At 41.2% G+C, this 69,213-nt stretch overlaps 1 protein-coding gene across 1 annotated transcript; it reads left to right on the forward strand.

Annotated features, from left to right (window-relative positions):
* Positions 1–21,002: 21,002 nt before the first annotated feature.
* Positions 21,003–60,109, forward strand: pxmp2 (peroxisomal membrane protein 2). The gene is made up of 6 exons (XM_076270598.1): positions 21,003–21,370; positions 21,828–22,000; positions 22,345–22,467; positions 56,197–56,359; positions 59,486–59,605; positions 59,689–60,109. The coding sequence occupies exons 2-6, from the start codon at positions 21,891–21,893 to the stop codon at positions 59,755–59,757; spliced, it is 585 nt and encodes a 194-aa protein (XP_076126713.1). The 5' UTR covers positions 21,003–21,370; positions 21,828–21,890; the 3' UTR covers positions 59,758–60,109.
* The last annotated feature ends 9,104 nt before the right edge of the window (positions 60,110–69,213 follow it).

Genomic DNA, 69,213 nt, shown 5'->3' on the forward strand with positions numbered 1-69,213 from the left:
CCCTTGCAAAATCCTTCATGGGCTATCTGTCGCGGTTCTAGTGCTGAAATTCTGCAATTTCACAAATATATACTGTATTTTCAGAGGGGCAAAAAAGGGCATTTTCTACCATAGAATTTCACAAGTGGGGTGTCATTGGAAAGGGGAGGAGGTGTAGTTTCAGAATGTGGTGATAGATCGATCCCTTGCAAAATCCTTCATGGGACATCAGTCGCTGTTCTAGTGTTGAAATTCTGCAATTTCACAAAATATATACTGTATTTTCAGAGGGGCAAAAAAGGGCATTTTCTACAATAGAATTTCACAAGTGGGGTGTCATTGGAAAGGGGAGGAGGTGTAGTTTCAGAATGTCGTGATAGATCCCTTGCAAAATCCTTCAAGGGCTATCTGTCCCTGTTCTAGTGTTGAAATTCTGCAATTTCACAAATATATACTGTATATTCAGAGGGGCAAAAAAGGGCATTTTCTACCATAGAATTTCACAAGTGGGGTGTCATTGAAAGGGGAGGAGGTGTAGTTTCAGAATGTGGTGAAAGATCCCTTGCAAAATCCTTCATGGGACATCAGTCGCTGTTCTAGTGTTGAAATTCTGCAATTTCACAAAATATATATTGTATTTTCAGAGGGGCAAAAAAGGGCATTTTCAACCATAGAATTTCACAAGTGGGGTGTCATTGGAAAGGGGAGGAAGTGTAGATATAGAATGTGGTGAAATATCCCTTGCAAAATCCTTCATGGGCTATCTGTCGCGGTTCTAGTGCTGAAATTCTGCAATTTCACAAATATATACTGTATTTTCAGAGGGGCAAAAAAGGGCATTTTCTACCATAGAATTTCACAAGTGGGGTGTCATTGGAAAGGGGAGGAGGTGTAGTTTCAGAATGTCGTGATAGATCCCTTGCAAAATCCTTCAAGGGCTATCTGTCCCTGTTCTAGTGTTGAAATTCTGCAATTTCAACAATATATACTGTATTTTCAGAGGGGCAAAAAAGGGCATTTTTCACCATAGAATTTCACAAGTGGGGTGTCATTGGAAAGGGGAGGAAGTGTAGATATAGAATGTGGTGAAATATCCCTTGCAAAATCCTTCATGGGCTATCTGTCGCGGTCCTAGTGCTGAAATTCTGCAATTTCACAAATATATACTGTATTTTCAGAGGGGCAAAAAAGGGCATTTTCTACCATAGAATTTCACAAGTGGGGTGTCATTGGAAAGGGGAGGAGGTGTAGTTTCAGAATGTCGTGATAGATCCCTTGCAAAATCCTTCAAGGGCTATCTGTCCCTGTTCTAGTGTTGAAATTCTGCAATTTCACAAATATATACTGTATATTCAGAGGGGCAAAAAAGGGCATTTTCTACCATAGAATTTCACAAGTGGGGTGTCATTGAAAGGGGAGGAGGTGTAGTTTCAGAATGTGGTGAAAGATCCCTTGCAAAATCCTTCATGGGACATCAGTCGCTGTTCTAGTGTTGAAATTCTGCAATTTCACAAAATATATATTGTATTTTCAGAGGGGCAAAAAAGGGCATTTTCAACCATAGAATTTCACAAGTGGGGTGTCATTGGAAAGGGGAGGAAGTGTAGATATAGAATGTGGTGAAATATCCCTTGCAAAATCCTTCATGGGCTATCTGTCGCGGTTCTAGTGCTGAAATTCTGCAATTTCACAAATATATACTGTATTTTCAGAGGGGCAAAAAAGGGCATTTTCTACCATAGAATTTCACAAGTGGGGTGTCATTGGAAAGGGGAGGAGGTGTAGTTTCAGAATGTCGTGATAGATCCCTTGCAAAATCCTTCAAGGGCTATCTGTCCCTGTTCTAGTGTTGAAATTCTGCAATTTCACAAATATATACTGTATTTTCAGAGGGGCAAAAAAGGGCATTTTCTACCATAGAATTTCACAAGTGGGGTGTCATTGGAAAGGGGAGGAGGTGTAGTTTCAGAATGTGGTGAAAGATCCCTTGCAAAATCCTTCATGGGACATCAGTCGCTGTTCTAGTGTTGAAATTCTGCAATTTCACAAAATATATACTGTATTTTCAGAGGGGCAAAAAAGGGCATTTTCAACCATAGAATTTCACAAGTGGGGTGTCATTGGAAAGGGGAGGAAGTGTAGATATAGAATGTGGTGAAACATCCCTTGCAAAATCCTTCATGGGCTATCTGTCCCTGTTATAGTGTTGAAATTCTGCAATTTCACCAATATATACTGTATTTTTAGAGGGGCAAAAAAGGGCATTTTTCACCATAGAATTTCACAAGTGGGGTGTCATTGGAAAGGGGAGGAGGTGTAGTTTCAGAATGTGGTGAAACATCCCTTGCAAAATCCTTCATGGGCTATCTGTCCCTGTTCTAGTGTTGAAATTCTGCAATTTCACAAATACATATTATATTTTCAGAGGGGCAAAAAAGGGCATTTTCAACCATAGAATTTCACAAGTGGGGTGTCATTGGAAAGGGGAGGAGGTGTAGTTTCAGAATGTGGTGAAAGATCCCTTGCAAAATCCTTCATGGGACATCAGTCGCTGTTCTAGTGTTGAAATTCTGCAATTTCACAAAATATATACTGTTTTTAGAGGGGCTAAATATCCAATTTTCCACCATAGAATTTCACAAGTGGGGTGTCATTGGAAAGGGGAGGAAGTGTAGATATAGAATGTGGTGAAACATCCCTTGCAAAATCCTTCATGGGCTATCTGTCCCTGTTCTAGTGTTGAAATTCTGCAATTTCACAAATATATACTGTATTTTCAGAGGGGCAAAAAGGGGCATTTTCTACCATAGAATTTCACAAGTGGGGTGTCATTGGAAAGGGGAGGAAGTGTAGTTATAGAATGTGGTGAAATATCCCTTGCAAAATCCTTCATGGGCTATCTGTCCCTGTTCAAGTGCTGAAATTCTGCAATTTCACAAATACATATTATATTTTCAGAGGGGCTAAATATCCAATTGTCCACCATAGAATTTGACAAGTGGGGTGTCATTGGAAAGGGGAGGAGGTGTAGTTTCAGAATATGGTAAAAGATCCCTTGCAAAATCCTTCATGGGACATCAGTCGCTGTTCTAGTGTTGAAATTCTGCAATTTCACAAAATATATACTGTATTTTCAGAGGGGCAAAAAAGGGCATTTTCTACAATAGAATTTCACAAGTGGGGTGTCATTGGAAAGGGGAGGAGGTGTAGTTTCAGAATGTTGTGATAGATCCCTTGCAAAATCCTTCAAGGGCTATCTGTCCCTGTTCTAGTGTTGAAATTCTGCAATTTCACAAATATATACTGTATATTCAGAGGGGCAAAAAAGGGCATTTTCTACCATAGAATTTCACAAGTGGGGTGTCATTGAAAGGGGAGGAGGTGTAGTTTCAGAATGTGGTGAAAGATCGATCCCTTGCAAAATCCTTCATGGGACATCAGTCGCTGTTCTAGTGTTGAAATTCTGCAATTTCACAAAATATATATTGTATTTTCAGAGGGGCAAAAAAGGGCATTTTCAACCATAGAATTTCACAAGTGGGGTGTCATTGGAAAGGGGAGGAAGTGTAGATATAGAATGTGGTGAAATATCCCTTGCAAAATCCTTCATGGGCTATCTGTCGCGGTTCTAGTGCTGAAATTCTGCAATTTCACAAATATATACTGTATTTTCAGAGGGGCAAAAAAGGGCATTTTCTACCATAGAATTTCACAAGTGGGGTGTCATTGGAAAGGGGAGGAGGTGTAGTTTCAGAATGTCGTGATAGATCCCTTGCAAAATCCTTCAAGGGCTATCTGTCCCTGTTCTAGTGTTGAAATTCTGCAATTTCACAAATATATACTGTATTTTCAGAGGGGCAAAAAAGGGCATTTTCTACCATAGAATTTCACAAGTGGGGTGTCATTGGAAAGGGGAGGAGGTGTAGTTTCAGAATGTGGTGAAAGATCCCTTGCAAAATCCTTCATGGGACATCAGTCGCTGTTCTAGTGTTGAAATTCTGCAATTTCACAAAATATATACTGTATTTTCAGAGGGGCAAAAAAGGGCATTTTCAACCATAGAATTTCACAAGTGGGGTGTCATTGGAAAGGGGAGGAAGTGTAGATATAGAATGTGGTGAAACATCCCTTGCAAAATCCTTCATGGGCTATCTGTCCCTGTTATAGTGTTGAAATTCTGCAATTTCACCAATATATACTGTATTTTTAGAGGGGCAAAAAAGGGCATTTTTCACCATAGAATTTCACAAGTGGGGTGTCATTGGAAAGGGGAGGAGGTGTAGTTTCAGAATGTGGTGAAACATCCCTTGCAAAATCCTTCATGGGCTATCTGTCCCTGTTCTAGTGTTGAAATTCTGCAATTTCACAAATACATATTATATTTTCAGAGGGGCAAAAAAGGGCATTTTCAACCATAGAATTTCACAAGTGGGGTGTCATTGGAAAGGGGAGGAGGTGTAGTTTCAGAATGTGGTGAAAGATCCCTTGCAAAATCCTTCATGGGACATCAGTCGCTGTTCTAGTGTTGAAATTCTGCAATTTCACAAAATATATACTGTTTTTAGAGGGGCTAAATATCCAATTTTCCACCATAGAATTTCACAAGTGGGGTGTCATTGGAAAGGGGAGGAAGTGTAGATATAGAATGTGGTGAAACATCCCTTGCAAAATCCTTCATGGGCTATCTGTCCCTGTTCTAGTGTTGAAATTCTGCAATTTCACAAATATATACTGTATTTTCAGAGGGGCAAAAAAGGGCATTTTCTACCATAGAATTTCACAAGTGGGGTGTCATTGAAAGGGGAGGAGGTGTAGTTTCAGAATGTGGTGAAAGATCCCTTGCAAAATCCTTCATGGGACATCAGTCGCTGTTCTAGTGTTGAAATTCTGCAATTTCACAAAATATATATTGTATTTTCAGAGGGGCAAAAAAGGGCATTTTCAACCATAGAATTTCACAAGTGGGGTGTCATTGGAAAGGGGAGGAAGTGTAGATATAGAATGTGGTGAAATATCCCTTGCAAAATCCTTCATGGGCTATCTGTCGCGGTTCTAGTGCTGAAATTCTGCAATTTCACAAATATATACTGTATTTTCAGAGGGGCAAAAAAGGGCATTTTCTACCATAGAATTTCACAAGTGGGGTGTCATTGGAAAGGGGAGGAGGTGTAGTTTCAGAATGTCGTGATAGATCCCTTGCAAAATCCTTCAAGGGCTATCTGTCCCTGTTCTAGTGTTGAAATTCTGCAATTTCACAAATATATACTGTATTTTCAGAGGGGCAAAAAAGGGCATTTTCTACCATAGAATTTCACAAGTGGGGTGTCATTGGAAAGGGGAGGAGGTGTAGTTTCAGAATGTGGTGAAAGATCCCTTGCAAAATCCTTCATGGGACATCAGTCGCTGTTCTAGTGTTGAAATTCTGCAATTTCACAAAATATATACTGTATTTTCAGAGGGGCAAAAAAGGGCATTTTCAACCATAGAATTTCACAAGTGGGGTGTCATTGGAAAGGGGAGGAAGTGTAGATATAGAATGTGGTGAAACATCCCTTGCAAAATCCTTCATGGGCTATCTGTCCCTGTTATAGTGTTGAAATTCTGCAATTTCACCAATATATACTGTATTTTTAGAGGGGCAAAAAAGGGCATTTTTCACCATAGAATTTCACAAGTGGGGTGTCATTGGAAAGGGGAGGAGGTGTAGTTTCAGAATGTGGTGAAACATCCCTTGCAAAATCCTTCATGGGCTATCTGTCCCTGTTCTAGTGTTGAAATTCTGCAATTTCACAAATACATATTATATTTTCAGAGGGGCAAAAAAGGGCATTTTCAACCATAGAATTTCACAAGTGGGGTGTCATTGGAAAGGGGAGGAGGTGTAGTTTCAGAATGTGGTGAAAGATCCCTTGCAAAATCCTTCATGGGACATCAGTCGCTGTTCTAGTGTTGAAATTCTGCAATTTCACAAAATATATACTGTTTTTAGAGGGGCTAAATATCCAATTTTCCACCATAGAATTTCACAAGTGGGGTGTCATTGGAAAGGGGAGGAAGTGTAGATATAGAATGTGGTGAAACATCCCTTGCAAAATCCTTCATGGGCTATCTGTCCCTGTTCTAGTGTTGAAATTCTGCAATTTCACAAATATATACTGTATTTTCAGAGGGGCAAAAAGGGGCATTTTCTACCATAGAATTTCACAAGTGGGGTGTCATTGGAAAGGGGAGGAAGTGTAGTTATAGAATGTGGTGAAATATCCCTTGCAAAATCCTTCATGGGCTATCTGTCCCTGTTCAAGTGCTGAAATTCTGCAATTTCACAAATACATATTATATTTTCAGAGGGGCTAAATATCCAATTGTCCACCATAGAATTTGACAAGTGGGGTGTCATTGGAAAGGGGAGGAGGTGTAGTTTCAGAATGTGGTAAAAGATCCCTTGCAAAATCCTTCATGGGACATCAGTCGCTGTTCTAGTGTTGAAATTCTGCAATTTCACAAAATATATACTGTATTTTCAGAGGGGCAAAAAAGGGCATTTTCTACAATAGAATTTCACAAGTGGGGTGTCATTGGAAAGGGGAGGAGGTGTAGTTTCAGAATGTTGTGATAGATCCCTTGCAAAATCCTTCAAGGGCTATCTGTCCCTGTTCTAGTGTTGAAATTCTGCAATTTCACAAATATATACTGTATATTCAGAGGGGCAAAAAAGGGCATTTTCTACCATAGAATTTCACAAGTGGGGTGTCATTGAAAGGGGAGGAGGTGTAGTTTCAGAATGTGGTGAAAGATCCCTTGCAAAATCCTTCATGGGACATCAGTCGCTGTTCTAGTGTTGAAATTCTGCAATTTCACAAAATATATATTGTATTTTCAGAGGGGCAAAAAAGGGCATTTTCAACCATAGAATTTCACAAGTGGGGTGTCATTGGAAAGGGGAGGAAGTGTAGATATAGAATGTGGTGAAATATCCCTTGCAAAATCCTTCATGGGCTATCTGTCGCGGTTCTAGTGCTGAAATTCTGCAATTTCACAAATATATACTGTATTTTCAGAGGGGCAAAAAAGGGCATTTTCTACCATAGAATTTCACAAGTGGGGTGTCATTGGAAAGGGGAGGAGGTGTAGTTTCAGAATGTCGTGATAGATCCCTTGCAAAATCCTTCAAGGGCTATCTGTCCCTGTTCTAGTGTTGAAATTCTGCAATTTCACAAATATATACTGTATTTTCAGAGGGGCAAAAAAGGGCATTTTCTACCATAGAATTTCACAAGTGGGGTGTCATTGGAAAGGGGAGGAGGTGTAGTTTCAGAATGTGGTGAAAGATCCCTTGCAAAATCCTTCATGGGACATCAGTCGCTGTTCTAGTGTTGAAATTCTGCAATTTCACAAAATATATACTGTATTTTCAGAGGGGCAAAAAAGGGCATTTTCAACCATAGAATTTCACAAGTGGGGTGTCATTGGAAAGGGGAGGAAGTGTAGATATAGAATGTGGTGAAACATCCCTTGCAAAATCCTTCATGGGCTATCTGTCCCTGTTATAGTGTTGAAATTCTGCAATTTCACCAATATATACTGTATTTTTAGAGGGGCAAAAAAGGGCATTTTACACCATAGAATTTCACAAGTGGGGTGTCATTGGAAAGGGGAGGAGGTGTAGTTTCAGAATGTGGTGAAACATCCCTTGCAAAATCCTTCATGGGCTATCTGTCCCTGTTCTAGTGTTGAAATTCTGCAATTTCACAAATACATATTATATTTTCAGAGGGGCAAAAAAGGGCATTTTCAACCATAGAATTTCACAAGTGGGGTGTCATTGGAAAGGGGAGGAGGTGTAGTTTCAGAATGTGGTGAAAGATCCCTTGCAAAATCCTTCATGGGACATCAGTCGCTGTTCTAGTGTTGAAATTCTGCAATTTCACAAAATATATACTGTTTTTAGAGGGGCTAAATATCCAATTTTCCACCATAGAATTTCACAAGTGGGGTGTCATTGGAAAGGGGAGGAAGTGTAGATATAGAATGTGGTGAAACATCCCTTGCAAAATCCTTCATGGGCTATCTGTCCCTGTTCTAGTGTTGAAATTCTGCAATTTCACAAATATATACTGTATTTTCAGAGGGGCAAAAAGGGGCATTTTCTACCATAGAATTTCACAAGTGGGGTGTCATTGGAAAGGGGAGGAAGTGTAGTTATAGAATGTGGTGAAATATCCCTTGCAAAATCCTTCATGGGCTATCTGTCCCTGTTCAAGTGCTGAAATTCTGCAATTTCACAAATACATATTATATTTTCAGAGGGGCTAAATATCCAATTGTCCACCATAGAATTTGACAAGTGGGGTGTCATTGGAAAGGGGAGGAGGTGTAGTTTCAGAATGTGGTAAAAGATCCCTTGCAAAATCCTTCATGGGACATCAGTCGCTGTTCTAGTGTTGAAATTCTGCAATTTCACAAAATATATACTGTATTTTCAGAGGGGCAAAAAAGGGCATTTTCTACAATAGAATTTCACAAGTGGGGTGTCATTGGAAAGGGGAGGAGGTGTAGTTTCAGAATGTTGTGATAGATCCCTTGCAAAATCCTTCAAGGGCTATCTGTCCCTGTTCTAGTGTTGAAATTCTGCAATTTCACAAATATATACTGTATATTCAGAGGGGCAAAAAAGGGCATTTTCTACCATAGAATTTCACAAGTGGGGTGTCATTGAAAGGGGAGGAGGTGTAGTTTCAGAATGTGGTGAAAGATCCCTTGCAAAATCCTTCATGGGACATCAGTCGCTGTTCTAGTGTTGAAATTCTGCAATTTCACAAAATATATATTGTATTTTCAGAGGGGCAAAAAAGGGCATTTTCAACCATAGAATTTCACAAGTGGGGTGTCATTGGAAAGGGGAGGAAGTGTAGATATAGAATGTGGTGAAATATCCCTTGCAAAATCCTTCATGGGCTATCTGTCGCGGTTCTAGTGCTGAAATTCTGCAATTTCACAAATATATACTGTATTTTCAGAGGGGCAAAAAAGGGCATTTTCTACCATAGAATTTCACAAGTGGGGTGTCATTGGAAAGGGGAGGAGGTGTAGTTTCAGAATGTCGTGATAGATCCCTTGCAAAATCCTTCAAGGGCTATCTGTCCCTGTTCTAGTGTTGAAATTCTGCAATTTCACAAATATATACTGTATTTTCAGAGGGGCAAAAAAGGGCATTTTCTACCATAGAATTTCACAAGTGGGGTGTCATTGGAAAGGGGAGGAGGTGTAGTTTCAGAATGTGGTGAAAGATCCCTTGCAAAATCCTTCATGGGACATCAGTCGCTGTTCTAGTGTTGAAATTCTGCAATTTCACAAAATATATACTGTATTTTCAGAGGGGCAAAAAAGGGCATTTTCAACCATAGAATTTCACAAGTGGGGTGTCATTGGAAAGGGGAGGAAGTGTAGATATAGAATGTGGTGAAACATCCCTTGCAAAATCCTTCATGGGCTATCTGTCCCTGTTATAGTGTTGAAATTCTGCAATTTCACCAATATATACTGTATTTTTAGAGGGGCAAAAAAGGGCATTTTACACCATAGAATTTCACAAGTGGGGTGTCATTGGAAAGGGGAGGAGGTGTAGTTTCAGAATGTGGTGAAACATCCCTTGCAAAATCCTTCATGGGCTATCTGTCCCTGTTCTAGTGTTGAAATTCTGCAATTTCACAAATACATATTATATTTTCAGAGGGGCAAAAAAGGGCATTTTCAACCATAGAATTTCACAAGTGGGGTGTCATTGGAAAGGGGAGGAGGTGTAGTTTCAGAATGTGGTGAAAGATCCCTTGCAAAATCCTTCATGGGACATCAGTCGCTGTTCTAGTGTTGAAATTCTGCAATTTCACAAAATATATACTGTTTTTAGAGGGGCTAAATATCCAATTTTCCACCATAGAATTTCACAAGTGGGGTGTCATTGGAAAGGGGAGGAAGTGTAGATATAGAATGTGGTGAAACATCCCTTGCAAAATCCTTCATGGGCTATCTGTCCCTGTTCTAGTGTTGAAATTCTGCAATTTCACAAATATATACTGTATTTTCAGAGGGGCAAAAAGGGGCATTTTCTACCATAGAATTTCACAAGTGGGGTGTCATTGGAAAGGGGAGGAAGTGTAGTTATAGAATGTGGTGAAATATCCCTTGCAAAATCCTTCATGGGCTATCTGTCCCTGTTCAAGTGCTGAAATTCTGCAATTTCACAAATACATATTATATTTTCAGAGGGGCTAAATATCCAATTGTCCACCATAGAATTTGACAAGTGGGGTGTCATTGGAAAGGGGAGGAGGTGTAGTTTCAGAATGTGGTAAAAGATCCCTTGCAAAATCCTTCATGGGACATCAGTCGCTGTTCTAGTGTTGAAATTCTGCAATTTCACAAAATATATACTGTTTTTAGAGGGGCTAAATATCCAATTTTCCACCATAGAATTTCACAAGTGGGGTGTCATTGGAAAGGGGAGGAAGTGTAGATATAGAATGTGGTGAAACATCCCTTGCAAAATCCTTCATGGGCTATCTGTCCCTGTTCTAGTGTTGAAATTCTGCAATTTCACAAATATATACTGTATTTTCAGAGGGGCAAAAAGGGGCATTTTCTACCATAGAATTTCACAAGTGGGGTGTCATTGGAAAGGGGAGGAAGTGTAGTTATAGAATGTGGTGAAATATCCCTTGCAAAATCCTTCATGGGCTATCTGTCCCTGTTCAAGTGCTGAAATTCTGCAATTTCACAAATACATATTATATTTTCAGGGGCTAAATATCCAATTGTCCACCATAGAATTTGACAAGTGGGGTGTCATTGGAAAGGGGAGGAGGTGTAGTTTCAGAATGTGGTGAAACATCCCTTGCAAAATCCTTCATGGGCTATCTGTCCCTGTTCAAGTGTTGAAATTCTGCAATTTCACAAAACATATACTGTATTTTCAGAGGGGCTAAATATGCAATTTTTCACCATAGAATTTCACAAGTGGGGTGTCATTGGAAAGGGGAGGAGGTGTAGTTTCAGAATGTGGTGAAAGATCCCTTGCAAAATCCTTCATGGGACATCAGTCACTGTTAAAGTGTTGAAATTCTGCAATTTCACAAATATATACTGTTTTTAGAGGGGCTAAATATCCAATTTTCCACCATAGAATTTCACAAGTGGGGTGTCATTGGAAAGGGGAGGAGGTGTAGTTTCAGAATGTGGTGAAAGATCCCTTGCAAAATCCTTCATGGGACATCAGTCGCTGTTAAAGTGTTGAAATTCTGCAATTTCACAAATATATACTGTTTTTAGAGGGGCTAAATATCCAATTTTCCACCATAGAATTTCACAAGTGGGGTGTCATTGGAAAGGGGAGGAGGTGTAGTTTCAGAATGTGGTGAAACATCCCTTGCAAAATCCTTCATGGGCTATCTGTCGCGGTTCTAGTGCTCAAAATCTGCAATTTCACAAATATATACTGTATTTTCAGAGGGGCAAAAAAGGGCATTTTCTACCATAGAATTTCACAAGTGGGGTGTCATTGGAAAGGGGAGGAAGTGTAGTTATAGAATGTGGTGAAATATCCCTTGCAAAATCCTTCATAGGCTATCTGTCCCTGTTCAAGTGCTGAAATTCTGCAATTTCACAAAATATATACTGTTTTTAGAGGGGCTAAATATCCAATTTTCCACCATAGAATTTCACAAGTGGGGTGTCATTGGAAAGGGGAGGAAGTGTAGATATAGAATGTGGTGAAACATCCCTTGCAAAATCCTTCATGGGCTATCTGTCCCTGTTCTAGTGTTGAAATTCTGCAATTTCACAAATATATACTGTATTTTCAGAGGGGCAAAAAGGGGCATTTTCTACCATAGAATTTCACAAGTGGGGTGTCATTGGAAAGGGGAGGAAGTGTAGTTATAGAATGTGGTGAAATATCCCTTGCAAAATCCTTCATGGGCTATCTGTCCCTGTTCAAGTGCTGAAATTCTGCAATTTCACAAATACATATTATATTTTCAGAGGGGCTAAATATCCAATTGTCCACCATAGAATTTGACAAGTGGGGTGTCATTGGAAAGGGGAGGAGGTGTAGTTTCAGAATGTGGTAAAAGATCCCTTGCAAAATCCTTCATGGGACATCAGTCGCTGTTCTAGTGTTGAAATTCTGCAATTTCACAAAATATATACTGTATTTTCAGAGGGGCAAAAAAGGGCATTTTCTACAATAGAATTTCACAAGTGGGGTGTCATTGGAAAGGGGAGGAGGTGTAGTTTCAGAATGTTGTGATAGATCCCTTGCAAAATCCTTCAAGGGCTATCTGTCCCTGTTCTAGTGTTGAAATTCTGCAATTTCACAAATATATACTGTATATTCAGAGGGGCAAAAAAGGGCATTTTCTACCATAGAATTTCACAAGTGGGGTGTCATTGAAAGGGGAGGAGGTGTAGTTTCAGAATGTGGTGAAAGATCCCTTGCAAAATCCTTCATGGGACATCAGTCGCTGTTCTAGTGTTGAAATTCTGCAATTTCACAAAATATATATTGTATTTTCAGAGGGGCAAAAAAGGGCATTTTCAACCATAGAATTTCACAAGTGGGGTGTCATTGGAAAGGGGAGGAAGTGTAGATATAGAATGTGGTGAAATATCCCTTGCAAAATCCTTCATGGGCTATCTGTCGCGGTTCTAGTGCTGAAATTCTGCAATTTCACAAATATATACTGTATTTTCAGAGGGGCAAAAAAGGGCATTTTCTACCATAGAATTTCACAAGTGGGGTGTCATTGGAAAGGGGAGGAGGTGTAGTTTCAGAATGTCGTGATAGATCCCTTGCAAAATCCTTCAAGGGCTATCTGTCCCTGTTCTAGTGTTGAAATTCTGCAATTTCACAAATATATACTGTATTTTCAGAGGGGCAAAAAAGGGCATTTTCTACCATAGAATTTCACAAGTGGGGTGTCATTGGAAAGGGGAGGAGGTGTAGTTTCAGAATGTGGTGAAAGATCCCTTGCAAAATCCTTCATGGGACATCAGTCGCTGTTCTAGTGTTGAAATTCTGCAATTTCACAAAATATATACTGTATTTTCAGAGGGGCAAAAAAGGGCATTTTCAACCATAGAATTTCACAAGTGGGGTGTCATTGGAAAGGGGAGGAAGTGTAGATATAGAATGTGGTGAAACATCCCTTGCAAAATCCTTCATGGGCTATCTGTCCCTGTTATAGTGTTGAAATTCTGCAATTTCACCAATATATACTGTATTTTTAGAGGGGCAAAAAAGGGCATTTTACACCATAGAATTTCACAAGTGGGGTGTCATTGGAAAGGGGAGGAGGTGTAGTTTCAGAATGTGGTGAAACATCCCTTGCAAAATCCTTCATGGGCTATCTGTCCCTGTTCTAGTGTTGAAATTCTGCAATTTCACAAATACATATTATATTTTCAGAGGGGCAAAAAAGGGCATTTTCAACCATAGAATTTCACAAGTGGGGTGTCATTGGAAAGGGGAGGAGGTGTAGTTTCAGAATGTGGTGAAAGATCCCTTGCAAAATCCTTCATGGGACATCAGTCGCTGTTCTAGTGTTGAAATTCTGCAATTTCACAAAATATATACTGTTTTTAGAGGGGCTAAATATCCAATTTTCCACCATAGAATTTCACAAGTGGGGTGTCATTGGAAAGGGGAGGAAGTGTAGATATAGAATGTGGTGAAACATCCCTTGCAAAATCCTTCATGGGCTATCTGTCCCTGTTCTAGTGTTGAAATTCTGCAATTTCACAAATATATACTGTATTTTCAGAGGGGCAAAAAGGGGCATTTTCTACCATAGAATTTCACAAGTGGGGTGTCATTGGAAAGGGGAGGAAGTGTAGTTATAGAATGTGGTGAAATATCCCTTGCAAAATCCTTCATGGGCTATCTGTCCCTGTTCAAGTGCTGAAATTCTGCAATTTCACAAATACATATTATATTTTCAGAGGGGCTAAATATCCAATTGTCCACCATAGAATTTGACAAGTGGGGTGTCATTGGAAAGGGGAGGAGGTGTAGTTTCAGAATGTGGTAAAAGATCCCTTGCAAAATCCTTCATGGGACATCAGTCGCTGTTCTAGTGTTGAAATTCTGCAATTTCACAAAATATATACTGTTTTTAGAGGGGCTAAATATCCAATTTTCCACCATAGAATTTCACAAGTGGGGTGTCATTGGAAAGGGGAGGAAGTGTAGATATAGAATGTGGTGAAACATCCCTTGCAAAATCCTTCATGGGCTATCTGTCCCTGTTCTAGTGTTGAAATTCTGCAATTTCACAAATATATACTGTATTTTCAGAGGGGCAAAAAGGGGCATTTTCTACCATAGAATTTCACAAGTGGGGTGTCATTGGAAAGGGGAGGAAGTGTAGTTATAGAATGTGGTGAAATATCCCTTGCAAAATCCTTCATGGGCTATCTGTCCCTGTTCAAGTGCTGAAATTCTGCAATTTCACAAATACATATTATATTTTCAGGGGCTAAATATCCAATTGTCCACCATAGAATTTGACAAGTGGGGTGTCATTGGAAAGGGGAGGAGGTGTAGTTTCAGAATGTGGTGAAACATCCCTTGCAAAATCCTTCATGGGCTATCTGTCCCTGTTCAAGTGTTGAAATTCTGCAATTTCACAAAACATATACTGTATTTTCAGAGGGGCTAAATATGCAATTTTTCACCATAGAATTTCACAAGTGGGGTGTCATTGGAAAGGGGAGGAGGTGTAGTTTCAGAATGTGGTGAAAGATCCCTTGCAAAATCCTTCATGGGACATCAGTCACTGTTAAAGTGTTGAAATTCTGCAATTTCACAAATATATACTGTTTTTAGAGGGGCTAAATATCCAATTTTCCACCATAGAATTTCACAAGTGGGGTGTCATTGGAAAGGGGAGGAGGTGTAGTTTCAGAATGTGGTGAAAGATCCCTTGCAAAATCCTTCATGGGACATCAGTCGCTGTTAAAGTGTTGAAATTCTGCAATTTCACAAATATATACTGTTTTTAGAGGGGCTAAATATCCAATTTTCCACCATAGAATTTCACAAGTGGGGTGTCATTGGAAAGGGGAGGAGGTGTAGTTTCAGAATGTGGTGAAACATCCCTTGCAAAATCCTTCATGGGCTATCTGTCGCGGTTCTAGTGCTCAAAATCTGCAATTTCACAAATATATACTGTATTTTCAGAGGGGCAAAAAAGGGCATTTTCTACCATAGAATTTCACAAGTGGGGTGTCATTGGAAAGGGGAGGAAGTGTAGTTATAGAATGTGGTGAAATATCCCTTGCAAAATCCTTCATAGGCTATCTGTCCCTGTTCAAGTGCTGAAATTCTGCAATTTCACAAAATATATACTGTTTTTAGAGGGGCTAAATATCCAATTTTCCACCATAGAATTTCACAAGTGGGGTGTCATTGGAAAGGGGAGGAAGTGTAGATATAGAATGTGGTGAAACATCCCTTGCAAAATCCTTCATGGGCTATCTGTCCCTGTTCTAGTGTTGAAATTCTGCAATTTCACAAATATATACTGTATTTTCAGAGGGGCAAAAAGGGGCATTTTCTACCATAGAATTTCACAAGTGGGGTGTCATTGGAAAGGGGAGGAAGTGTAGTTATAGAATGTGGTGAAATATCCCTTGCAAAATCCTTCATGGGCTATCTGTCCCTGTTCAAGTGCTGAAATTCTGCAATTTCACAAATACATATTATATTTTCAGAGGGGCTAAATATCCAATTGTCCACCATAGAATTTGACAAGTGGGGTGTCATTGGAAAGGGGAGGAGGTGTAGTTTCAGAATGTGGTAAAAGATCCCTTGCAAAATCCTTCATGGGACATCAGTCGCTGTTCTAGTGTTGAAATTCTGCAATTTCACAAAATATATACTGTATTTTCAGAGGGGCAAAAAAGGGCATTTTCTACAATAGAATTTCACAAGTGGGGTGTCATTGGAAAGGGGAGGAGGTGTAGTTTCAGAATGTTGTGATAGATCCCTTGCAAAATCCTTCAAGGGCTATCTGTCCCTGTTCTAGTGTTGAAATTCTGCAATTTCACAAATATATACTGTATATTCAGAGGGGCAAAAAAGGGCATTTTCTACCATAGAATTTCACAAGTGGGGTGTCATTGAAAGGGGAGGAGGTGTAGTTTCAGAATGTGGTGAAAGATCCCTTGCAAAATCCTTCATGGGACATCAGTCGCTGTTCTAGTGTTGAAATTCTGCAATTTCACAAAATATATATTGTATTTTCAGAGGGGCAAAAAAGGGCATTTTCAACCATAGAATTTCACAAGTGGGGTGTCATTGGAAAGGGGAGGAAGTGTAGATATAGAATGTGGTGAAATATCCCTTGCAAAATCCTTCATGGGCTATCTGTCGCGGTTCTAGTGCTGAAATTCTGCAATTTCACAAATATATACTGTATTTTCAGAGGGGCAAAAAAGGGCATTTTCTACCATAGAATTTCACAAGTGGGGTGTCATTGGAAAGGGGAGGAGGTGTAGTTTCAGAATGTCGTGATAGATCCCTTGCAAAATCCTTCAAGGGCTATCTGTCCCTGTTCTAGTGTTGAAATTCTGCAATTTCACAAATATATACTGTATTTTCAGAGGGGCAAAAAAGGGCATTTTCTACCATAGAATTTCACAAGTGGGGTGTCATTGGAAAGGGGAGGAGGTGTAGTTTCAGAATGTGGTGAAAGATCCCTTGCAAAATCCTTCATGGGACATCAGTCGCTGTTCTAGTGTTGAAATTCTGCAATTTCACAAAATATATACTGTATTTTCAGAGGGGCAAAAAAGGGCATTTTCAACCATAGAATTTCACAAGTGGGGTGTCATTGGAAAGGGGAGGAAGTGTAGATATAGAATGTGGTGAAACATCCCTTGCAAAATCCTTCATGGGCTATCTGTCCCTGTTATAGTGTTGAAATTCTGCAATTTCACCAATATATACTGTATTTTTAGAGGGGCAAAAAAGGGCATTTTACACCATAGAATTTCACAAGTGGGGTGTCATTGGAAAGGGGAGGAGGTGTAGTTTCAGAATGTGGTGAAACATCCCTTGCAAAATCCTTCATGGGCTATCTGTCCCTGTTCTAGTGTTGAAATTCTGCAATTTCACAAATACATATTATATTTTCAGAGGGGCAAAAAAGGGCATTTTCAACCATAGAATTTCACAAGTGGGGTGTCATTGGAAAGGGGAGGAGGTGTAGTTTCAGAATGTGGTGAAAGATCCCTTGCAAAATCCTTCATGGGACATCAGTCGCTGTTCTAGTGTTGAAATTCTGCAATTTCACAAAATATATACTGTTTTTAGAGGGGCTAAATATCCAATTTTCCACCATAGAATTTCACAAGTGGGGTGTCATTGGAAAGGGGAGGAAGTGTAGATATAGAATGTGGTGAAACATCCCTTGCAAAATCCTTCATGGGCTATCTGTCCCTGTTCTAGTGTTGAAATTCTGCAATTTCACAAATATATACTGTATTTTCAGAGGGGCAAAAAGGGGCATTTTCTACCATAGAATTTCACAAGTGGGGTGTCATTGGAAAGGGGAGGAAGTGTAGTTATAGAATGTGGTGAAATATCCCTTGCAAAATCCTTCATGGGCTATCTGTCCCTGTTCAAGTGCTGAAATTCTGCAATTTCACAAATACATATTATATTTTCAGAGGGGCTAAATATCCAATTGTCCACCATAGAATTTGACAAGTGGGGTGTCATTGGAAAGGGGAGGAGGTGTAGTTTCAGAATGTGGTAAAAGATCCCTTGCAAAATCCTTCATGGGACATCAGTCGCTGTTCTAGTGTTGAAATTCTGCAATTTCACAAAATATATACTGTTTTTAGAGGGGCTAAATATCCAATTTTCCACCATAGAATTTCACAAGTGGGGTGTCATTGGAAAGGGGAGGAAGTGTAGATATAGAATGTGGTGAAACATCCCTTGCAAAATCCTTCATGGGCTATCTGTCCCTGTTCTAGTGTTGAAATTCTGCAATTTCACAAATATATACTGTATTTTCAGAGGGGCAAAAAGGGGCATTTTCTACCATAGAATTTCACAAGTGGGGTGTCATTGGAAAGGGGAGGAAGTGTAGTTATAGAATGTGGTGAAATATCCCTTGCAAAATCCTTCATGGGCTATCTGTCCCTGTTCAAGTGCTGAAATTCTGCAATTTCACAAATACATATTATATTTTCAGGGGCTAAATATCCAATTGTCCACCATAGAATTTGACAAGTGGGGTGTCATTGGAAAGGGGAGGAGGTGTAGTTTCAGAATGTGGTGAAACATCCCTTGCAAAATCCTTCATGGGCTATCTGTCCCTGTTCAAGTGTTGAAATTCTGCAATTTCACAAAACATATACTGTATTTTCAGAGGGGCTAAATATGCAATTTTTCACCATAGAATTTCACAAGTGGGGTGTCATTGGAAAGGGGAGGAGGTGTAGTTTCAGAATGTGGTGAAAGATCCCTTGCAAAATCCTTCATGGGACATCAGTCGCTGTTAAAGTGTTGAAATTCTGCAATTTCACAAATATATACTGTTTTTAGAGGGGCTAAATATCCAATTTTCCACCATAGAATTTCACAAGTGGGGTGTCATTGGAAAGGGGAGGAGGTGTAGTTTCAGAATGTGGTGAAACATCCCTTGCAAAATCCTTCATGGGCTATCTGTCGCGGTTCTAGTGCTCAAAATCTGCAATTTCACAAATATATACTGTATTTTCAGAGGGGCAAAAAAGGGCATTTTCTACCATAGAATTTCACAAGTGGGGTGTCATTGGAAAGGGGAGGAAGTGTAGTTATAGAATGTGGTGAAATATCCCTTGCAAAATCCTTCATAGGCTATCTGTCCCTGTTCAAGTGCTGAAATTCTGCAATTTCACAAAATATATACTGTTTTTAGAGGGGCTAAATATCCAATTTTCCACCATAGAATTTCACAAGTGGGGTGTCATTGGAAAGGGGAGGAGGTGTAGTTTCAGAATGTGGTGAAAGATCCCTTGCAAAATCCTTCATGGGCTATGTGTCCCTGTTCAAGTGTTGAAATTCTGCAATTTCACAAAATATATACTGTATTTTCAGAGGGGCAAAAAAGGGCATTTTCTACCATAGAATTTCACAAGTGGGGTGTCATTGGAAAGGGGAGGAAGTGTATAGAATGTGGTGAAATATCCCTTGCAAAATCCTTCATGGGACATCAGTCGCTGTTCTAGTGTTGAAATTCTGCAATTTCACAAAATATATACTGTATTTTCAGAGGGGCAAAAAAGGGCATTTTCAACCATAGAATTTCACAAGTGGGGTGTCATTGGAAAGGGGAGGAAGTGTAGATATAGAATGGGGTGAAATATCCCTTGCAAAATCCTTCATGGGACATCAGTCGCTGTTCTAGTGTTGAAATTCTGCAATTTCACAAAATATATACTGTATTTTCAGAGGGGCAAAAAAGGGCATTTTCTACAATAGAATTTCACAAGTGGGGTGTCATTGGAAAGGGGAGGAGGTGTAGTTTCAGAATGTCGTGATAGATCCCTTGCAAAATCCTTCAAGGGCTATCTGTCCCTGTTCTAGTGTTGAAATTCTGCAATTTCACAAATATATACTGTATATTCAGAGGGGCAAAAAAGGGCATTTTCTACCATAGAATTTCACAAGTGGGGTGTCATTGAAAGGGGAGGAGGTGTAGTTTCAGAATGTGGTGAAAGATCCCTTGCAAAATCCTTCATGGGACATCAGTCGCTGTTCTAGTGTTGAAATTCTGCAATTTCACAAAATATATATTGTATTTTCAGAGGGGCAAAAAAGGGCATTTTCAACCATAGAATTTCACAAGTGGGGTGTCATTGGAAAGGGGAGGAAGTGTAGATATAGAATGTGGTGAAAGATCCCTTGCAAAATCCTTCATGGGCTATCTGTCACGGTTCTAGTGCTGAAATTCTGCAATTTCACAAATATATACTGTATTTTCAGAGGGGCAAAAAAGGGCATTTTCTACCATAGAATTTCACAAGTGGGGTGTCATTGGAAAGGGGAGGAGGTGTAGTTTCAGAATGTCGTGATAGATCCCTTGCAAAATCCTTCAAGGGCTATCTGTCCCTGTTATAGTGTTGAAATTCTGCAATTTCACCAATATATACTGTATTTTTAGAGGGGCAAAAAAGGGCATTTTTCACCATAGAATTTCACAAGTGGGGTGTCATTGGAAAGGGGAGGAGGTGTAGTTTCAGAATGTGGTGAAACATCCCTTGCAAAATCCTTCATGGGCTATCTGTCTCTGTTCTAGTGTTGAAATTCTGCAATTTCAACAATATATACTGTATTTTCAGAGGGGCAAAAAAGGGCATTTTTCACCATAGAATTTCACAAGTGGGGTGTCATTGGAAAGGGGAGGAAGTGTAGATATAGAATGTGGTGAAATATCCCTTGCAAAATCCTTCATGGGCTATCTGTCCCTGTTCTAGTGTTGAGATTCTGCAATTTCACAAATACATATTATATTTTCAGAGGGGCAAAAAAGGGCATTTTCAACCATAGAATTTCACAAGTGGGGTGTCATTGGAAAGAGGAGAGAGTGTAGTTTCAGAATGTGTTGAAAAGTCCGATGCAAAATGACATGTAGGCCGTAGGGAATACATTTACTGTAGAAAAACTTCAAAATCTGCTACCAACTACATACCCCCCCCCCCCCCAGTGTAAAATGAACAAAATTGTTTAATAGAAAAAAACATAACACAACATGTATCAAAAGATCCAGCACAGAAAATAAAGAAAAAACTACATAATCTGCCACCCCCCCCCCCCCCCCCCTCTAAATTACCAAATTATTTAATAGAACACAAAAGACAACATTTCTCAAAACATTCGGCAGTGGAGTTAACAGAAAAAAGATATACAGGCTTTTGAACGTCTGTGAACAATGCCTGTTCATCTGCAACAGGCACATTCCTGTGTTATCGCGGATTTGCGGTCAACACTGGCCCCTTGTGGACGAGGTAGAAAATTGCATTATTTAAGGTGGAACGGAAACTTAACTCCCCCGCGATCTGAAAGTGGTCTTCCCCCGCGGAAATGAAAGTGGTGCCAACTTCAGCCTCGTGCTAAAACCCTAGTCGTTGTTTAATATTAACCGTATAGGTCTAGGCTATATCGAAATCATGGTTTAACCCAATTTCTATCACTCTGGAAAGCCATGCTCTCAGCCAGATTTGCTTGTGCAGTCAAGACTTAATGTGAACGAAAAATATTATTGCTTAACACCGCTGTGAATTATCATCCCTGAACTTCAAGCCCATTTCGTGCGGTGCAGACATCGTTACTCACTCTAAAGTAAAGTGACTTTTCTTCTTCCTATTACATTGAGCACATTACGCACTTTTATTTTGTGTTCAATGTGGTTGATTAAGATTTGCTGCTTAAATAAAATGATAATATGCAATTATTAGTAAGATGGCCCACTTCGAGATATGACATTTGGCCGTTGGAAGTCTGCTCTCTCTAATGCTTTTTTCAGCATATCAAAATTAAGGTGTGAGAGTGCCGTGCTCATGCATTTGCACTCATGTTGGGTAGCCAAATTGTAGCAGTGTTGGCTACAAGCAAACGTGCGCGGCTTCATAGGCGTACACCTGTTTTTGTGTGTGTGTGCTCATAGTTTACATATTCGTGTGTAGGCCAAGGCTACGCAAGTAAACCTCTTTCGCAAGTCATGTGCACCCTGCCAATCGAAGGCTGCAGCTTGGCTATAATTGGTTGCAGTGTGAACTGGCTGCATTGTCTCCAGCAGCCACTGGTCTAGAGTTGGGCTGTGCATAAAACCCACTTCAATCACACGGGAGAATTGTCGAAGATGCCTAACCAAAGTTTTCCGGTCGCCAGAACAGCTTTTCCAACACGACTGTTGCAGCAGTACGCAAATTTACTGAGGCTGTACCCAGTCATCACCAAGTCTGTGACGAGGTCTGTAGACACCTCTTTGTAAATATTTCGTTAGCTATGATTTTTTGAAATTTAAATAATAGCTTAATCTATCTTAATTTAGCTCCCCTACAGATTATTGAGGGTGTTTTTAAACGAGATGAGTGTATTTCGATATTGATTGGTCTGCAAGCACCCACATTAAGGAAAGTGACCTTTGCACCCTTTAGTCAATTCTTGTATTTGTTAACATCTGTCCTGTCAATCATTCCCTGTCCTTGAAATAGCCTATTAACACTGATCAATTTCTGTTGTTCGCTAGTTTTGAATGTGTTTTGTCATCATCTGTTTATTGTTATTTAATGTTTTGGTATTATCATTTGCAGTGGCATATTGTCAGCCTTTGGCAACCTATTGTCACAAGGCCTGGAGGCAAGAAAAAAGTCCAAAGAAGGTGTTCCAGTCAGGGTCCTAAATCGTGGTGGACTATTTCATTATGCTCTTTATGGGTATGTAGTTTCAATTTGAAGTTGTTAAACCTACCGAAATAGGAAACAGTGTTGTAATTGGTGTAGGCTATTTACTATAATCTTTCACAGAATAACAAACTGGTAATGATATTTTCAATTGATGGCACCCTACTTTGTGTTCAGTTTAAAAAAAAAATTAACCAGCAATTTCATTCAAAACTATATATTTCCTGAAGGAAATACCAGTGCATGCAAAATGTTGGTTGTCCATGGTGGTTGCTAGGTAGTCATCAGTGGTGGCTGGCATGGGCGTAGATTTAGGGTGGGACGCTAAGGACTAGTCCTAATCAATATTTTAAGATGACAAAATTGTCCCCACCAATATTTTAGCGAACTTATTTGTGCTGCTGATCATTCCGACAGCTAGCACAACAGTACAAAAAACGTCGTCATATGATTTGCTGAAAAACAGAGGGGGAGGGGGAAGGGTTATCTGACATGCACGCTACAGTTGGCCTACACCAGTGTTTTTCAATCACTGTGCCGGGGCACACTAGTGTGCCGTGAGAGATCATCAGGTGTGCCGCAGAAAATTACCCAAATGTCACTCACTGGTCCAGAAAAGCAACTGTTGCATCAAAGAATTTATAACCACATGCTCTCATTGATTGTATAATTTCACTATTTGTGGTATTCTGCCGCAACATCCGGAACCTGTCTCCAACGCACTTTTCCTCTGTGGTTGCCTCCGGTCTACCTCCACTCAACACCTTCTCCTCTCTGGAGGTTAATAAGGCCACAGACTCGCTCTGCTCCACACTGAGCTCGTGTCTAGACGAGTTGTGCCCTCTTACCACAAGGCCAGCTCGATCCAAACACTCTCATCCATGGCTAAATGATACCCTCCGATCGCAGCGCACCAAACTCAGAGCCGCGGAGAGGAAATGGCACAAATCCAAACTAACTGATGACCTCAAAAACTACCAGACACTCCTGACCTCCTTCTCAGCCAGCATCACTGCTGCTAAGACGGCTTTCTACAATGACAAAATCAACAGCGCTACAGACACTCGAAAGCTTTTTTCAACCTTCAAATCGCTACTCAACCCTCAGATGCCTCCTCCTCCATCCAGCCTTACTGCAGATACCCTCGCCTCATTTTTTACAAACAAAGTGGCGGCAATCAGCAGTCAATTCTCTACATGCCCACTCAACGCATCTGACTCAGATACCGCACTCCTACAACCTCTAGGGACTGCTAGATCATCTTTTTCAGCATTCACGCCTCTCTCCGAGAATGAAGTATCTAGACTCCTGACATGCAGCCATCCTACCACATGCTCGCTGGACCCTATACCTACGAGCCTACTTCAGTCCATCAGCCCGACCATCGCACCAGCTATCACACACGTGATCAATGCCTCGCTAACCTCCGGCACATTTCCAACAGCGTTCAAAATGGCCCGGGTAACACCGTTACTTAAGAAAGCTTCTCTCAACCCTGCTCAAGTCGAGAACTACCGCCCTGTCTCACTCCTGCCTTTCCTATCCAAAGGCATTGAACGAGCAGTCTCCAAACAGGTCTCTGACTTCCTTTCACAGAACAACCTTCTGGATCCAAATCAGTCTGGGTTCAAAAGCGGCCACTCTACCGAAACGGCTCTGCTGTCTGTAACAGAAGCCTTAAAAGAAGCCAGGGCGACCGCTCGGTCATCAGTACTCATTCTGTTTGACTTATTGGCTGCCTTTGACACGGTTAATCACCGCATCCTTCTCTCTATACTTCTCTCTATACTAACATGGGAATCTCCGGTTCTGCTCTCTCCTGGTTTGAATCCTACCTCACAGGACGCTCGTTTAACGTATCATGGCTTGGTCAGCTATCTGCACCTCACCATCTCACCACAGGGGTCCCCCAGGGCTCAGTACTGGGCCCCCTTCTCTTTGCTATCTACACCACCTCCTTGGGACAGATTATCCGTTCGCATGGCTTCTCATACCACTGCTATGCAGATGACACACAGCTCTATCTGTCCTTTCCACCTGATGACCCCTTGGTTTCAGCACGGATCTCAGATTGCCTCTCAGACATAGCTACATGGATAAAGGCACACCACCTCCAGCTGAACCTCTCAAAGACTGAACTGCTGGTCCTCCCAGCTAAACCTACCATACACCACGACATCAACATCAAATTTGACTCCCTGTCTGTTTCACCTACCAGGACTGCAAGAAATCTAGGAGTTGTTCTCGACAACCAACTAAACTTCTCAGATCATGTTGCCTCAGTCGCCCGGTCATGCCGTTTCGCACTCTACAATATACGGAAAATCAGGACTTACTTAACTCAAGATGCCACCCAACTTCTGGTTCAGGCAATAGTCATCTCACGACTCGACTACTGCAACGCCCTCCTGACAGGTCTCCCAGCCTGCGCAGTGAAACCACTTCAGATGATCCAGAACGCGGCGGCGCGCCTGGTCTACAACCAACCCAAGAGGGCACATGTTACCCCGCTACTCATCCAGCTACATTGGCTACCTATGGCGGCCCGCATCAAATTCAAGGCTCTAACGCTTGCCTACAAAGTAGTCTCCGGTTCTGCTCCCACCTACTTGAATGCCTTCATACAGACATACGCTACCTCCAGACCGCTGCGCTCCTCAGACGAACGACGTCTAGCTCTACCTCCGGTACGCTCAGGCCAATCCAAACTTTTCTCATCTGTTGTTCCTCGTTGGTGGAACACACTGCCAGTTCCTACAAGGGCAGGGACATCCCTCTCCCAGCTCTTTAGAGAACATCTCCTCTCATAGCAACACTCACAACAAGTCTTGCTGATCCTAGCACTCACCAGCCGTCTTAAACTGACACGTAATTGTTAAAAACAGCACTCACTGATGCACTTATTCTTACTGTACTCTAATGTTTTTTTAAATTGTCCTAATATTGTTGAGAATTGCTCTAAAACTTAAACTGTTTACCATGTTGTTAGTCACTTTGGTTAAAAATGCGTCAGCCAAATGTAATGTAATGTAATGTAATGTAATGTATGCAGGCATTGTACAACGGGGGCCCCATATCCAGTATTCACAGAATCATCACATATCCAGTTCATAACAACAATTAAATTAGATATAGTCACCTACAAATGAAACAGAGGGAGCTTGTTTTATTGAGCAGGTCTTGCATAAAAGCCATAATAAGGCCGTATTATTTGAAATTTTAGGCTATGGTATGTTTATTTTTTCTTCACACAGGATGTTAGTGTGCCGTGGGACATTTTAAGTGTCAGAAGTGTGCCGTGGCACAAAAAAGGCTGAAAAACACTGGCCTACACCACACATGGGCAACATACGGCCCGTGGGCTTTCCCTGACCGGCCCGCGTAAGGTCCGTGAAAAAACAGTAGTCAAGAGCCTATCATAGAGATAATGCACGCAAATCAATATCGTTGCTTTTATTTTGAAAGCGACTGCTATTTGTACGCCCATACATTTGTGCGTGGATGCATACGACGTAAACACCCTCGCTGATGTGCTGGTGAATAGAATTTATGCTTCTGCGTAACAGAACAGTTGCCTTTACGTCGGCGTAAACCTTTCAAAGTTTTGTGTCTCCTGTGTCTGCGTCGCTCACCACCACAACGGTTGTTAGAATGTCGAACTCCTACTGCTGCTCGTTGGCGATACGAAGTGTTCATTTCAAAACGTTACTGACAGATAGACAGTTTACAATCGGATAACCCTGTCATGGTAACCAAAATATGTCCGAGTTTATTTGCAAAGCTTATGTTAGCGACTAGTATGATGCTACTACCCACAGGTTGCTTGAAGCAGCCGGCTCAACACACAGGGCGAGTTGACCAATCACAGTTTTGTGTATAAAGTTAAAGCAAAAACATACCGTAAAACTCCAAATAATAGCCTGGGCTTTTATTTTCCCAAATCGCCAAACTGCACCGGCTAGTATTAAAGACAGGCGTCTATATGAGAAAGGCCTTTAATTCCCTTCACACAAAACTTTTCCTTTGCAAAGATGGAAAATATTATCGAATTAATTATTTCAAACACACTGAATGTCTACTTACAGTATATGACTAGGCTATCTGATGACAATTACGGATCATCATTCATTTAGTGTTGAGATGTTGTTCATTGAGTGAGATACAGTAAGATCCAAATAGCAGGGATAGCCAGAACAGATGAAACACGTTTTAATTACGTAATTTACAAAGAGATCGCGTCACACTGAAAGCTCATATTTTGTCACTAGCAAATAGCCTATATCGGTCCTTTGTCAAATACAGTTGCATTATCAGCCCTGACCAAAACGGTTCAGGAATTATTTATGCAAAAGTGGAACGTGCTTAATGTTTAATTCTCCCTCCTTTTCGGCACGAATGAAACAGCATGAGAGAGCATGAACCATATTGTTTCTCCCGTTTTGTATTTGCCAAATTTGACAACAGTCTACATTCAAATCATAGCCTACTTCCAGGCGCGCGGGAACATATTTTTGACCAAGGGTGCTGAATAACAAAATAATCATGGATGTCCGACGATTTCTCCCCCAGCATATGATTCGAATTTAGACAGCTAAATACACCATTTCACAGTATGAGTAGGTCTAAGAGTGAGAAGTTTTATAATGCCCTGGGCAGCCACATTCCACATTCCACTGCAACTATGCGCAGCACTTGCCACTCCGACTCATCAATAAAAACTGTGCGTGCACACACCAGTCCCATAGAAGCGCACTTGACTTTACATCATTAACCTATTTCAGTATATAGCCAGAGAATGTCCGTATACGCGCTCTGATAAGGTAAATTCCTTTTCTGACTTCTTTCTCTGTATCGCCATGGCATTTAGAATAAAGAATAACGTTCGCGAACCGTTCTGGTTTTGTTGCCAGCATAAAAACACGCTTACCATCGGCCTATCCGCAAATTTTAAACACAAGGGATGAATTGAACGATGACAAAGTCGGATATATAGGCATAGTTCATATTGAAAAAAAAGCTATACAATTTGGAACTCACCGCAGTCTTTTAATGCCATAATCAAAACGTGCGCAGTCTGCGCCATACTTAAGCCCAAATCACACCCAAGATTCGCGACGAGATGAGCAGCAACTTGATGCAACATTCTAAAACCTTGCAACTGTGACCAGACAAGGTGAATGCTTTGCGACGGCTTGCAACGACGTGCAACATCTAATTCACACTGCTGTAACCTCCTTTCTGTAACGGTTTCTGTCATTGCGAATCTTTAAACAGACGATCTGACGGGTTTTAGAAGATTAAATACAACCCGAAACTAAAAAACAGACCAGGGGCCGGTTCCCCGATAACGCTCACTCCTAGCCCGTTAAGAAGACTCAAAAGATATATCTTTCCAAAGTTGTTTATGTTCCTAAGTGTGTTCCCCGAAGTGTCCCTTAGGAAGCTTCTTAACACGCTGCCCCTTACGTTCGACGTTACAAAGGCGCTGTCCCAAGTGAAGGTGCTGAATTAGTTGGCATCGATTGCTCAGGAATCGATTTTCTACTTCACGCGAAGGTGCATGACGGCGTTAAGAAAGACAACACGTTCTATGCACATAAAACATTCCTCAAATTATTCCAGTAACATTTATTTGAACATAGTTTAAGTTATCAGTAAAATATAAACTATTAACTAAATTATTAAATTGGCAGCCTAATATGTTCACACGATATGTTGTGACGGGTAGACTAACCGGGTATCCCTCGCTAATCATCCACCCTCCTTATCCCGTTGTGCCACTTGTGCCGCTTCTTGATGGTTTAACGACTTCTAAAAATTATGTGATACACTTTTATATTAATGGTAAGGTACCTTACAATTAGAATTGATTGGCAAGCAGCTGCAGTTACTTCTGTTTAATGCGGTATTGATTGCCATTGGTTAATGTTTTCAATAAAAAGCAACCTATCTACAATGAACAGAGAGAGAGTTAGATAGCCTACAGTATGGTGGGGAAGCAACGTAAAAAAAGGGCACCAAGCTTCTCGTCAGAGGAACTTGAAATTGTGCTGGACGAGGTGAGCTTGCACAAGGTGACACTGTTTTCCAGCTTTCGGAATAACGGCCGGCGCCGTTTTTGATTCAATACAAGGACACGTTGGATCGCTGCCATAGGCCTAGTTGGTCGCTTACTGGACACCGCCATGCTTACCCATTTATAGATCTTAGCCATTTAGAGGCAAATTCTTTGCCAGCTTTTAATTATCAAAAGTGATTGCCAATTTGAACGCTTTAATGACATTACGAAATAGCCTAGGCTTACCACCATATTAGTTCTGATACCAAATAAAGTAAACTTCATAAATAGGCCTGCATCCATTGCGAACATATTTTATTATTAGTCTTAAAATGTCCATAACATAAAATCATCGTTGAGCCACAACATCCTCAACATACTGTAGCATAGTTTGACTTGTACTGTGCTGCGCTGATTAAAGACTGCTGCACAGTGGCGGCGACTAGCGCCTTGAGAGCTCAAACAACGCTAAGAGAGAGGTCCAGACCAACCTTACGAAAGTGTGACTTACAGAAGATATATTTAGCGTACGAACGTGTCGGGAATCATGCCATAAGGTTAAGAGAGAGGTTAAGGAATAGGTTAAGAACTACTTAGCGATAAGAACGTTTTGGGGAACCGGCCCCAGGCCTCTACTGGAGACCGGCCTTTAACCCAAACCCATAGCCACGCCAGACGTTTAAAAGAGACAGGCGTCTCTTAGGGACTCGGCGATTATTTGAAGTTTTACGGTAGCCTACATTTTCAAAATAGTTTTCTTTGTGCATGTTGATTAACTAATGACAGCCTACTATTGTCATCATCATATTGATATTTAAATGATTAGGCTACACTTGTCTATATCATCACATTTGGTGTGTAAATCTAATTGAGTGCCTGTCACTTTAAGAGGAACGTGAATGGTGAAAAATAGTTTCGCAAGTGCAAGGATATGTGGATTCAATTCAGCATGTTTGCTATGTCATTCGATAAAATAAATGTTAAAAAAAAACTCAAAGAAAATCTTTGCACCAGTTTATCTTTTATTTCTTTGCATTGTGCAGGGTACATTCACAAATACATTAGCCTACATAAACAGAATATACACGGGTTTCCCGTTTACCAACAAAACTAGATGCGCGCGCAGCCGTGAGGCAGAAGACGCTTGGTGGCCGTCCACAACGTTATAAACTTAACCTAAATAGTCGGCTGCTGTAAGCTACAATCGGATTTTTTTGTATACCCCTGTTGTCTCAATGATAATAACATCTCATTTCAGACTATATTTCAAAGTTTGACGTTCATTTGGATTATTAATATAACATTGTATTTTGTCATTTTTGGCGAAGACATGCATTCCGTTAGGGATATTTAACATATTTAACATTCTCTAGCCATCGTGATTTCGAATTGGTGCAGTTTTCAGCACAAAACCTCATTTTATTCTTTTGCTCTTTTGCATTGCTCTATGCTGTTCTGTGGTGCTTTCTGCCTCTTGGTTGTGCACGCATGTTTTCGTGACGTTCCATAGAAATCCATGTGGTAAGTCCCGCCCATCCGCTAAACCCCCAGTGGACCTCTAGATTGAAAAATCGTCAATGCAAGTGAATGTGAGAAAATAATTATTTTCTCGTCCCGTTTGAATTGTGCCATGAATGTGAACATATGTTGTCTGTGAATTTTTAATATAATTTTTCATGTTACGAGTTTGACAGTATATTATATGATTCTTCGGCTATCAGTTGTGGAAAAGACATAACGAGAAAGACTACATGTCGCCTGTGACGTGAGCTAGCTCTAATCGCTAACATTAACTGAGATGCTAGTTTTTGTAACGGCAGGAATAAACACACATGGTAACAAAAATATTCGAAACATGTCTAGCTTCACTCAATACATTAACACTATGATACAGTGTGATTGTAAAGTTGTATGGTTCACTGTGTTCAAAGTCGATCTTAATAACCCTCTACATCTCGACCAACTGATGGTTGTTATGGGAAACTAGTTAGCTTCTAGCTGTCGTCTAGCGGAAAGTTGTAGTCCACAAAGTGCTCTCACACAAATTTTAACCGCATCAATCTTCTACCCACTCAATTGTAGCAATCTTTACACGAAAATTTATATTAAAAATTCAGACAACATATGTTCACATTCATGGCAAAATGCAAACGGGACCAGAAAATAATTATTTTCTCACATTCACTTGCATTAACGATTTTTCAATCTAGAGGTCAAGCGGAAAGGGCGGGACTTACCAGCTCTTAAATGTCTCGGATCCATTGTTGCGACTGCAAGATTGGTAGCCCAATTAGCCTAACAGTCAGTGATGGTGACTTGACTGTCTGTGTGGCACACCCTTATTCAACATGACTCCTAACTAACTTTGGTTAAAAGATTATAGAAGCTAGCTTAGCTGTGACAATATCCTGGGTAATATCCTAACAGCTAATGCTATTTTACACAGTAAAATACGCATTTGAAAGCTGGTCACCAGTTGCCAGTTTGTATGGCTAATTATTTTGCCTAGACTGCAATGAAAAAGCTTCGTATTTTGGGGTGGCAAAGCTGATCTTCAAACCACAAAAAGGGGCAAAGATGTACATGCTGAAGGGCAAAGGGAATATCACAATGTTTTACTCTGGCCTTTTTTGGGATAGGCTATGTATTGGCAGACAGCCCTAACTTACCGTTGTCGTTGACACACCCGCTCGCTTGACTGCCGGTGCAAACAAGTACAGTAGCCTTTGACACTCTCTGTGCGTGTAGGCCAGGGGTGGCCAACTAATTTCCCCAAGGGGCCACATGACAAACTGGGACTGTTGAGGAGGGCCGGACCCAAAATACCGAACTCAAGTCTGAACTCAATTCTGTTCAATTCTATTCTGTTCTTGTATAACATTAAGTAAATCATATGGTTTTGATTGCTACTCATAAGAACAGATGGAAAATGTAAGGGAGACGAAGGAAAAAATTAATATATGTCCAGTATTTAATCCTCATTCTCGAAAATAATTTTTTGACATTGACATGTTTTTTTTTTTTCAGTTTTCAAAGACTGATATAAAAAAGTAGTACAATATCTATATAATTAGGCTAGGCCATGAAAATGTGAAGGAGTCATTAAGACCATAGGCCTGTGCCACCATTTCATCAACAATATTTCATCATTAAATCATTACCACCATTAAATTAACTCTATGCCGAATTAGACTATGAAAATGTGGAGCAGACAATAGCAGTGTTGGGAACGTTACTTTAAAAAAGTAATTAGTTATAGTTACTCACTACTTGTTCCAAAAAGTAACTGAGTTAGTAACGGAATTACTCTATGATAAGAGTAACTCGTTACCAGGGAAAGTAACTATTTGCGTTACGTCTATATGTCAAAGAATTTGGATTTTTTGAGCAGTTTTGAAAAGCTAGTTGAAATTAGTAGAACAGACAGGTGTTTGTAGGCTACATAACTTTCGATATTTATTAGATAGATAGATAGATAGATAGATAGATAGATACTTTATTGATCCCCAAGGGGAAATTGTACATCGACAGACCTACGGTTGACTTCAGCCTGTGTCATAGGTTTTTGTTGTGAGGCAGAAAGATCTAGCTTTTGCTGCTTGGAGGACATTGCTCCGAGTCCTTCTTTGCTAGTGGATGGCGAGCTATCATCTCTGGTGGAGGGGGGCTATCGGTGTTTTTGGCCACTAGCGTGTGTGAGATGCCTCATTAAATTAGAGTTGCTTACAACGGATGTCGACAAAGTCTTCGCTCCTGGACATAATGTACACATTAAATGCACGTTCTTGCCTTTGACCACAATGAATTTGAAGTAGTGCTTATATCTCCACCTTGAAAATGCCAACTTTTCATCGGATTGCTCCTGACCTCTGCTGTTTCATCGAATCTCTACTTTAGCTGTTGCGTGTGTGTGGCGCGTGTGCTGGCAAGTGTGTAAAAACACTGGCTCTGATCCCAGATAGCAAAGGGGCGTTGAGGGGCGTTGAATCCACGTTTGTTTGAAGCGGCGGAGGTTGATTCAACGTGGATTCAACGCCCCTGTGCTATCAGGGATTGGCTATCATGAAACATGACTCTGCCTTAGCCAATCCTAATCGCTTACGTCGTTATTAACCCACCTCCTCACTAGCTGTGAGCCAGGGGTGCGTTCGGATTACACAGTTTATTCAATCAATGCAAAGTAAGTAACGCACAGCATTTAACGTCCAGTAACGTTAACGGCGTTGTAACGTTGTAAAAAGTAATTAATTAGATTACGCCGTTATTGACAAATTAACGCCGTTAGTAACGCCGTTATACTTAAACGCCGTTACTCCCAACACTGGACAATAGTAGGCTGTCATTAGTTAATCAACATGCACAAAGAAAACTATTTTGAAAATGTAGGCTATGTTTTTGCTTTAACTTTATACACAAAACTGTGATTGGTCAACTCGCCCTGTGTGTTGAGCCGGCTGCTTCAAGCAACCTGTGGGTAGTAGCATCATACTAGTCGCTAACATAAGCTTTGCAAATAAACTCGGACATATTTTGGTTACCATGACTGGGTTATCCGATTGTAAACTGTCTATCTGTCAGTAACGTTTTGAAATGAACACTTCGTATCGCCAACGAGCAGCAGTAGGAGTTCGACATTCTAACAACCGTTGTGGTGGTGAGCGACGCAGACACAGGAGACACAAAACTTTGAAAGGTTTACGCCGACGTAAAGGCAACTGTTCTGTTACGCAGAAGCATAAATTCTATTCACCAGCACATCAGCGAGGGTGTTTACGTCGTATGCATCCACGCACAAATGTATGGGCGTACAAATAGCCGTCGCTTTCAAAATAAAAGCAACGATATTGATTTGCGTGCATTATCTCTATGATAGGCTCTTGACTACTGTTTTTTCACGGACCTTACGCGGGCCGGTCAGGGAAAGCCCACGGGCCGGATGTGGCCCGCGGGCCGTATGTTGCCCATGTGTGATGTAGATCATAAAATACTATAAATAATTATCAATATAAATTTATAGTTTATATGAATTCCAAAATATGAAAAAGAAACCTATGACAACCATCACTTTCTATGTGTGTGTGTGTGTGTGTGTGTGTGTGTGGAGGGTCAATCAAATTCTATGATTACCACTGATGTGAATGATCTCACAAATCACACAAACCAAATCAAATTTTAAAAAATCGCAATAGTATCGAAATCGAGATTCTTCACTTGCTATTGGTATTGAAACAATAATGTTGGTATCGTGACAACAGGAGTTGTGGATGTGTCCCTACCAAAGCTGAGACCAAACCTACGCCCTTAGTGGCTGGTGCAAAATATTGTAAGTAGGGGACATATTTTCATATTCAGAAAAATATGAACTCATACATAGGCCTACTATAAAAAGACCCAACCAAAAATCCTGATGCCAATCACCAGAGATAAGGTTCTATTGAATATGAATGCACCTCACATTCTGCCACTTGTCATGTTAAGTATGATTATTTCCATCATAAATGTCTTAATTATGAGGACTACTATCAGTACAGAATATGTTTATTGTGTATTGCACATCCACCAAATAAAAATGGGCCATATTTACAAAGAATTTTAAGGCTAAAAGTAGCTCCTAAGTGGCGAATGTAGGAGCAACTCCTAAAAATAATGGGCGTGTCACTCCTAACTTTAGGACTCCAAATTTTTTTCACTAAAAGTAATTCACAAAGCTTTTTAGACCTAAAATTAGCACCTAAGTCTGGGACCGCTTAAAAGAAGTCGAGAGGACTCCTAACTCACTAAGACCTATTCACAAACCGCTTTTTGTGGCATTTCACGTTGCGATGTTTTGAAATGCGTATGCGGCTACAGGAGCTTCCAATCGCGAGGGAACAATTTTGCATTGTAGTCATAAAAGGGATGCAATAACGCCACCAACAACAACCAAAACTACTCATTGTCAACATGTAAATTAAATGTAACGTTTCATTGTGAATCAAATTAAAATGTTCTCCTCTTTGCAAACGTACGGTGACAGATTAATTAAATAATGTTGCAAAGATACTGCATCAATCCGTATGTTTCAGGCTACTAGGCTATTTGTTTTGCCTTACTCTTTATTCATTTAGGCTAGGCCTTTTTATTCATACAGAAAGACTTGACACCAGCGATAGGCAGAGCCGGACAGTAAGTAAACACTCTAAAAAATGCTAGGTTGAAAACAAGTATGATTTTTGAGTATATACTTTACTTGTATATTAATATTTTTGGAAACGTGTGACTTTCACCCCACTATATTTGAAAGACATACTATGAAATATGAGCATGAAGTAGGCTACTCATTACTTTTAAGCACATCAAGTAATTTTTTAAATGCAATAATGCGATAGACCATATTTTAAGTTATTAGTTCAATCTGCACTTGGATGTGGTAATGATGGTGACAGTAGATACTTCATCAGAACATCATCCATGATCATGGTGAAGTTGGTATGAAATAAGACATCACCCGACATAGTGGTAATGGTAAATAAACTACTCAACTTCTCCTGAATGTTTTGTAGTTGGTGGTGAAAATGTTTTAGATTTGTAAACACAGGTGGTGAAAATGTTGAGGTTGGATGTACAGTAAGGAACTAAAGGTCTGTTCAAGCCCTACACTCTGTTCCAATTCACATACTTCCGTCAGTAGCCTACTTAATGAAGTCCGCCAGGCTATGTGCACTGTGTTCTTACTCGCATAGCCTAGTGAATGAATTTCAACGGGGTAGTGTCGTCTTAAATTGAACATCAACTCCGTGCACTGAACAGAAATGATGACATAGGCCTACTGTTACTGGTAGGGCTGTAACGCTGTAACGATACACAAACCTCACGATTCGGTTCGTATCACGATTTTTGACCTACGGTTCGATACGAACCTCGATTTTTCTTTTTTTGGAGGGGGGGGGCTAGACATTTTATTAAATAACATTTAAGTCTATACCAGAACCATTTAAGAATGTATGTAGCCATACATCTGTAACATTAAAGGAACCGTATGTAAGAAATGTATTTCAATTAATCATAAAATGGCCCTGATATGTCACTAGACATTAAGAAATGATGCGCCACCCTCCACGTATCTACTAATCACGAAGTCAGTAGTGTTTCGGCATCCGGGCTGCCAGCTCTGCCAGTCAGGGGGGAGGGGGAGGGGATACACCGCTCTACAGTGAAAGTGATTGCAGTACCAGTTTTGGCCACAATCGTACATACGGTTCCTTTAAATTGATATTGGTAATACCTTACAAATTAGTAAGCTTAACACTAGCTGTGTTAAATTTTGGCCTTTGACTCTGAATCCATTTCCCATTCAATCTTTAAACAACAACGGAAGAAGAACACATACACGCTGCTCGCACGCATAGACAGTAAAGAGGGGAAACTTGCTCGTCTGGTGTAGCCAATGGAAGCATACATTATCTTTGCGAAAGTTCTGTGGCCATTTCGTATTCGTCAAATACGGTTCTTGCATGATCAAGGACTGAAAAACAATTGCTTTAGCTCACAGGCCTTTTCTCCTCCGTAGGCTACTGGCGTAACAATAGCGCTGAAAGTTTTGTGGCATGCATGACTAAGTACGTAAGTCAAATACGGTTCTTGCATGATGAACCGTATTTGACTTACGTACTTAGTGTTTGACTTACTCATTTGCACCATCACCATGACACTCATTCACACAGAGCACCTTACCTTACCTTACCTTATCTTATGCACAGAGAATCACAGGCTCAGTCCCTGCCTCAGTCATTGCAAGCGCCTCTTGATTGATTAATCACCCACTATGTGGATACTGTTTTTTAGAATTGATTTAGATTAAGTGTTATTTAGTATAATTTGTATTTTGTATTATAATTTTGTATTTTAGTTTATTCTTTATCTTCTACTGTCCTTATTGCTTAGTTGTGTTTTTTTTCTTTATTTTATTTATATTATATACTTTTAATTACTTTTTCTGCTGTTAGTGAATGTGTGTGTGTTGTCTGTATGCTACTGAGACCTTGAATTTCCCCTGGGGATCAATAAAGTATCTATCTATCTATCTATCTGAATGTGCAGGACTGTGCATTATCTAAAAGGCGTCTTCATAAGTTAGGGTGGTGTGGGCGATTACTATTGAAATGTCAAAAAAATGAATTCATAATGGTGGATAATGCTAAAAAAATTTACCTATATTATTAATTGCACAAAAAGATAGCTTTTTTTGTTAAAAAAAATAGTTTAGATCCCCCATGCAAATTTTGAAATGAGCAAACTGAACACAAATGTTGGTAATGTTGCATATTGATATTAAAGTATTGAAGAATCAGATGAAAATACAGTTGCTTAATATGTAAAGACTTATAAGCCTACATAATATGCCTATTTAAGCTCAACCACCCTCAACTCAACACTTCAAAGACCAAAGAGATGGTGGTGGATTTCCGCAGGTCAAATCCCGCTCTGCTACCAGTCTCCATTGATGGGGTCAATGTGGAGGTGGTAAACTCCTACAAGTATCTGAGCTTACACCTGGACAATAAACGGGACTGGTCAGCCAATACTGAAGCACTCTACAAGAAAGGACAGAGCAGGCTGTACTTCCTGAGAAGGCTGCGGTCCTTCAATGTAAAATATACAGTAAAAACAGATAATTCAGAGATAGTTACAATGGTGCGGCTAGGGTACATATGGTGGTTGCTATGCCAAATAAAGTAGTTGCTATGGTGATCGCTAGGTTGGTATTATAGTGGTTGTTGCTAGGGTCATTAAGAAGGTTGCTAGGTTGTTGCTATGGTTCATATCATGGTTGCTATGCCAAGTAAAGTGTTTGCTATGTTGGTTGCTGGGGTAATCATTTGGTTGCTATGCTGGTTGCTAGGTTGATATTTTAGAGGTGGTTGCTAAGTTGTTGCTAGGGTAATTAAGATGTTTGCTAGGGTGTTGCTAGGGTACATATCGTCGCTGTCCGATACAGAACACGTATGTCCAAAAACGCTACTTTTCAGGAAGTAAAAAAAACAGCGAAACTCCACAACAGTGGAAGTCAGCGTTGCCATTCTTGGCTTAATGCCGTTAATTGGCATCATATTCTTGTTGGTGTGGTAATTTCATCGTCACTGTACCTAAATCGAGTGTAAAAGGATATACGTGCACATCCGATACCGTTTCTGTCCGACTAAAAACACGTATAACCAAAACATTCATGTCCCTTGATGAAAACACAGCATTCCAAAGCAGTGAAACTGCGGTATGATATGACGAATCAATGTCATAGGTCTATACATGTAGCCTATTATAGTGTGGGAATATAATCATCACTTTGCCAAAAATAGATACGTTATTTTAATCAAGGGCCGGTTATGTACTTTCATTCCTGCACTGCGCTTGGATAACGGATAGCCTAGGCGCGTACGTCCGCATTGGCAATTTCAAACCGACCGACTCACCGTGATTTTCGTCACTCCTGGGTTTCAGACATCAGGATGAAAAATGTTTCTACCGACTGGTTTAGAGTTATGTCCAGGACAATCAAAGAAACGTTTATTTAGCTCGTATTGCAAGACTAGTAACCTTGGCACTGTCAACGTACGTCATATTGGGGCATTGGCAATTTTAAACTGACTCTCCGAAATGTATTTATTTATTTATAATTTATTTATTTAAAAGGCTGACATTAAACGCTGGGTTGATGGCAGTATAAAAACACTTTTACATTTCAACAACAGACACACAAACATTACTCATCAAAACCACAATCACATGTGGATATTTCGAAGTATAAAAACACTTTTACATTTCAACAACAGAGACACAAACTGATATGTGGTGGGGGAAGGTCTCCAGGCACAATCAAACACAGAAATTTCAATCAATATCCTAAAAGTTATCAAACTTGGCCAAAAGTTATCAAAAGTATTTTACAACACATAACCTGTTAAAACGTAGGCACCAGAATCCAGAGCTCGTCATGTTGATTGGTCTTGCTAGTTGTGTATAACTACACCAATTTAAACATTAAATTAATCTTGATGCCAATCTGAGTGATGTTAGTTCATTAGTGATGCATGTTTCTGTATAATTTATGTCATGTCAATGAACAGGATTGAGGGACTGTGCACTATTGTGTGTGTTGTGCATGTTTGCGAGCGCTGTTGTGTGTGTGTGTGTGCGCGTGCTAGTGTGTGTGTGTGCTATTGTAAGTGATCAGTCATGGGACAGTGAGTCAAAAAATGAATGAAAATCCTTCGGTACAACGTGCTTCAGTTCCTGAAGATGTTTGAACTTCGCCGCTTTGATTTTTGGACGGGATGAATGGAGTGGGACCACAGTGAGGCATGGTTTCCTCAGCGATGGGACGGAGTAGGGCTGCCAGGGATCGGAGTGGAGCAACTTGTACTCCATGCTGCCATCAATGTTGTATCTAGAACAGATTAAAAAAGGGGTATTGGGTATTGGGGAACAAAGAGCAAAGGGTTAGGACGAAATCAGAAGGCAGTTTAAAAACAATTCAGGTTGATATGGCTATTGTTAATGGTTATTTATTAATGGAAAACACGTCTATAAAAACATCTGATTGCCCGGAGGTCATGCACGGTCGGATCTCCTACTTTGCTGCCTGGTCGGAGAGACTTGCAGATGGTGACCTTGCTGAAGTCATGGAAAAAGGTGTGGTCAACGTATTGCACGTCATAAGGGAAGGGGCGGGAACGAGCTCCGCGGATGACCGCTACATACTCTGCGGGGACATGGACATCCCGATCCCGCATCTTCCTCTCGATTACACTGTGCACTGAATCACACTCCATTTGGGTGTGGCCTCTTTCCAGGTACTTCTGAGTAACTGTTTTTTTCATCTCCGTTGCAAACTTCAGCAGTGCATTGCTGAGCACGAGGTTTCTGTTTTGGTAGCCACATCCATCACTCCAGAGGACAAACTCGCTGTACGATGCTTGGGATTTGAGAAAGTGTACAATACACGAGGCAAATTCACTGGCAGAGAGCCCCGCTTCACCCTCATGCCACAGGTAATTTTTTGCTGCATGTGATGCCATGTTGTAGATTGTAAAGTTGTGGACGCCAAGCTTCATCTTGTAGTACAGGGCAGACGCTTGAAGTTTTGGGCACAGGAGAAGGCTCTGCAGATCCATGCACGTAACTAAGCAGGTGTTGGTAGCCAGTTGTTTGTCATTTTCCTTTTCTTCTCTGGCATCATCTTTTTTCTTTCGGTGTTTCTCCCACACAGCAGCCTCGATGTTCCCGGCTTTGAATGCACAGCCGGTGTCGCATTGATCTTTTTTCGGATGAAATAAGGAAAGATTCAGTTGGTTGAACGCTACTGTGAAAACCTGTCGTGATAGTGCTCTGATGCTGTTGTCTGAACATGCCTGCTGGTACAAGGAATGCAGATGAGAAATGGATTTGAAGTAAGGCTCCAAATACAGCTTGGATGAGGAGGACCTACAATAATGCGACGGCACTTTTGGAAGTTTTGTAAGAAAAGTGTTTACAAAGTTATGCTCCTCAGTAGTCACCCTCACCCTCTCTGTCTTCTTGGGACTATCTCCCCTTCTTCCTACCCACTTAAGGAATGTCCACTGCCTGATCCCAAGTGTAGACAAGAACATCCGCTGACAGACCCTTATTCTTTTCCCATCTACACATAAAAAACAGAACAGAGAAGCAGACCTCCGAGATGTGACCGCTTCTGTTCGGCGCCGCTTAACACCGCTCACTTCCACCATTGTTTTCACGTACATCCTCCTCTCTTTCCAGTCCAATTTCTCCCAAAAGTACTTGAAAATGTCCTTCCTCCGCCCTTCGTCAATTTCGCAGCATCGGATTTGTTTTGATTTCTGGCAGGACGCACTCTGGCACCTCTCCCCCATTTTTCTTGCTTCTTTGATGATGCTTCCGTTTCCTCTCCTTCCACGGTATGATTGACCCGTCATCCTCCTTTTTTTTTGAACATTTGCTTTCCAACGTGAAGGGTTGGCCCTCCTCTTTCGCCGAACAGCATCGTCATCTGATTAATAGAAAAATTATAAAAAAAAATAGATTAACAAAATCTACAGTCATCTTCTATGGTTGCTTAGTATGTTGGTAATAGATCAGATACAGTGTGTGTGTGTGTGTGCATGTTGTCATGTAGTTAGGTTTAGCTGTGTTTGCAAATTACTGAGAGAAGTGTAAAAATGACCAAGTTTAATGTGCAGCTTATCTAATTTGAGCAATGTACATACCAGCAGATGTCCCTGGGTTACAGTCATCATTTTCACTTTGTTCGTCTAAAAATGACAAGAGTGGATAACTGTTTAAGTTTAGCAGTGGTTTGTGTGCGGCTGAGCCCATTGGTATGTCATAAATAAATAAATAAATAAAGATAAATAACTTGCCTGTATTCTCTCTGTCTGGAATGTAATCATCAAGCGAGTCTAAGTGAAGCAGAAGACATATGAACAGATCCAGTGGAATAAATACACTGTTCACATTGTTCACTGCATTAATTTTGACTGGTAATCAAGTTATCACAGGCAGACAATAGCAGAATTAGGTTTGTAGTTACTAATGACATGAGAAAACCCAAAATCAATGAAATGGAGACTAAAGTATAGTCCATCAGAAGAATAAAATGCTTACCTTCACTGGAAGCTATGTCTGAGTCCTTGGAGGATATTGATGGCGAATCTAAAAATAAGAAAAACAAAATGTTTGAATGATTCAAAACAAGCTTGTATCAGTAGCATGGGCAAACAGTCATACAGTTACAGCTAAGAATGACAGAGGTTAACCATTAGAATAACAATTAACAGTGTTCACTTTCCTGACTGACTTTCTCAATTCTCAATTATAGTTTCCTGCAAACTACAAACCTTCTTCAGCCCTGACGCTTCCCTCAAGTGCCCTATCATACCTCACATTCACAAGCTCGCAGATCTCCTTTAAAGAAAATGACATCCTGAGGGGAGGGAGAAATGCACATAAGAAAAAAAATATATCGTGCCATCTCACAACATAACATCACATAACCTTGCGTCATTTCGGGAAATCTGTACATTAACATCTCCACATGTAGCAACCTAGCACCACTTTCAGAAATGCTTTGGCGACGTTGAGCGCATGATATTTCCTAGAGACAATCGACATGACCGTATTATCCAGGGATTAAAGCAAAAAAGTAATCTGACTGAACTCTTTACCGGTTCGGCATCCGATCGAGTATTCCCCCTGGACCCCTTCGTAAACAACAATGTAGCCATGGCTTAGCCCTCAACACGGAACACACTGTGTAACGTTAATCTAAGCAAGGAATGGCAGGATAAAGAAAATACTTGATCAGATGCCTCGCCAGACTGTATTTGGTAACATGTTTTGGTCATTACCTCTAATTTCTACCCATAGCTTGTTAAGTTTGGATTCACACCACTGTTACAGCGAGTCTAAATTCGTAGGCAAACACTACCTGTCACCACCTCTCGCCCCCCATTCTCCGATCAGCACTGATAGCACTATCCCATTTGAGTTCAGCTGACGAAAAGTAAATTGACATACAGACATTTCAGTTGACGGAAATCTGTCACAGTAACGAAAAACTTTAATCCATGAATATTACACAAAGGAATTTGATAAGTTTGAGTAAGGACTAAATCTAAATGAGACCGATGTTATTTTCACCAGGCCTTAGCAAGCTAGATAGCTAGAACTAGCTCGCTATCTGTGGTGAAAGCTGGCGTTTTGGAGACGCTACTTTTGTGACGATTAAAACCCTAGACATAGACAACAATCATGTCAACATCGATAGATAACAGTTGTAAATATATTTCAGCAAGGATAAGCAAGAACATAGTTGACAAAAATTACACTTTACCTCAGTGTTTGTTTCCACCACGTCGCTTGGCTGTTCGCGCTTCAGCTTGGCCGCGTCATTTGAAACGGGGAGAACTAGGGGAGGAGGGACTTACGTGGCATGGCGGACAGCTTTGTCATCCAATGGATTTACGCGAAAAACTCGTGACGTGTTTTCACAATCTTTCATTGGTCATGTAGATACTTGACGTGTACAGTATAAGGACATGAACTTGGAGATTCTATTGGTCGAAAAAACTCAAAATGAAAAAAAATGGAGATACGTGTTCTGTATCGGACAGCGACGATATGGTGGTTGCTTTGCCAAATAAAGCGGTTGCTATACGGGTTGCTAACATGTTGGTTAACATGTTGGTTGCTATGGTGGTTGCTAGGTTGACATGGTTTAATTGAAGTTGATAGACAGATATTTTAATGATTATTGATAGACAAATAGATGTGTATCAGTCGATAGCTTAATGGATGTGTATAGATAGTTTAATATGAATGAATGGTTTGAAACGGATGGATGACAGACAGTTGGATGGAAAGTGCCTTGTATTCTTGTTGAATAGAGAGAGACACAGAGAAAAATGGGGCCTAGTTGAGCAGGAGGCTGCTGGAACAGGTGCAAATCAGTTTAAACGACCCATTATGATGCCATAATGCCCAATAGAAAGTCAATGAGAAAAAATAAGCTTGTTTTTTGTTTATATTGCAAAAAGTATACATTAAAAAAAATTAAAATACATGCCAACCTGGTCCATTTGAAGACCTAGGTTAGAAAGTTTGAATTAAGTTATTTATTTATTTATTATTATTATTATTATTTATTTTTTGGATTTTTGTCACTCATGGATAATGTGTACCTATATAGGTCAAGTACAGAAACAAACAAACAAAAAGAAGCAACAGAGATGGTTTAACACTTAACACAGCTAATAAGAATAATTTCTATGCACTGTAATAAGAAGAAGAAGACTTAGAAGACAGTACAGTACCTTTTTATGCACTGTAATAAGACTAGGAAGAACAGTACAGTGCATTTTCATGTACTGTGATAACGTGGTCACCCATAACATTAATACTGACCGGGAAATCCAGTCTGTTTAGGTATAACGTCAGCAGTAATATTAACCCAGCTAATGTTAATGTGGCTAATGTCACATTTCAACCTTAGTGTTTCACTTAGCATATCTTAATGCAGATATTGAATTAAAGCAAACAAACATATTTTCTCATTGCAGGGACAGTGTGGGGACTTAACTGTCACAAACGTATCTCATCCATATGCATGGCTAGGCCACTATGCGTTTTGTGTGTTATGGAAGGGCTGGTTCGGAATGCTGAGGGAACATGGGGCTGAAGGTACATAAGGCTGATAGGGCCTAAGCAGTTTAGTAATACTGTGGAAGATCCAAAGGTTGAGGCATTGTAACTATTCATGGTACTGATGGGACTGCCCTTTTGGATTTTATGAAACCTGAACCAAGACCAAGTATCGCAAAAGTTATTTGTTGGCTTTTTGATTTGCGAAATAATTGTTCACAATTATGAGTTCATTTTTGGTAGCCTGGAAAATCCAGACCCTGATAATCTAGAAAGATTAAGGGTCTGGCCAAGAACAATGTAATGGCGCAACTCGAGGGGTAGCAACAAGCATGCATTTAAAAATCTCACTGCACGCAATTGGATAACATGTTTACTCTGAATGATTTCGGACTTCGACGCAATCGGATAACACTGCGACCAATGTGTACTGTCCTCCAATGTTGCAGTGCTGTCTTCATCAGTTTAGCTGGTTCCCCGGAATGTTGGGGTAAAAGTAACGTGCATCATTGCTCTTTGCCAGAGTGTCTCGCAGAGACAATTCCATTGTGCTCTCCTGAGAACTCTGGATTTCCAGGGTACATTTTTGGAGGGACAAGCCTCAAAGAAAGAAACTCACTTTTTTTTTTATTTGTGGTCAATTTGCTTCTGCTTGTCAAAGGAAATCAAAATCTGCTGCAAAGCTACCAAATTGTAAGTGAGCACATACCTGAACCAATATTTGATCTGCTGACATCAAACTTGCTGTGAGCCTTTAACCCTTAAAGGTGTAGGTTTTTGAACATTCTAAGTTCCGCAACAATTGAAGGTTCTAAAATTCTATGTTGAATTCAATGAACCCAGATATTCTTTAGAACGTTCATTTCTCAACATTCCCATCACACCGGTGTGACGGTACTCCTTTAAGGGTTAAAGGGACCCTATGCTGTTTTGGCCATTTCTTTGCTGTTTTCTCACCGCAGTTTTCTCTACTGAGCTCCCCCTACAGCTTCAGAGCATATATTTTACGACACTCCTCGCTCGGTCAGTCTGCCGTTTCCTCTTTCCCTGTTCCTCTGACAACGGTTTACTCGCTTTCTGCTTATTTTCGCAGGCTGACGAATGTCTGAGAAACTCCATCGCTACCTTGTTCTAGCCGGTGCCTGGCGTGTATGTGTGTAGTGCTGTAAAGTAGTTTGTTACATCGCAAGACCGCAAGACTTTCTGACTCTTACCGGACCAAAGTTGCAAGGCTGGTTTTTCTGCTCACAGACACTAGGGGGAAGCGAGACGGCCACCATTCACACCGGAAAAAATCATATAACCATTCCAATGACTCTGAAGCTGTTAAGTTAAAGTAAATTAAGCTAAAAAAAATGACATAGTTCCCTTTAACAGAATCCTACATCGCTGTTTGGACTATTAGTTTTTGCTCAACAATAATAGCATAATATGTAGCACAATGGGATCAATGTTTCAGATGGGAGAAATATATGCTTTCACATATCAAAACTCCAAGTAAGTACTGTATGTAGCTAACACTGCTGTAATGTCATTTTCCTTGCTATTAGGGACCTTCCTATAAGTGAGCGAGATGTAGACATTGTAGTGTTTTTTGAAAATATCAACTGGTTCATAGTCTACACAAGGTACTCAGACATGGTTAACAACACAAGGCTCACATATTGAAGCATCCTTTCCTAGTATATAGGAAACGCCCTTAAAGGGCATTCTTTCAACGTGTCTTGGCAGGGACAGGTATCTAAGTCTCATGACCTCACCACAGGTTTGCCTCAGGGTATGCTTTTCTCTATTTAAAGTATAAGTATATATACTCTTTTGATCCCGTGAGGGAAATTTGGGCTCTGCATTTATCCCAATCCGTGAATTAGTGAAACACACACAGCACACAGTGAACACACAGTGAGGTGAAGCACACACTAATCTCGGCGCAGTGAGCTGCCTGCATCAACAGCGGCGCTCGGGGAGCAGTGAGGGGTTAGGTGCCTTGCTCAAGGACACTTCAGCCGTGCCTACTGGTCGGGATTCGAACCGGCAACCCTCCGGTTACAGGTCCGAAGTGCTAACCAGTAGGCCACGGCTGCCCCCATTTACACCACTTCCTTAGGTGAGACCATTCGCTCCCATGAATTTGACTACCACCGGATTTCTGCATGCCTTAAGGATATTTCAGCCTGGATGAAAGATCGGCACCTTCAGCTTAATCTCTCAAAAACAGAGTTTTTGGTGTTTCCAGCTAAAACAGCTATTCCCCAACAGATTAACATCCAGCTTGACTCAACTTCACTGACCCCAACTAGATCGGCACGTAACTTGGGCGTTGTAATTGATGACCGACTTAACTTCTCTGAGCATGTAGCTTCTATTGCAAAATCATGTCGGTTTATGCTTTACAACATTAGGAAGATCAGACGTTATCTGACACAAGATTCCACACAACTTCTTGTTCAGACCATGGTCATCTCTAAGCTGGACTATTGTAATTCACTATTAGCTGGTTTATCCGCTTGTGTAATAAGATCATTACAGCTGATTCAGAATGCTGGAGCACACCTGGTCTTCAATCAGCCAAAGAGGACATATATGTAACTCCTCTCCTAGTTACTCTCCATTGGCTCCCTATAGTAGCCAGAATTAAATTTAAATCTCTCACTTTGGCCTATAGGACTGACTGGATCTGCTCCTAGTTATTTTAATTCAATAATCAAGCCTTACATCCCCAACCGCCCACTGCGGTCTTCTGATGAGCGTCTGTTATGTCGACCAGTCATAAAAACTAGGTCTAATTCAAGACTCTATTCCTCAGTGGTTCCATGTTGGTGGAATGAGTTGCCCAGTGCTCTCCGTTCCTGTGGTAGTTTTGGGTTGTTTAAAGGAGAATTCCGGTGTGATATTGACTTAAAGTGTGTTGAAACATGATACTGAGTGTGAACGTATGTCTCATAGCTCACCTCGGCTTGTCCCCTGCACTCAGAAATCTGGCGCTAGTTAGCCAATGCTACCAACAGTGTTTCGTTGTGGCGCCTCGGGCATCGGCCTAGCCATGCAAATAAATCACTGTTTTACACCATTTACGAGGCTCAAAGTAGCTCCATACTTCATTGGTAGACTTCCGAGGGCCTTGACATTTAAAACGAGACATGGAGAACTTTAAAAAAGCACTGATAGTTTATTTACAAGACGATTTATACAGACAGTACCTTAAGGAATTTTACCGTTCGACGCCATCTTGAATTTAGTCACGATAAGTCGAGCGACGAGTGTAACTATCCACTGGCCTATTGCTTAAATTCAGTGACTCCACGTCTCATACTGATGTCCAATTCCGAATTTATTTGCTGTTTGGAACACCGTGAAAACTAGACATACAAAGACAAACATACAACAACAGTTTTACACATAACATCACAACAAGAAACATACAATCAATCTTTAAAATACGATACATATAAAATAGTTCATTACCGTGTGCGCCTGATAGCCAGCAGTAGAATTCAGTTCAACTTCACATACAACTTAGAATCACGTACATGCGGCCTTATTCTTAGTCCATTCTGAACGCTAACGCGTCCGGGTCAAATAAGGAAAGGTCATGTGAAACACACCCGCCCAAGTACAAATTAACATGATCAATTTACATGAATTGCATAATCCAAATACAATGACTCAATTCACACAATATTCAATGATACATTCACATAAAATCTCTTATTTCCTCTTATGCTTCAACTGACCTTCCAGCGTCAGCTACACTCCCACCAAATTACCTTGATTCATCAGAACACATATAACACATCAATTACATCGATGGTAATTTCCAGGCAAGTGAGCACACAGGACAAGATTCACTAAACCAATAATTCATAATCACCATCCTCCTTTGTTAAATGACATAATACATCACTATACAACTACCATACCAAAAAAAAAATAATTATCGACAAGGCATGCATATAGAATTTAAAGTATTAGACTTTAAGTGTTACTCACTAGCTCAGCCTGAGAAAAAAGATCTTAATCTTTAGCCACAAGAACCACCAGCTTTTGAATAGGGCGCTCAATGCTTAAGGGCTTAGTGCGGCGCTCACCCCTTTTTCCTAACATTCGGTCCCCAATCTGTATTGTAGCCTTCCGTACTAGTCCATCATCATCCTTACAGACATCGAGAACTCTGGCCAACTTCCATTCATTTCGAGGGACTTCATCTTTTACAATCACAATATCGCCAACCTGGATGTTCCGTTTAGGAGTATGCCATTGCTGCCTGAGAGAGATACTGGCAAGATATTCTTTCTTCCATCTGCTCCAGAACTGTTCACACAAATATTGCACTTGCCTCCATCATTTCTTTGTGTAGAGATCCTCCTTAACAAATACACCTGGTGGGGGTAAGGGAACAGATGACTTCATGGTGAGTAAGTGGTTAGGGGTTAGCGGTTCCAAGCTTTTGGGATCGTTGATGGCATCTACAGTGAGAGGACGGTTATTGACTATGGACATTGCTTCATAGAAAAATGTGCGCAAGGAGACATCGTTTAGTCTCCCAGCACATTGTGCCAGAACTGAACTCATGACACTTCTCACTGTTCTAATCTGACGCTCCCAAATGCCCCCAGCATGGCTTGAACCAGGTGCATTGAAGTGGAAATCGCACTGCTTAGTTGCCAGATATGCAGCCATTCTCTCTTTACTGACATCTTTCATAGCTCTCTTCAGTTCATTTTTTGCTCCCACAAAGTTGGATCCTTGGTCTGATCTAATGCGTCTGACTGCTCCACGGATAGCTATAAAACACCGCAGTGCATTGATGAAGGCATCTGTTGTCATATCTTCCACCATCTCAACGTGAACGGCTCTGGAACAAAGACATGTAAAAAGGAGACCGTACCGTTTATACACCTTACGACCTTGCTTGGTATGGAAGGGGCCAAAACAATCCATGCCACAGTAGGTAAATGGCGGGGATGGATTGGTACGGTCAATAGGGAGGTCTGCCATTCGTTGCTCTTCTAGTGGTGCACGAGCTCTCCTACAGGGGACGCACTGTCGAACGTACTGGGCTACTGCTTTGCTGCCACTGATTATCCAGTAACCATTAGCTCTTAATTCGTTAAGGGTCTGCCCTCTACCTTGGTGTTGAATCATTTCATGATGGTGGGCAAGAATTAGTTGAGTGACAACACCATCTCTTGGAAGGATTGCTGGGTGTCTCAGTTCAAGAGGGGCAGATGCTCTCCTCAGTCGTCCTCCCACCCTCAATATCCCATCTTGAAGGAAAGGGTCGAGCTGGTGCAGTTGGTGGTTGCGAGGCAGCTTTCCAGATTTGTGGCTCAGCATATCCAATTCTTCCTTGAAAGCATGATTCTGTGCAAGCTGGATCAGTGTGTGTGCAGCCTTCCTTCTTTCTTCCACACCGAGAGGTTCTGATGCCTTAATTCTCTTTGCCAGTCGTTGAATCCGGGCAATTACATTCACAACTGTGGACCATTTTGAGAACCGTGACAATTGTTTTTGAAAATCCTCTTGTATTGTGACCTCAGTTGTCAACGCGTGGACCACCTTGACCTCAGGGTCTCCCACCAATAGCTCTGATGTTCCTTGGTTGGCCACTATTTCTCTCTCCCAGAGGAAGTGGGGCCCTGTAAGCCAAGTCGAATTGATAAGCTCCTCTACCTTCAGGCCCCTTGAAGCATAGTCAGCAGGGTTCTCCTCCGTGTTGATGTAATACCACTGTCTTGGGTCTGTAGATTCCCGAATTCTCTGGACACGGTTAGCAACAAAGACATGGAATCTTCTGGCTTCATTGTTAATGTAGCCAAGGACTACTCGCGAATCTGTCCAAAAGTATTCCCTGTCTACTTTCACCTCCAATTCTTCATGCAGCATATTGCTCACAGCAGCAGAGACCACAGCTGCAGTAAGCTCCAGCCGTGGTATAGTGACAACCTTTGTGGGTGCGACTCTTGCCTTCCCCATGATCAAGGCGCAGTGGATCTTATCTTCACTCACCAATCTGATGTAAGAACACTGGCCATACCCGTAACTGCTAGCATCAGAAAAATGATGCAGTTCTACTTGCAAAACTTTCCCAAAGTTTAGAGGCATGAGGCATCTTGGGATCTGTATCTGTTCAAAGTTTGATAAGTCATTCAACCAACTCTCCCACCTTGGCCTCAACGCACTGGGTAGTGGTTCATCCCAACTGATTCCCTTTTGACACATTTCTTGCAGCACCCTCTTTCCTAATAGGACAAATGGGGCCAAAAATCCTAATGGGTCGTAAATAGAAGCCACAATTGAGAGAATGCCACGTCGCGTAAATGGCTTTTCACTGAGCGAGACTCTAAAGGAGAAGGAGTCATGCTCTACATTCCACCTCACTCCCAAAACACTTTGCACGGGAAGGTTGTCATGATTCAGATCAACATTCTTCACTTCAGCAACGCGGTCTGACACACAGATGGACTCCAGCACCTCTCTATTGTTTGAAAAGAATTTATGAAGACATAGCTTTCCCTCAGCACACACAGCTTGAGCTTCTTTTATCAGGTTAATCGCCACATTAACTGACTCCACACTTGTTAGGCCATCGTCCACATAAAAATGATTTCTGATGAATTTGGCAGCCAAGGGGAACTTAACTTCATTCAAACTGGCAAGATGCTTCATGGCGTAATTGGCACAGCCTGGAGATGAGGACGCACCAAAGAGATGTACCTTCATACGATATTCTATAGGTTCTGTGCCCGTCTCTCCATTTTCCCACCACATAAAACGCAGATAGTCTCGGTGTTCTTTGACTACATGAAATCTATGGAACATCTTTTCAACATCACACATGATGGCAATTGGATGTTTGCGAAATCTGCCAGTCAGTCCATTGGTAAGATCTGGCCCAGTCAACAGATGGTCATTCAAGGCTGTACCTTCATATCTAGCAGAGCAATCAAAAACTACCCTGATCTTTCCTGGTTTCTTCGGGTGGTAAACCCCTTGGTGTGGAATATACCACACGTGTCCTGCCTCTGTTTGCAGCTCTGCTCTTTCCGCATCGCCATCTTTGAAGATACCTTCCATGAATTTCACATAGTCATGTTTGAATTTAGGATCTCTATCCAGTTTCCTTTTGAGATGCTTTAGCCGGACATGTGCAAGTTTCTTATTGTCTGGGAGTTAGGGTCTTGCTTTGAAAGGGAGGGGCATTTCTAGGTGGCCACAATCATTTTGATGCACACCTCCCTTTAAGATCTCCAGGAACTGGATGTCCTCCTGAGATATGCTCCTTTCACCTGGTCGGGTATCTGCAAAGTCCAATTCAAGCACTTTAATGGCAGCAGATGGCGCTATAGAAGGAAATTCTCTGACTGACACCCAGTGGCACAGACCTGTCACATCCTTAGAGTTCAAACACTGTGATGCACTCCCTACAATACTCCAGCCTAGGTCCGTTTTGACGGCATAAGGCTCGTAGTCGCCGCCAGTAATTACCTGCCTAGGCGCCAGTGCTCTGGAGCAATCGTAACCAATTAAGAGCCGAACGCCACAATCCATCAGCATGGGCATTTCATCAGCTATAGCTGCAAGATGTGTCCATTTTCTAGCCGTTTCACGGGTGGGGATATGTGCACGTTCAAGGGGAATAAAATCTTTTGAGTAAGCAGGCGGCAAACAGATCAATTCATTTGAGGAGAATCCTCTAACTTTGAGTCCCTCAACTCTTTGGCTCATCACAACCGCATCCTTTCCCATCATGGTGGAAAGTTTTAATTTTACAGGCTCCCTCACTGCATGCAAACCTTCACATATTTCTTGGTCAACAAATGTATGACTGCTTTGCATATCCAATAAGGCGTACACCAACATTTCAGACTCTGTATTATGTGATGAGAGCCAAACTGGGACAATCATGGAGGTACTACCTGCTCCCCCCCCATTCACATAGCATGATGTTAAAGTCGTACCCCTTTCAACTTGCGAGACTCGTTGTAAAGATGACTGGTCTGCTACAGGACGTTCTTCATGCAAAAGGGTTGGATGGCGTCTCTTGCATAATGCACAAGTAGCTCTGTTTCTGCAGTCCTTGGAATTATGTCCCCTCCTCAAGCATGCAAAGCATAGTTTATTGTCAAAGACAAACTTTTTTCTTTCGTCTGCAGATCTTTCTATTAGTTTTTGACATTTATGTATGGAGTGGCTTTCTCCACAACATGCACATTTGACTAAACTAGGATCCTTTGTCTATGAGGTTTTAGGTTCCCTGGAATCTCCAAAGTCATCAGCATCATTTGAGTTAAAAGTAGCACATTCTGCATCTGAAGCCTTAACATTGGTGACAAATGTGTTTGCCCGTGACTGTTTGTTTGGTTTCTCTTAACAGCCTTTCATCAGAAGTCTTTAAAGCGTAGAGTGATGATACCGGGTTGCATGCTATGCGTGCCTCCTTTGAGATGAATGATGCAAACTCACTGAAGCCAGGATAATCATTGGCTTGGTCTAGTTTCTCTGTCACCAGACGGTTCCATCTACTCGTCACCCAGTCAGGGAGTTTGGCCAGCATCCTTTGGTTTTCCTCACAATCATTTAGCACCTGAAGGCCCTTAACATGAGGCATGGCATCACTACATGACTGCAAGAAGTCACTAAATTCTCTTAACTTAATATACTCCTTTGCGCCAATTTTCGGCCGTCTATTGAGCCTCTCTCTGAAGGCACGCTGCGTCACGAAGGAATGACCATATCTTGCATTCAACTTATCCCACGCTTGTTGATAGGCCTGATCATCTTTCCTGTAAAAGCTGCCTTCCAGAGCAGATTTTGCATCACCACTAAGGTATTTTTGTAAATAGAACAGTCTATCCGCTGAATCCGAGCACCGTCTTTTAGTGTTAATTTTGTCACCTATTTTTAATTTAGTCTTAGTCTTAGTCTTGTGACGAAATGTCCTTTTTAGTCTTTGTCATATTTAGTCATTCAAATATCATTTTTGTTAGTCAAGTTTTAGTCGACTAAAAGTCTCGTCATTTTAGTCTAGTTTTAGTCAGAAGAAAACTAAAGGTACCTTAGTCTTAGTCAGTTTTAGTCAAAACATTTTAGTCTTTTTTTTATAACTAATTATTTCTGATTACCATTTGAGTCAACATCTCACATCTCACATCTCAATTTTCCAACAATATTGTGTGTCCACAGGGCTACTCGTCTGTTATAATTACTCATTCTGATTTTTTGTCAGTCAGTATGTTTACATGCACAGGTAAGTCAAGCTGCAGTTATAGCTCGGCTGGGATTTGACCACTGTCATGATATTCGTAGACCAGTGTTTCTCAATGTGTGGTCTGGGGACTACTGGTGGTCCGCAAGCTATCCCAAGTGGTCCGCGAGCAGACGTGGTAAAATATAATATGAGTTGTTTGCCTACAGGAGCATAAACTCATTCGGAATATTTTGAAAACGTAACAGCTAGATATTCTGTCTTCTCATTTTGTAGACGAAAATGAAGAGAGATTTTATCTTAGTTTTTATTTCATGCAAAACATTTTAGTCTCGTCTTTTTTCGTCAACAATAATGCATCTTAAGATAGTCTTAGTCAGTGTTTCAGGACATTAATGCCGTCTCGTCATCGTCTCGTCTTAGTCATGAAAAAAAAGGTTGTTGACGAACATATTTCCTCTCGTCTCGTCTGACGAAATTAACACTACCGTCTTTCTATAAGGGCCTTGAAGCTTGTACTCCATTCAATAAACTTAAGTGGGTCCCCAGAAAATATGGAGGGCTCTGGAACAGGAAGTCGTGTTAAGGACATTGACTCTTGGAGTGCTTGCAATAAGGATGTTTCATTCTCTGTGACTTGCTCTTGTGGACTTGGCATAGTATTGACGATTGAACTGGGATCAGCTGTATCACTGTATCACACTTTTAACCTTTGGCTCTTGCAGATGTGATTTATTATTGACAGGTGGACTTGGATCAATTATATCACTCCATGCTTGGCTATATTGCCCAGTTTTGGCTTTTGACTCTTCCTCTGCATAAACTTTTAGCTTGGCTTCCATAACCTCAATATCTCTACGGTTTTCAAGCCTTTTCAGTTGCTGGCGTTGTGTCTCAATTTCTTCTTCCATTTCAGCTTCTGTTTTTCTTGCTGCCAGTTCTGCAGCGATCTCTGCCCTTCTAATGGAAATGCTAGCTGACTCCGATGCGGGGTTGGAATGATAACTAACAACTGAGGCTCTAGAAACTGTAGATCCAAATATGGACCTAGCATATTTATTATCAAACAGCATGCGCAATCTTACCTTCTCTGCCTCAGGCTCAAAATCAATGTCATCTTCAGTTAAACGAACCTTAAGTAATTTAAATAGGTCTGCAGTAACAGCTACACATGCGTCAATTTTCCTCCTAATTTCTTGATTTGGTGGTGCATAGACTCGCAAATCATCATATAAACCTTTCAATACAGATTCTTGCTTCTCAACGACATCCATAATATTACACAGATCACTCTCTGAACATTGTTGCTTTAACTTTGAGCGAATGTTTCGGGCTTCAATCTTCCATTTTTCATACGCAGTTGTAAATGTTCTCTCCCTTTGACCATATTCCTGCTCTTTCAACTCTTGCATCTTTGGTGTCAAGTGTTTCTCACGAACTGATTTCCTGGTTTCTTCATTTGTCTTCGTCAAAACTAAACTAAGCTCCTTTTGTCTTGCTTCGGATTTCGCTGTGCATGAAGTGCAAGATACATGGCGATCCCTCACAACATCAACTTCATTCTCACTTTCTAGTGCAATCTCACCGTTGATTACTGCCCCTTCCTCTAATGGGGAATCATTTTGCCCTGCTAATTCACCACCCTGAGAGGTTGATTCACCTTGTACTGACATTTTTACAACTTCTTAAGAATTTGAGATGACTAGACTTCACATAAATATTTAACAGGCACTTAAAACTAAACATGCAATAAAACAGTTTATGTCAATAAGGCACTCTCAGATTGAATACTATTAAACCAATACCCTTACATTCAACCATAATAGGCTAAAGGAATGACAACATAATTGTATCAACATTTAAACAAAGAAATATCCATTCACAATATAACCATGTTTACAGCAATAAAGTAGCAGTTGCGATGAGAGCATTGAGTTTAAACTTTCAGTAATCACTTGTCAAAGTTGCATGTTAGTAAGGCACAGTCTAACCTGGGAGTACACGGCAGTGGCTGTTGGATGAATTACAGGACCTGAATCCCACCGCAGCTAGTGTAGCAAAGCTGCGCGCTGAACTTGAGAGTCCCGAGGAGCAAACGCGACGATGAAGCTTGTAACCTGCAATAATCCACCAGGAATGGAAAACATGGGCGAAGGTCCGTAATCCACAAGGAAAGGGAGTAGCACAAGTGCGATAATCTGTAGTTCACCACGATAAGCAGCCGATCGAAGATCCAGGAACAGCTCAGCAGTCACACGTTGAATTCGGTAGGCTACCTCACAGGAGCAGAGCAGGTCTCAGTAGGATGGAAGTAGGCCGTTTCCACCGGCCTATTCTTTCCGCGTTTCAGGCACGTTTTCACTGTAACTATCCACTGGCCTATTGCTTAAATTCAGTGACTCCACGTCTCATACTGATGTCCAATTCCGAATTTATTTGCTGTTTGGAACACCGTGAAAACTAGACATACAAAGACAAACATACAACAACAGTTTTACACATAACATCACAACAAGAAACATACAATCAATCTTTAAAATACGATACATATAAAATAGTTCATTACCGTGTGCGCCTGATAGCCAGCAGTAGAATTCAGTTCAACTTCACATACAACTTAGAATCACGTACATGCGGCCTTATTCTTAGTCCATTCTGAACGCTAACGCGTCCGGGTCAAATAAGGAAAGGTCATGTGAAACACACCCGCCCAAGTACAAATTAACATGATCAATTTACATGAATTGCATAATCCAAATACAATGACTCAATTCACACAATATTCAATGATACATTCACATAAAATCTCTTATTTCCTCTTATGCTTCAACTGACCTTCCAGCGTCAGCTACAACGAGTACGGATGAACAGGTATGATAAGGGATCAGATTCCAAAAATAATTCAGTGGAAATGCATGGATTCAGTTGCTTCCAGTAGCCCCAACTGGAATCCATGCATTTCCACAGAATTATTTTTTGGAATCTGATCCCTTATCATACCTGTTCGTTCGTACTCGTCGTGTAGCTTGCGTATACGATGAAACAACCACAAGATGCTCTGTCACATCAACAGTAAGAGTGGCAGATACTTTTTTCTTGTCTTTCCATTCGTGTTCTATCTGCCATCCCATTGTTCATTGTGACAACCTTGATGACCACAGAGGCTATAGCATTTTGTCATAGTATATTGTTAACTACCTAAATGTAAAAATAGTGTGAGCCATAATTCTCACTTTGAACCTTATATGATGCAGTGTCAAAATTATGTTTTTAAAAATGATCAATTTTGATTTTTAATCTGTAATTGTTGATATGGTTGCAGCTTGTGTGTGACTGGTCCTGTGAGCCACTACTATTACCAGCTGGTAGAGTTACTGTTGCCTGCCTCTGTGCCATTCTGCATGATTAAGAGACTCCTATTGGACCGGCTCATCTTTGCTCCAGCTTTCCTGTTGCTTTTCTTCTCTGTAATGACAATTTTGGAGGTAATTGAATTGTTCATTTTATCAATAAAATGTTTTGAAATTGTATGACATTGTGACCAAGCATTCCATATGATATGCAGTTCACAACTCTTTAACAAAAGGTTTATGATATTTGAGCTTACACGTTTGTCTGCCAAATTTACAACATTTAAGTGAACAAAACAGGAACAATAAGCCTTAGATTTATCTCCTGAGACATCCCACCATGGAGTTTGTTTATTTTTCCCTAACTAGCGTGGTGAAGTGCTGTGCCTGGTTGCATAAAACCCCTTAAGTTCCCCATAAGTTTTTCCATAAAAAATTCCATTTCCCTTAAACTCCTAAGTTATATTTAAGGGTTTCCCTAAGTGAAATTATGATAAGTCTTAAGGTTTCTCTTAAGTTTTGCTTTTTCCCTTAACAAAAAAATTGGAATTGAACTGAATTGGAATATCCTTAACCTCTCAAAAATTATGATACATTTAGTGATCAGTGATTTAGATGTATTTGGTCTATAAGAATAAACCATTTATTTGTATATAACCAAATGATAGTCAATAAGAATGACATTAAAAAAACATACATTACCAGTAATACATTAAGTAAATATACTGTATATTTAAGACCATTTCGGAAGAGACATAAAATACATTTGATTCAAAAGATACAACTTCCTTATATAAATCAATTTAATATGAAAACTTCAACTTCAACATCAGTCAAAAATCAATGTGTTCTAAACATTTGAAAGTAGATTACATAGAACAAGCCTGTGGAGAATGCAGACATACACACATATTCATACAAACTCACACTCACACAGAGGAGGGTAGGGAAAGGTGGGGTAGGGGACCTGGAGGTTGAACACAGAAGAGCTATTACAAAACGCATCCCCTTCTACAGAATGCCAAATCTGAAAGCAATTTTGTTTAACAATAAAACAGTCACCTATCGTTACACTCCAGGGCCATACAAGCTACTTTAGTTTTATTATTTAAGTTTTTTATAACAAAGCTAACAATTTCTCTGTAGCTCCTTCTGTAAAGAAATGTGTACTTGATGGAAAGACGACAGAGTAGTATTTTGAGCAGCTGAAGGCGAGGCTGAAAAACTGTATCGACGGAAATGCTTGCCAGTTGTCGTGATAGATTTTCTCGAAAGTCTATCAGGCTGTAGCTACCTCTAGGTTCAACACCAGATTCTGCATTGCGCTGCCAAACTTGAAATAATAAGAAATTACTGACTGAGAAAAAGTGTTTTCCACCACTTCTGCGTCTTTTGGCATACACAATTTGGTCAACGACCACCATGTATTTGTAGTGATCACTTACCACAATAGGCTGACAATAGTTTTTTTTGTCCCAAACTGAATTGTTCTTCACTAGTCTACATACATCAGTCGAATCATTCGTATTGTGGAAATTGGACAGTCAGGTTACTGCACGTGTCCAATACAGTGCAAGTGTCCTTCCACTTTATGCTAAGACAGGGGTGGGCAACTAATTTCCCCAAGGGGCCACATGACAAACTGGGACTGTTGAGGAGGGCCGGACCCAAAATACCGAACTCAAGTCTGAACTCAATTCTGTTCAATTCTATTCTGTTCTTGTATAACATTAAGTAAATCATATGGTTTTGATTGCTACTCATAAGAACAGATGGAAAATGTAAGGGAGACGAAGGAAAAAATTAATATATGTCCAGTATTTAATCCTCATTCTCGAAAATAATTTTTTGACATTGACATGTTTTTTTTTTTCAGTTTTCAAAGACTGATATAAAAAAGTAGTACAATATCTATATAATTAGGCTAGGCCATGAAAATGTGAAGGAGTCATTAAGACCATAGGCCTGTGCCACCATTTCATCAACAATATTTCATCATTAAATCATTACCACCATTAAATTAACTCTATGCAGAATTAGACTATGAAAATGTGGAGCAGACAATAGTAGGCTGTCATTAGTTAATCAACATGCACAAAGAAAACTATTTTGAAAATGTAGGTTATGTTTTTGCTTTAACTTTATACACAAAACTGTGATTGGTCAACTCGCCCTGTGTGTTGAGCCGCGGCTGCTTCAAGCAACCTGTGGGTAGTAGCATCATACTAGTCGCTAACATAAGCTTTGCAAATAAACTCGGACATATTTTGGTTACCATGACGGGGTTATCCGATTGTAAACTGTCTATCTGTCAGTAACGTTTTGAAATGAATACTTCGTATCGCCAACGAGCAGCAGTAGGAGTTCGACATTCTAACAACCGTTGTGGTGGTGAGCGATGCAGACACAGGAGACACAAAACTTTGAAAGGTTTACGCCGACGTAAAGGCAACTGTTCTGTTACGCAGAAGCATAAATTCTATTCACCATGCAGCACATCAGCGAGGGTGTTTACGTCGTATGCATCCACGCACAAATGTATGGGCGTACAAATAGCCGTCGCTTTCAAAATAAAAGCAACGATATTGATTTGCGTGCATTATCTCTATGATAGGCTCTTGACTACTGTTTTTTCACGGACCTTACGCGGGCCGGTCAGGGAAAGCCCACGGGCCGGATGTGGCCCGCGGGCCGTATGTTGCCCATGTGTGTGCTAAGACATTCTATGCCACCATTTCTGTAGCTGGATCTACCACATGCAGAGCAGCCAACAAAGCCTTAAATGATTACGCAACATAAACAATTTGGCCCATGATCCCTGCAGAGACTTGGTTCCCCAGTATGGATATTATGGAGGGAAGTGAACCCCATGTACATGATCAATCCCAGAATCCTGTGAAACTCGTCTGGGATCTCTTCGTCCCATGCCCCTGCACTGTTTGCATATGACAGCCTAATAAGCACAATTAAAATTGTAACGAAATTAGAACGGTCAGGCACCTAAGGGTTAACTGTTGCTCATCTGTCCATCCTTGTAAAGCCCGCCTGAGCTATTTGATTGACCCGAACACCTATGGTTCAGACATAGAGACTTCTCAATGGACTGACTCCAGATCAAATTTCCCAAACTCAAATTTTGTGGGTGAGGTTAATTCGGGCTGGTTTTTAGGCTATGTCATCAATAGCATATTAATGAAAACTAGTGGAGTGCATACAGGACTAATGTGTACAGTTTTATAATGACAAACTGAAATCTCTTAGGGCAAGACAAGACAGGACCTGAAGGATAAAATGACAAAGACTTATTGGCCTGCACTGAAGATGAACTGGTGGATATGGACTCCATTCCAGTTTCTTAACATCAACTTTGTACCTGTGCAGGTGTGTATGGAATATCAAATACTATTATTTGACTTCAATATGAGAGCTGAAAAAAATTAAAACATTTATTTCCTTTTTTACAGTTTCGAGTACTCTTTGCCAATATGGTAGCGTTTTTTTGGTATGCATATTTGGCATCTGTCAGAAAGTGAGCAAGTTTTCCAACTGATGTACTTCCTTCTCCTTACACCACTCTGCCCTTGGAACTGCTTCTTCAGTGCCATGTTTTTTCTTCTGAAGACAATTTGAGTCTTGAAACTGATATATTACTGTGTGGCTCTGTCTGATAAGATTGTAACTTGAATGGTATCTGTACTTTGTCAGAAAATCTGCATAGATTGTAAATTGCAGTAAATTGCATAAATTTCTACAACATAACACTAACAGCTTGCTTGTATGGCTATGTTGTCCAAAGTGAAAATAGTCTACCTTGTGATTGCGAATTGACTTCTCAAAAGTATGTAATTGTTGTGATTTCAGTAAATGTTTTTGTCATGTCGTCTTTCCTGCATATTGTCTTTCTCTTATGAAAAGGTTTTAGAAGGGACAAACATTTTAGCTGAGCATAGGCACCCCCTTTCTTCATATTCAATAGAAAGGACATTGCCAATTGCTCCATTTGGTGCAGAACATACAGATAACAGAACAATCCAGTAAGTTATACAGCAAATGGGTAAAGGCATAGTGGATGGAAATTGCTAGTGGATGTCAGAGGGCAACTTCTTATTCCACAATGTATTGGTGTGACTTCTGACTGTGAAACAGAAGCCCACCAAACATTCCTCCATTTAAAAAATATCCTTAAAATGAATTTTAAATGAAATATTTTTTTATTTTTTTTGCAATCAGTGAGAAATGTGAATAATTTCTTGTCTCTAAGTTGTAAACAAACTGAAAAATTGGTTTGGAATTGGTTAGGAATACATGTGTAGTGTGTATAATTACAAAACACCGCCTGAAGGGCAGGGCTGAAATTTGGAAGTAAAACAGGGGCCATAAGTATACATACCACTATGTTAAATTCCCATAGAGGCAGGCAGATTTTTATTTTTTAAAGGCCAGTTATTTCATGGAGCCAGGATACTATGCATCCTGATAAAGTTCCCTTGACCTTTTGAATTAAAAAAGCCCCACATCATCACATACCCTTCACCATATCTCACGATTGGCATGGGGTACTTTCCATAAGATCATCTCTCAATGCAAATCAAACCAACTATTAGGCTAACTGAAAGCAATTTTGTTTTAACAATAAAACAAAGTCGCCTATCGTTACACTCCAGGGCCATACAAGCTACTTTAGTTTTATTATTTAAGTTTTTTTTATAACAAAGCTAACAATTTCTCTGTGGCTCCTTCTGTAAAGAAATGTGTACTTGATGGAAAGACGACAGAGTAGTATTTGGAGCAGCTGAAGGCGAGGCTGAAAAACCATGCCAATCTCTAGGTATGGTGAAGTGATGCTGCGTTACTCTATTTTGACCACTTTTTTCGGTAACGAGTCTAACGCGCTACTATTTCTAGCAATCAGATTAAAGTGACTTATCCAAGTCACTGTGTGTTAGGCCTACTATTTTTGTCATTTACCTTAGTAAAAGATATATTCTTTGCTTTTTTCTTGTCTCGGGGATTAACGCTCACGTTTTCAGCATGATGACTCACATGTAATACCAAGCAGCAACACAAACAGAAACAACAATAGAGGGAGAGACATGCGCATTTTAACTATAGTATTTTGAGTTTGTGTCCGCTAAACATGATAACATTAAGGTACGTTGTACACTCTGTGCTGGTGACAAAGTGCTGTATAGCTAGACATCCCAAGTCTCTCGAAGTTCTGGGAGTCTCCCGATAGCGGTTTCCTGACGCCGCAAATTAGATAAAATCTCCCGGAATCTAGAACGAACAAGAGCGCGCAAGCCAGACCATGAATTCAAATCGCGTGTGCATCTGAGTTTAGCGCGCACACGACGGAGAGGGAGAGAGAGGGGTGGTGCGTGTGTGCCTGAAGCGCATCCAAGACAGAGAGCATCCTGGCCTGTTTTGCTAAATCAACCAATCAATTTTCAGTGTAGGTGGGCTTTTATCTTTTTTCTCCCGAACTAAATTAATCAGATCAGTGTATCTAGGATCAGGAGCGTCATGGCAGTCAGTGGCCCCCAAAAAGGAACATTTAAGACCCATTTCACATCAGACTACACGAAAGTGTACCCTTGTCTCATAAGAGTAAAACATAATGATAGTCTTTCACACTGCACTGTTTGTAGCATTGCCCATGGCTGCAAAAGACTTGTTGAGGTGAGTTTAACAAGTGTCATTTAATTTGCTATTATTCAGGCCTATACTAGATGGCTAGTTGCCAAGGCTACACGAAAAGCCTTTTCTTTGCAAACACCGTGCTCTCCCGTTTGTTCTCTTTTTGAAAATGAAAAGCCCAAACTACCAAAATCTACATATTCTATCATCACAATTTCTATCTATAGGCCTTCCTTATTTGGTGTACTGACTAGACATTATTGAACAAACATCTGAATTTCACTATCTAAGTAGGCTAAAGGGCTACCTCCCTAAAATTACTTTTTTTCAGGTTGGGATGTCTGCTATACATTGTTGACATTACTAGGGCTGCAGCTATCGATTCTTTTTGTAATCGATTAATCTAGCACTTTATCGATCGATTAATCGGATAATTTTGTTTTTGCATTTTTAAACAACCAAAACAAATAATGCATAACGAAAATGACATGGCTGTAAAATGATCAAGCAATTGGCACAGAGGTATTTATTCTAACTCCAACATTTGGCTCCAAAACTAAGCCCATTTATTGCAATTTACCCATTTAGTGTTTATAAGTGCCAGTGCCAACAATTAAATAAGGTTCAAAATTAAATAAGGTTCATAAGGCTCTCTGTAAAATTGCAGCCTCTTGTGCATGACTTAGCTGGGCGAACAAAGCTGTCCATACGTTGTGAAGTGCTGGGAGGGAGAAGAGGGAAAGCAATTTAATGTATTAATATGCACAACAAGTTTCATGCTGTAATCTAGACTTGACATCAAAGTAAATATCTGTTTTATGTTGATTTCTACACCTGCAGCATTTACCATTAGGCTACTAACAAATAATGTTACCATTAAAAATAGCCTACCATTAGGCTACTAAAAAATTATTTCTGGGGTGAGCCTATTTGCTATGGTAACCCAGCAACCTGTGTGTGTGTGTGTGTGTGTGTGTGCACGCGTGCGGTGCATATATGTGTGTATAAAAATGGGTTCTTTTTTAGGCATACTGTCTTGCAATTGAACGTGAATAAGTTTACTACTTAAAAATATAAAAAGCTAAACATTATATCACGACATCGCTACAAATACAGTATGTGATTAAAATCAGCCAACATCAATGTAGGCTATAGGCTACGTAGATAGATGATAGATAGGCTAGATAGATTGATAGATAGCCTACTTTATTGACGCTTGGTGAAACAGCATGGAGTGCATGTTTTCGGTTCAGATGCTTGTTCTTTTCCTTTTTTGAGTATGTAATGATCCCAAAACTTTACTTGAAAACTTTAGACATTCTCTGCCATTTATGGACATCTTGACTCCGCCATCGCGCCAGCTAATTCAGAACATAGACATAATCTATGATTCAGAATGTATCACGATTCACGCGCTAGTGGTGTGCCTTCCGAACAACGGTCCGTGTGGAACAATAAAATCCCTGCGCGTATAGTGCGCGTCATAAGAATTTAACGAGGCTTCGAGGCAGGGTTTTTGCCTCGAGTAATTTTTGTAATCGAGTTATTCGAGTAACTCGATGAATCATTTCAGCCCTAGACATTACTGTTAAAATGCATTTCCAATAAAGTGAGTATTGGCAAAACCGGTTGTCATTTTTATGTTGAGGCGGCGGGGGGGTGTTGTCGGCAGCTGCTGAAAGTAACTAATAAAGTAACTTGTAATCTAACTCAGTTACTTTACTGATTCCTTGATTTTAAAAGTAACTAAGTTACTTTTTAAAAGAGTAATCAGATTACTTTTTCAAGGTAACTGTGGCAACACTGGCTAGATCACAGCGATATCTGCTGTTGGTTACAAGTGGTACACAAGTGCAGAGTGTCCACCCAAAACACACTTTTACACCCAGTTTCAACTCGTCTCATTTTTGACTTCCTTGCTGAAATCTATTCTATTTGAGGGCTAGTTTGTTTTAGATTATTTTCATTTTGGGCTTAAGGTTTAGGGCATTTTGTACGTGACACGGATATTTTTCCTTGATACTACAAGTGGGCAATGTAAAAATCAGTTGGGTTGTAGACGTTGGGTGTGGAAGGGTACTAGTTTGATTGCTTTATCTGTAAATTAAATTAATGCTTTTTCAACGACTTTTCAATGATTTTTTCAGAATTTCTTTGATTTGAATATTTTTTGGTAATGCGTCGTGTAGGTCTTAAATTTCAATCTTTATGGTCTTAAAATGTCTTAAAAAGGTCTTAAAAAATTGTACTTATTGAAACCTGCAAGAACCCTGAGTTTGGTGGTGAGACAGTTTTTCAAAAATGGCAAGTAGTTAGCACCAGAGCCGTATAAAGATATCTTTATACGGCTCTGGTTAGCACCATGTGTGCAAGTGTGGAACTTGGACCTGATAAGCAGGAAATCAAATCATCCAACAAACAAAGGACAAGGGCAAGGCATTTGATTGAAAATGTTCATGGTTGTGGTATGACAAGAAGCCTTAGTTCTGGTTGTCCTGAATGTAATAAATGTTCTACACCAGGGATATTCAATTAATCTTCAGCGAGGTCCAGTTACGGAAAATTTCCTCAAGCAAAGGTCCGGAGCATCATAATGTTTAGGCTATGTATATGTATGTATGTATAATATATATACAGGGGCGTAGCCAGAGGGGTGGTGTCGTGGAAATTATCCACTTCCCGAAACCTCCAATCCAACTAGCACTCTGATGTCAAAGACCCGAAGGAGAACACCAAGACGAGAAATGCTGAAGACTGTTGATCCTTTATTCACCGTATTGCAGTGATGATACAATCCAAACAATGTCAGGACTGAACCGTCAGGCAAGAGAGTGATGAGTTGCAGCTGCTACCCCGATGAGATCTGATCTGAATGTGCCTGAGCTCTCTCTTTTATGCTCTCAGGGGCCTGAGAGGCGTTCCTATCATCAGGAGCGTCACCAGGCCCCTTCTAGCCAATCAGAACGTTTTGGGACTTGAGATATTGGTGGAAACTCCTTCTCATATAAACATTAAAAAATGTGTGTTGCTAGGCAGAATACATGTGATCAAGTTCTACGTGTAATCTATTGCCAGGCAGGGTATGTTTTGATTTGGTTCTATGTGTCATCCCAATTTTGGTTTCACTTCCCCTCCCTGGAAGGTCCCTGCATCTCCTCTTCTGCTAGCCCCTTCTATTTATGCCCTTCTGGTAAGCACCTTTCTTTCCCAGGCCCTGTTTTTACTTTCACTCTTAGCCTTTGACAGCTCAGTCTCATGACTTCCAGTAAATGTTGCATAACAGTTGCACAAACAACACCTTTATAGTAAATGGAATGTTTTCCAATAAACCAGCACACACACACACAAGTATTATTATTATGTCTAGATAAAATCACCACATATTCCCCCCTTTGAGGCTAAATCAGCCTCACTATGCAGCATAAGCAGTATTTAAACACAGGAGTGTGTCATGACCCCTTATATATCGTCGCGACACCTCAGGCTAGATGCACATGAGCAAGTTACAGGGGAATAGTGTCTATTATTAAAAACCTAATGTTAAACATGAAACCTCAAACCTTATGTAAGAACTAATAAGAATGTGTCGGCATCACTGCCCTTATGAAGTAATAACATTGGTAAGCAAACCCCGAACGCCCAGATCAAGTGACAGAAAGGCCAATTGCTCGTTAAGAACGAGTTGTGAAATCTCCCCATTTATTGACTGAAACAAATGGCTGGGACCCGAAACGGATACGTCCCCAAAGTGACCTGAAACCTCATATATTTCAACCAGTCACTTTTTGCACACGAGGTTAAGTAAAACCCCATGCTTCATGGCACTCAATGCACTAGGCATGGTATCAGGCATTGGCGCAGCCTAATCCGTCACTCATCTATACCCTACGGGCGCAAGGTTATTCCGCAAACCTTATATATAAGAGTAAATGATAAATCAAGAGCCCTGGACGCCCAGAGCAGGTGACAGAACGACCAATTCCTTGTTATGAACATATGGCTAGGACCCGAGACGGATTTGTCCCCAAAGCGGCTAATGTGCTAGTCACTTTGAGCATAAAAGAATTTTCATGCAACGGCCATCGGTGCCAAATCGGAGTTACATAACAACTTCATGATCCCACTCGTCACTCACCCATCCTTCTTCCAGGTATATGGCTCCTTAAGTAAATTCTTATATAGAGTATGCAAATGGTGTATATATGGCCCTTGTCTGGCCTTTACGCACCACCCCCCTTTGTTACTCGCAACGTCATCCCCTTATTCCTCCGGATTCCTCCGGGCATTCACACTAGCGTGAGAATGGGTGAGCGCGCCGGCCGCAGGCGCTCCACACCGAGGGGACGGGCCGCCATGCTCTGCCTTAGGTTGCCCCTGCTGGCCATTGGGGTCGTACCCGTCCTCGAGCACTGACCGCGCCACACACCTGCCACACCACTAGGCGGGCCAGGCCCGACGTACGGTAAGTTGGGGTGAGGTGAGCGCTTCTATTAGCAAGCTTTGGTTATACCTGGCCGGGTTTGGATGGCCTTGCAGTTGAAGGCTAAACCTCATATAAAATTGAATCAAGATTACTTAATGCGACTTATTCGTGTCAGGTCACAGCCCATAACCCTACTTTTTACTCTGTCACCTGGGCGTGCAGGCATGTGTCTTGTGAATTACCTGTCGGCGCTGTGTATGTGAGTGCGAGTCAGTGTGTGTGTGTGTAGAGATGGGTGACTCGCAGGACCCCACCTCTACTCGTACATGACCGGGAGAGGAAACTCCGGGGGGGGAAACTCCTGTTCCTGCTCCCGCTCCTGCTCCAGCATTCGAGCGAGGAAGTCGCTCTCCATTACATGACCCTCGTTGAACTCGTCTTCCATTATTCGTCCCACACTAGTTTGCACTAAAAGAATTCTCTCACTTTCATCCTCCTCATCCCACGGTATCATTACATTCTGGACCACGAGCTGTCTAGCAACCACCTTTGAGCAAACCTTTCCACAACATTGAGTAATACAGCAAAACATTCCTACCACTAAGGCTGCTCCTAGCAATAACTTCCCCAGAAATGCTACAATCTTACCCCCCCATGACCCAAAGGTGTCCGTCAGCCACCGGGTTACAGGGGCAAAGATTCCTGAGATATCCGGGATTCCATCAAACGTCAGTCCTTTTCCAGAGTTCTCGTGGGCTTCCTTGTTTACAGCCTTGAGTCTTTTCATTGCGTTTGTGAAGTCGTCCATGTTCTCGCCTTCACCTGGGACGTACGTACAGCACGAGTCTGTTCCAACGATCGCGCACACTCCACCTTCCTTTGCTAGTATCCAGTCCACTGCTATTCTGGTTTCCATTGCCATTTTTGTGGTGGCGTTCAACCTCCTGTCAAACGCGTTGAACGCGTCTATAGTGGCATTCATGAACCGCAGGGCGTTGTAGTGGATGTAGTTGATCCATTGAACGTTCTTGGCAATGCCTACGGATGCTCCGTAGAAGGGGAGGGCGGCTTCAAATCCGGCGAGTACCTCGTCCCGTGCCTTGAACTGTCTCGGGACGTTGTGGGGTTGTCCGAATACGTCCATATACACTCCATCGTCAGCGTCTCTTCGGCTTCTCCTCAGGTTCCCTTTTATCGGCGTTTGCTGGCTGGCCCCTGGGCTGGTTGAGTTCAATGTTGAGTTGCGTTCTGACCAGGGGACTACATAGGTCTGTTGGGCCAGGATGACCCTGGCACACTTTCCTCTCCAGTATTTTGGAAGGGTGTTTCGCAGTCCCCATCGTCTTCCACAGGCCCACCATAAGTCTGCCAGCGGAATATCCTGTTCATACATCCAATTCACGCTCAGCATCGTGGTATTTACTTCGACTCCAATCCTCTTCCCGTTGTCGCTGCTTTCTACCAGGCGAAACGAGAGGCTGTTGGATTCGTGGACCCACTTTGCTGCACAGCGTCCTTCAAATGCTCCTACATCCTTCGCGCCCCCCCTGACTGTGCTTTCAGTGGGGTGTACTTCAAAGCATTCAAACCCTACGTCTTCTGGTATCTCATAAAGGTGGTGGGTTTTCCCTGCTACCCTGGCCCCCATGCCCGGGTAGTCTCTTCTACATCTTGCCTCATTCTCTTGGGTCTTGTGTGCCCTTTTCCCTTTTGTTTGCTCTGCATATAAGGGGCCTATACTAATCCACCCTTTCCGTAGCTCCTCACTTCCCAATCGTACAAGGCATCCGAAAGGAGAGAGTTTGTCTTCCTCGTATTGCCTTCCTGACTCTTGGTATACTACATCCTCTTCTCCAGTTCCTGGTGCTGGCAGTACTGTCAGCTTTGGTTTCACTGCCGAGCACACGTAACACCCTCCTTCTGGTTTTACTGTCTTTGCTGTGTATTTGGCCCATTGCATCCATGAATTATTCTCCCAGGCGCCCAAAGCGCCCGTGGATCTTTTCCTTCTGTTCTTGGTTTGAGTCCCATTAACCTGTTCCTTTTCCAAGACCTTGGGAAGCATGTCTGTACTATTTACATTCTTGCTCTTATTTTTGCTTTGAGTCACTGCATTGTCCAGCACCGGGATGTATTCGTTACTCCCCGATGCTTCTGGTTCTGGTGTGTGTGTCTCATCTCCTGATCCTTCTATGTACAGAATATTGTCCGTGTCTAGGGCACTGTCGTCGAGCATCTCCTCTCCGTCTCCTTGCAGAGCGTCATTGGGGGTGGCAGTCTGCGCCCCCTCCATCGCTCTCGTCGTCCTCCGGGGAGCCCGGGAGGGGCCAGTCAAGGGCCTCTTCGAAGCCTCCAGTCCAATGGGTACTGGGGGAACTGCCCCAGTTGGTCCTCTGGAGAATTCGTCTTGTTTCCTGGCTGGTTCCTGGGCGGTCATCCCCGGAGTGGGGGCCGCCTGTGTCGTGCCCTGAGTCCGTCGGCCTCTCCACCACAGGCTCCGCAGGAAGCCGCGAGCCCTGCTGAGGAGGTGTCCGGGGGGGAGGCGTATGGACAGTGGGTAGTCTGAGTGCGTCGAGGGCCTTGGCCATTTCTGCGGCAGCTTGTTGTGCTCCACTCTGGTCGTTGGCAGGGGCGTCGGTTGGGTATGGGTAATCCCAGTCGCCGTAGAAGTCCCCAAAGTCGATGGTGTCGTTCCCTTGCTGGTGTGATGGTGGCGATGGCGGTGCTTCTTCTTCCGGCCTCGGCGCTTCTTCGGCGTCGCTTCCTGTGAGGTCGGGTGTGTCCGTGGCGTGAGAGCGGGCTGCAGGGTCGGCTGGTGGATCACCGCTGGTTGAGGCTGTGGCAGGTCTGGGTACTTGGGATTCGGGAGCGGCTCCCATCTCAGGTGGATGTCGCCTTCTCCTCCTCGAGCCTGGCTCGGCCCCAGCAT

This window comes from Alosa pseudoharengus, unplaced genomic scaffold, assembly GCF_046254945.1.
Source record: "Alosa pseudoharengus isolate Yale_2024_CS ecotype anadromous, Long Island Sound unplaced genomic scaffold, YU_APseudo_1.1 YU_APseudo_1.1_scf_6, whole genome shotgun sequence".
Classification (NCBI taxonomy): Eukaryota; Metazoa; Chordata; class Actinopteri; order Clupeiformes; family Clupeidae; genus Alosa; species Alosa pseudoharengus.

Excerpts from the sequence above, each read along its gene's own strand:
- pxmp2 (XM_076270598.1), top strand. The coding sequence starts at position 21,891 with ATGCCTAACCAAAGTTTTCCGGTCGCCAGAACAGCTTTTCCAACACGA. Across the intron at positions 56,360-59,485 it reads CTGTAATGACAATTTTGGAG|GGCAAGACAAGACAGGACCT; the intron begins GTAATTGAATTG and ends GAAATCTCTTAG. Across the intron at positions 59,606-59,688 it reads TCAACTTTGTACCTGTGCAG|TTTCGAGTACTCTTTGCCAA; the intron begins GTGTGTATGGAA and ends CCTTTTTTACAG.